The sequence below is a fragment of the Hibiscus syriacus genome, unplaced genomic scaffold (assembly GCF_006381635.1).
Source record: "Hibiscus syriacus cultivar Baekdansim isolate YM2019G1 unplaced genomic scaffold, ASM638163v2 tig00110057_pilon, whole genome shotgun sequence".
NCBI classification, from domain to species: domain Eukaryota; kingdom Viridiplantae; phylum Streptophyta; class Magnoliopsida; order Malvales; family Malvaceae; genus Hibiscus; species Hibiscus syriacus.
Genome location: NW_024062581.1, coordinates 12,139 through 84,227, shown reverse-complemented (window position 1 = coordinate 84,227; position 72,089 = coordinate 12,139). Strand labels below are relative to the sequence as shown.

The window sequence follows — 72,089 nt, the reverse complement described above, 5'->3', positions numbered from 1 at the left end:
TTTGCTATTAGTTAAGGGGAGTTTATGATTTCTAGTGAAAAATTAATTATATGTCCAAATAATGTTTAAAGTTAGATTTGATTGATTGAACATTGTTAATTTGAAAATATGTGTTGCCAATTCCACTAGAGCTAATTAATTTAGCATTTTAAGTGTTTAAAACAAATTTTTGATATTTTTGTGCATAATGCATCGATACACTAATCAATGCATCCCTTGAATATGCATTGATACATCATGAAGATGCACCAATGCATTACTTGAATGTGCATCGATGCACACTGCCATGCATCGATACACTAGTCGGGATTTTGGGTTTAAAACCCTAAAATTCTTTTATTTTCTCAAACCTCTCTTCAAACTCACACCCGTCGTTCGTCCCTCTCTCATCCAAAATCTCCATTCTTGCTCAAATCATCGATTAAAAGTCGGAATCCAACTGATTTTCAACTTTTAAACATGTTGGAATCATCAAAATTGTGCAAAAATCATCACATTCTCACAAAATCCGAATTTCTCAAGGTAATATCTCTAAAACCCATGTTTTATTAATATTTGAACTTAGGACTAGTTTTGATTAGTTCTAGGATGAGCATTATATCGGGCATTGACTATAATATGATTCTAAACTAGATTTTACAACCAATTTCGTCAAAAACAAACAATTTTTCAAAATTTTCTTTGAATTTTGAAATAAAAATTAAAAAATTATAAATGTTTTTGATTTAATTGTACTGTTTTCGTGAAAACTATATGTATTATGAATTTCATATATTATTTTCAAATAGTTTTCAAAATCTTGCTTATTAGGATTCAGTTTAGAGAACCTTGAATTACTGCGGACTCAATTGAGTTTTGGGATTGATTATATTGCATACATGTTTTTTATAAATTTACAGGTTATTTTTCCAATTCCGATTCTTAAACCATGTCAAATCCAAAACGCCCTAGGACTTCTTCGAGTCGTTCAAACCGTCCTCCTATTCCTCCTCCACCAAAAAATCCAAATCCAAACGAACCCAAGTTAACTATTCTCAACTCTTGCTTCAACTAACCCGGTCGTTGTCGAGATGAATTATACGATTTAGTCATTTCCAATCCTACAAAATTCGAGAGGAGCGTATCCCTTCCATTCAAGCAATGGAAGATATTAACTTTAAATATCTTCCTGTCCTTCGTTCCTGGAAATTTGATAAGTTGTGCCAAATTCAACCTATTATCTTTCAACAATTAGTTCTCATTTTTTACTCAAATGCGATATGTGTTCAAAATGCTCGTCAAACCGAAACCATAGGCATACGATCCTATCTCTTAGGACAATTCATTTTTATCAATTCAAAAACAATTGTTAATGTTTTTGGTTTAGACGATATTGGGATAGATAATGAAAGAGATCTTTTGGCAACTCCCTATAAGTCTAATGATAGTGTTAGTACCTTACGATCTAATCACGATCGTTTCCTTCATTTGATGATCTCTTGGTGGTTTAGACCATCCGGAGGTAGGTAATCCAAACTTAGAGTCATAGATTTATGGTGGATACATTGTATCCAACATAATAAGCAAATCAATTTGCCTCAATTTATCTTTGGTGAGCTTGTCGATACCGTAAACGTCATTCCTTCCAAAAATGTAGAAACCTTAGTTTACGAATGTCTTCTTTCTAACCTTTTTTATCAAGTTAGGGCTTAAGGTCTCGGTTGACTTTCCCATGCCTCTCCAAAACCAAATCAATATAACTTTCTTAAAGAAAGCCGAATGGAAACAAAATAAGGTAACGGGTCAATGAGAATATAGAACCATTGAGCAAACACTGGGAGCCAGTTCTTCACGAGCTACTCCTGCACCTAGCTCTTCTCGTGCTCCTCCTCCTCAGGCACCGACAACTGATGACGATCCAGAGCTTCAACAGCTTATGCAAGATATTGACGAGGAAGTACCTGACGATGATTCTCCGACACCGAACCGGCATAACATGAGGAACAAATGCCTACATATTTTCAAACATTTATGGAGTCATTTGATCTAAGGTTTGCATCCATGGAGTCTCAGCTGACTGAATTTCAACAGGAGATGCGTGAATGTATGAATGCTCTTACACTTGAAGTGCGAGCACATTATCCTCCACCTTCCAATCCTCCTATGGACGACTAGCCTACATTGCCTTAGTTTGCTTGAATTAAACCTCAAATTCAAAAACTTTGAACTGATAAACATTTTGAAGTTCATGGATTATTTTTATTTTGGATATTTGAATTTGTTGGATGATTGGATATTTGAATTTGTTGGATGATTGGATGTTTGAATTTATATATTTGGCTTAGTTTGAATTTTTAATTTAAGCTTAATGTTTATTAATTTTTGCATCATATTAGTTGCATTATGACCAATTATTACCATTTCACATTATGAATATTGATTTATGAAACTAATGGCTAACCTTTCTCTTGATTATGATCTTAGAAGCTTAAGCTATATTTATAAATATCAATTGGCTATGTTTCAAAAATTTTCTTTAAAAAGGTTTCTATATAGTCTTTTTTATTTAACAAAAGGGGGAGAAAATGTTTTATAGTAAGGGGGTAATTTTAAAATTAATTTCAAAAATCTTTTAAGTATGAAAATCTTAAATTTTCTCAAATATGTTTTGTTATATCAAAAAGGGGGAGATTGTTGAAACATTTTGATGTTTCGATATAACAAATTAAGTTTAAATGAATTTTAAGATTTTCCAAATAATTTTCAAAGTATATTCGATACAATTATTCGAATATCAAAAAATATTACTCCAAGTCTTTCAAAGTTAAATTTCAAATCCTTATTAAAGTGTAAAATTGTGTTTTATGCTTAAAATATTTTTGAAACAATTTTCACAAAGTATCTCGAACAAAAAACATGCCAAAATTAAATTTAACAAAGGGATGTACTGATGCACACATTGATGCATCGATGTACACCCCATTTCGAATGCATTTTATGCATCGATGCATTCAGGATTTTATTGAAAGCATCGAATGCATTTTATGCATCGAATGCATTTTATGCATCGAATGCATTTTATGCATCGATGCACAGACCATGCATCGATGCACTCCATGCTTGTTTGAAACATCGAATGCATTTTATGCATCGATGCACCCCTAGTGTATCGATGCACTCCTAGTGTATCGATGCACAATGTCTTCCAACGATCGAAATATTTGAATTTTACACTTGATGCACCGATGCACTTTGACTATGCATCGATGCACATATGCTCCCAATTGATTTTATTAAATGTTTTCACACACTAACGGCTCTATTGACTCCACTAATGATCCTCAACATTCAGAAGTGATCCAATGAGTATTTAAACAAGCTAAGGAGCCATTGATCAACAACAACTAAAAAGAAGAGCAGCTAGAGAATCAAAGAGAAAGCATCAAACCTCAAGTTTGAGCATTTTCAAGCCTATTTCATTCAATATTCATTTTTTGCTTTCAAGAACACTTATTGTGCTCAATTGTATTATTATTGAGTGTTCTTTATTTGTTTTAGAATTGTGCAAACATCTTTCCTTGTGAGGATTTTCTTGTAAGTTTGCAAAATTTGTATTGTTCTCTTTAGGAGAGAGTGTTCTCAAGAATTTGGGGTATAATTCTTGAGGGATTTGTAAGGTTACTCTTTATCCTCAAAAGAAAGACAAATTAGTGAATTTGTGGAAAATCCTTAGTGTGGATAGCTAAGGTAGTGGACGTAGACTTTGGTTGAGAAAGTCAAACCACTCTAAATCGCTGTGCAAGTATTTTTAATTTTCTACAAAAGCTTCCAGCAAAATTTTTATTGCCAATTCACCCCCCTCTTGGCCTATTCCATCGATCGATTAACTCAACAGAAACAAATGACATGAAGAATATAAAATAAAAAAGAGTAAGAAGAGATAAACAAAAACAATAATAATAAAAATAAACAAAATGAAAGGAGACAAAACATAAGGAAGAAAGAAGCATAAATAAATATAATAAAAAAATAACATAAATATAATATAGGAAAATGATGGTAAAAATGATATATACATGATAAATAAATAAATAAAAGTAAAGAAAAAATAAATAAATAAAATGAAAAGAAAAGAAAAGAAAAGAAAAGAAAAATAAATAAATAAAATATATAAATACATACGGGAAATAAAATGATAAAAAACTATATATATATATATATTAATATTAATATTAATACTAATGAAATAAAAGGGAGAAAATATATGTATATAAATGTAATATTAATGCTAAGGGAAATAATATACAAAAATAAAAAATAAAAAAAGGTAATAAAAATAAATAAATAAAAGTGCGGGGATCGAATTGGAAGAAGATTAAAACTAAATGTCAAATTTAGAAGTGAATTAGTGGTCAAAATCAATTTTAGTGTTCAACTTGGCCATTAAAAACGTTAAGGGACTAAAACGTAGTTTACCCCTTTTAAAAGAAAAACATGCGGATCTCAGGCTCCATGGGTCGGCTCAGCAGGCTGGATCGGGTTTAGTATAAAGATTAATTTTTTTTAAAACATTTATTTGGTTTGGTGTTAAAACGAGAGAGGAGAGAGAGAGAGGCTTTAAACACTCTCAACTCTCTCAACGGAGGAGAGAAAGTAGCCCCTCCCCGGCGAGTCCCACGGCGGTCCTGACGGCGACGCATGGCAGTCGGAGTGAACCGAACACACTAACCGAACCGTCTTCTTACCCTTAACCCAAATCCAACCCTAGCTTAGCCTAAAAATTGCTCCTTAGCCCTAGATCTAAAAAGTTTACCTCTCGAAAGCTTACAAAACCGACGACTTTAAAAGCTTCTATGGTGACTTTAGGGCTCTCAAGGTAAGGAATTTCACTCTTTGGTATTTTATTTTCATTGTTTGGGTTTGAATGAACTTGTTAGGAATTTTTTGGGGCTCGAATCGTACCCTTCGAATCTCTCTGTATTTTGTGTATTATTGCTTGTGCATTCACTGTGTTTTGCTTGAGTATTTCGTATGTGTGTAAAAAAAACTTGTATTTCATATATCAAAATCCCCCGTATTTTCCGTGTACCCTCTTCTCCTTTTCAATATCGATTTTACATATTATATATAGCACAAAGAATGACTATTTTTAGAGTCATATACGAACTAAAACATTGATTTGTTTGTGTGTTGGTGATGGGTTGTTGTCGAGGAAACCGTCGGACGATTCGGTGTTGTGTTGACCGAATGACTGTTGTGGTTGTTGAGGGGAGATGTGGCGCTGAGGTGAGGTACGGCTTGCTAGGGTTCTAGAAACCCTAACCTTCATCGAGTCCGGGTTGCCACAGAAAATAGGTCGGTGCTAGGTTGCTTGTTGGGCTGCTCCACTGGGTCTGCTGCAGTTAGGTTCTGTTGGGCCACGTGTAATGGGGTGTAACGGACTCTGAAAATTAGAAAACCAAATGTAAATGAATGTAAATATCATATAAATGAAGAATTATTTAATATAATACTATACAATATAATAAAAACGGAAGAAATTAAGTGTCTACAAATGGTGATACGTGTCACCATCAAATTAGATGATTAAATTTATTTAATTAAATTTAAGTTGGGATCAAATTGATGGAATGTATAAGTATTGAGAACCAAATATGTAATTATATCAATTTTATTAACTATCACATCAATACTTCCATTAAATGTTAATTGTATGTGACTTGATTGATATCATTTAAATGAATAAGTGGTCTAATTGATAAAATTAAAACAACGACAATGAAAACGAAAATGAACAATATTTAAGTTATCATAGATATAGCTTACCCAAAAATCAATTATACTCTCAAACTAGATAAAAAAATATTGTTAAAACTTAATACCCTATTTCACATCATTATTCATACTTAAAATGTCATATCAATATTGTGAAATATCATGTTAACATAATAGTTCATCACTTCATCATGTATAATTGTTATGCCTAATAGGGGTGTCAAACTCGACTCGACTCGAAAAATCGACTTTTTTTAATTTCAAGTTATTCAAGTTGAGTTATTGGATTCAACTCAAATTATAAATTCGGTTTTTTAGCTCGATTCAAGTTGAAATTTTGAATTTTCGAGTTACTCAAAAAACCAAAAATTTGACTAAGTATTTTGATAGTTTTACGATTTAGTCCCTGATTTCATTATTTCTTCAATTTCTCCTTCATTTTAAGTTCATTTTTAACCAAATTCCAACCTCATACTCCTAAATCATAATAGAATACTTGTGTACTTTCAATTTCTATTTTTGATACCAATTTGTTTTAATTTAGTTCTTCAATTTTTCGAAATCTCTTTATTTCTTCAATTCGTCATTTATTTTAAGTTCCTTTTTTTACCAAATTTGAGCCACATGCTCGTAAGTCATATTAGAATACATGTGTACTTTCAATTCCTCTTTTTGTTAACAAATTATTTATTTTTCAATTTAGTCTTTCTATTTTCCATATCTCCTTATTCCTTCAATTTGTGATTTATTTTAAGTCATTTTTTACCAAATTTGAACCACATGCTCATATACCACAATAGAATACCTATGTAACTTCAATTGTTATTATTTTTACTAAAAATGTACTCTCTCTTTTATTTAGTTCTTAACTTTGCATTTTACTCAATTTGGTCTTTTGACTACATTTGTAGACATCTTTTTTGTCTGAGTTTTATTTTTATGTTTATTTATATATTAATATTATTTATTTAACTATTTATTATTTTTCTTTTCTTTTCTTTTGAAGGCCCAACATTCAAAACCCAAACCTGAGTCCAAATTACATTATTCGTAAACTGGGCCCAAAACCAAACCAAACCCTAATTATAACCTAGCCCAAAACCCTAACCTAATCTAGCGACTACAGCCGCCAAGAAGTAGAAGGTCATTTCGCCACCATCAACCGGAGCCATGTTGTCACCATTCTCCCCACCGGTCACCTCTCAAGACAGAAACCCCTGTTAAAAAAATAAAAAAATCAAATCAAATCCAAATAAAATACTAATAAACTCAAAATCACTTAATCCTAGATTTCATGCAACCAACCCCCTGTTCAACCATACCCCTATTACTGAGCCCTTACCTCAACCATCATGCCTCCTCTGTCTTCACCAAACTCCAACAACCATGAAGAAAAGAGAAGCAACCACAATAAAAGGGGAGTTAGAACCATATCAGAAAAAGGGGGAGAATAGAGAGGTTGGGCGTGGATGAAAAAAGAGAAACAAAAAGAGAACTGAAAATGAAAAAAAAAATAGAGAGAATAAGAGATCTCATCCATTTCGTGGCTCACTTGGAAGCATGAAGGTCATTGGAATCTAAATTACCAAAAGGTAATTTCTTAGATCTAAGGCTTTCTGTTTAGTGTTAGTAAAAACGAGACTTGGTTTTTAGCTTTGGGGAACCGATGGGTTGTTTTTGGAGCCTCTTGGGAGCTCCGACAACTATACAAGGCAATGGACGGCACCATGGTCTGGTGGTTCTCCCCACCTGTGAATAGATGAAAAAAGAGAGGGAGTTTGAGAGGAATGAAAGCTGGGGGAGAAAATATGGGGCTAGGGTTAATTTTTCTTTATAATGGGGTATTTATGTGATTATCAAAATCAGATAGTTTTGGGGTTAAGGTTTCTGAACCATTACGCACGGGTAAACAACCCAACGGGCCATCCAGTGTCTATAAAATTTTCATTTTAGTCACTAAATGAAAATTTTGTTTCTTTTATTTTGAGTTTCAACTTTTATTGTGCCTCTATTTTAGTCACCATTATGCTTATATTTGTGATCGGGTTAATTAGTTTTTCAGTCCTCTAGATTTTTCCATGCTTGAATTTTCATTATTGCTCTAATTAATATGGTATGCTAGTGGTTATTTACATGCTTGGTCCTTATAGTTTTACATGTGTTCTATTCTGGCCTCAAAGTTTTACTCGTGTTGCATTTTAGTCCCTGCTTTTATATATATACATTATTTTGTTTTAATTCATGTGCTTCGATATATTCTTTCTTTTTTTAGATAAGTTTTAGTATATTAAATTTGTCTAAGTATATGTATATTTTCATTTAGAATTTATCGTTTTTACCCGTTTGTATTTATATATATTGTTTGTAAATAATTTATTTATTTATATTGCCTTGCATATGATAAATTACATAATTTGCGTCCTTTGTTTTCCTTGTATTAGTATATATTGATGTGTAAATAGTATATGAATGTTTTCTAATTATTTATAATACGTTTAAATGTGCATAAAGATGAATCGCTATGTTCTTAGATATTTCCATTCACATATTAGTTTAGACACATATTTTTTATTGACATGTATGTTACCCCCACGTGCATTACTTGAATTTTATTAAAATAACTTGACTAAGGGCAATACTCGTTTATTTTGAGTTTGTGCGAAGTGATTTTCTTAAGGTATAAGAAGGCTACTCCCAAGAATTCTTTAAATAAAAGGGTATCCTACTAAGCGAAACCATAAAATTTATTTCACTTAAAACTTGGGACTGAGAAAAAGATTATGTTCTTTTAATTAAATTCACCGGGAAAATATTGTTAGATTGGATCTAACGTTTGGTCTCGATGTCTTCAAATAATTGAACATCCTTATTCTTATTAAAAGTTGGCAAAATAATTAATTAATTGTTTTTATTTTGTTGAATGCATTAGAAATAGATGTTAACTTTGTATAAGTTTAAAAGGGGTCCTAAATTAAATTAAATTCAAATTTATAAATTTTATTGCAAGGAAAACTAATTAATTAATTAGGTACCGATATAGGGCTATGTGAGGGTGCTAATCCCTCCCCATGCGTAACCGACTCTCAAACTCAATTTTTTGATAACATAGACCGTAAAATTGTTGTTTTAATTAAAATTAATATTTTATTAAAATAAAAAATATATTTTGGGTCCCCAATCACACCCTAATCAAATATTAGTGGCAACTCTACAAACCGATTTTATTGTTCTTTTAAACTCGAGTCCCAAATTATTTGAGGCGAACGTTTTTACAAAATCTCGATTTTTAATCGACACCTAGATTTTAAAAAGGATCGTCTCGATAGCTTGGAGAATTTATTAGGAATGTTCGAGAGTCAGACCATTAATTAATTATTTAGTTGTCTTTGCAATAAAATTTGTAAATTCGCCCTAATTTAATTTGATATTCCTTGGGTGTTTTGATTCTTTTTATGTTTATAATTTGATTAACTAGTAAATAGTTGTATTGATTTATTTACTAATGTTTTTAGATCAAATAAGTATACAGGAATTGGGAACTCTGTTTTGTGTTATCTGCTTATATTGTATTATTTTTCTCATTTTTCTTCACACACTGCACAACTTGCATTTGCATGTTATTGAGTTAAAACCCCGCTCTGTCCCACTTAAGTGGGAGTGAGAAGCTACTCTTTCGTGATGGTTTTCACCTCGAAATGGGATAGTTGATCGCTCCTGGGGCACACACTTTATGGTCCTCGTGATGATAATCGCCTTCGTATGGACATAAGGAGATGTGTCCCCTCAAACTGAACTCGATCCGTATAAGCTTGTGATGGGCCAAGATTGAAGGTTTGGCAACCCAATGGGGAACCGACAAAGACAACTCGAGTACCTCTTACCCTAAATATGAACCCAACATGTAGTGAACCAATGACTATAGAGCTTGACCTACCCTTAGAAATCTCGTGAGGAGTGTACACAAGGAAAATCTTTTAAACAATCATGTGTAAACAATCATGTGAATTAGATATTGTGTGGCTAGGTTTTTTAAACAAAACATGTGGGTGGAAAAGCATTTCGGGTAGGATTTATTAAACCATGCATGAGTAGTCAATATGTAAGGGTAGGTTTTATTCGATGCTTATAGTTCTTACTATATTGTTGTTTATCTTATGTGTACTAACCCATTTTTTTTTTGTTTATTTTATCTTATTTTTATTTTCTTGCATTTGCATCTTCATGTTATCCAGAGGTGTTAATTCGTAAGTGATTGATTAAATAGAAGGATGTTCATAACGAAATAAGAGATTCTTAGTCATGCAATCAAAACCATGATATTGAGAGATGTTCGAATGATCCATGAAGAAATAAAACTGGTGAATGACGAAATTTGAAGCAAATAAAGGCTTCCATCAAAGGTGTAAAAGGCCAAGATGCTTTCTCAAGAGATAGATGCAATCAGATAAAGAATGAGAAGACTCTTCAATAACAAGCAATTTAAGGACACCGGGCATCATCAAATGCAATAAAGTAAATCAACAACTCTGAGTGCAATGTTAGATCCCTTGAAGAATGCGACTCAAGAAAAATAAGAAATAAAGAATCACAATATTATTTTGACTACCTGGTGTAATGAAATCTTGTAGTCTAAATGACGGTTGTTCTTTGGTGGTCACTTATAGATTTAACACATTTTGCATGTGCATCTTGCATTTTATATTCACATTTGCATTGCATTTAGTCAAGCATTTTTGCATGCATTCAATCATTAGAAGATGAAATTAATTTGTGAAGGGCTTTATGTAGAGATCCTAGGAGTAAGTGAAGGTTAATTTTATCATGTCTTAAGAAATAAAGAAAACCATAGAGGAAAAGTTAGTTGAATTCGAGAAAAATCAAAAAGATCAGATAGTCAAGGCTCAACAAGAGATGATGGATAAATTATTAAAGTCTCATAATGAGATGATAGAAAAGTTGGCGCAATTAATGGGAGTAAGAAATGTTGATCATGTGGTTAATCCGATGGTTGAGAATCTTGTTTGTTTACCGATAGTGCCTCTGACTTGCTCAATGGTACAAATCCACCAGTCTAATTCCTCTGCTCAAGCCCCTATGAGGTTAGATCATGCCAAGAATACCTGTAACTATGATGGAAGGATCAGAGTTGAAAAGCCCGAAGAAGAATGCTTGAAAGAGATGAAATAAATGATTCAAGGGCTGAAAAAAGTTAATAACTTTTTTGAGATAGATCCAAAAGAGTTAAGTTTCATCCCTAACCTTGTACTCCCACCTAAGTTCAAGATGCTTGGATTTAAGAAGTATAGTGGAACCAGTTGTCCTCTCGATTATCTCACGGTGTTTTGTCGGAGGATGTCTAGATATATTGATAATGATCAAATATTGATTCACTGCTTTCAATATAATTTGATTGGATCTGCTTCCAGATGGTATAATCAGCTAAGCCAGACTTACATCAAAATATGGAAGGATTTTTCCAAGTCTTTTCTTGGGAATTACAAACATATAAAGTATACGTACCTACTCGAAGTCCTGTGAAAGCTTCTGACAATATGCTAAGAGATGGAGAGAGGTAGCAGTGCAAGTTATCACTCCCGTTGCTGAGAAGATATGACAATGCTCTTTCTGAATACCTTGGGAGCTCATTTTATAGGATATTTGATCGGGAATGCCTCCAAGAGTTTTGCTGAGCTAGTTATATTTGGGGAGATGATTGAAAAGGTTATTCAAAATGGAAAAATACGGAGCACTAGAATCATCAATGCTGAGAAAAATGTTGAAATCAATATAGTGAGATCTCATTCAACTAGACATCAGACCAAATATCTCAAGGTTTTTTTGAGAAAAGACTCCTATTGGTTCGATTACAATGAAATATAAAGGATTGCTCCCAATCTTGGTTAATAAGAACCTTGTGATTCCAGTTCAGTCCAAGCCCAAATAACCCCCATATCCCGAAGGTTATGATATTAATGCCATTTGTAACTACCACATAGGAAGTACGGGCACACTACTTAAGACTGTGGGGCATTGAAGCGTAAGGTCCATAATTTGATTGACTAAGGGGCATGGACCTTTGATGAGTAGTGGGGCATTCTGATGTGAATCATGAATAATCATTCCATCTACCATGAAGCATTGTTGCACTTGCATTTGTTTTTGTTCTTCATTTCTTATTTTCTCAAATATTTGTAAATATTTTAATGTTTAAACTTATTAAATAAAATCCTACTTTCTGAGGTTATGAGCAATGAACGAATTTTAATCTTGTAGTTCTGTAAATATCATTTGAATTAAAATCTCTCTTGAAAATCAAGGTTGTGGCCTCTGGGCAAGTGGTAAGATTAAACCCTCGTAAAACAAGGACCCTTGATCCTGCCTCAAAGGTTATACCGGAATATTATACCTTTTTTTTTTGCAAAGACCAAGCTAGCCTTCTCCTCCCACAGAGAAATGATCAAAAGGCTTGGCATTCAGGTATGTAGGATATGACAAAATGGGGCATATTGCATATGAAGTTGCAAAACTGATTAGACCATACTTCTATTGAGGACGTTCAATGATGACCATAATCTACTCAGATGGAAAAGCGGAATAGATGAACTCAGTTTAGGTTAGTTGCTTCGGAAGCGAAATCTAAAGATAAGGTTCCAAGACTTTCAACGACACTAAGACTATAAGAAGTTATTTTCGACAAGCTTAAGAAATCTTGAAGCCGAATACTCAAGAGATTAATGAAATAGTGATATATGAGTGAAATAAAACGGGGCCACTCTGCTGAAAGCATTAAGCTGATAACTTGAAGGTAATTTCAAGCAACTATTGAGGTAAGTCTGAGCTTCATGAAATAGTTATATTCAAATTGTGACATTAATTGTGACGTGATTAATTCCCTGAGGTAAGGGAAAGAAACAAGAGGCAAAAAAAATGAATAAAAAAGAAAAAATAACTAAAGAAAAAAAAGAATAAAGAATAAATAGAAAATGAAAATGAATAATTGAAAAAAAGGAGTTTAGGTAATTCAATAAAGGTGGTAATGCCTAAGATTTAGATTAAGGAGTGCCAGTGGATGATGGACTAAGGGAGTTGGGGAACACCTATTATAGTCAACTTCACATGATCACTCAGGAGTTTCATCTTTAGGTCGATATCTCAGCACTGCCTCTGGTAAAGGAGTCTACGAAGCTTGAACAAATGAAAGATTTCATAGAACCAAAATAGAAGTATTCTAAAAGGTCTAGTAATTGATTATGCTAGTTGAAACATTTTGTCCTCATTCGATTAAAGTGTCAAGCCGAGAAAGAGGGACATGTCACAATGTTCACTCGAACAGAGAAAATAACGAGGACTTAAAGATTGAAACCTTAGAAAATATGAAGCCAACCTGAAACCTACTCATCAATCATGAAACTTGTCAAAGGGTTATAACTTTGAAAATATTAAAAGCATAGTTAATCCTTTTGATATCTAATGAACTCTTGTTTTATGATTTGTATCAATTGTGAACCCTAGAGTAAGGGACAACATTTTTCAAAATTCTTTCATCAAATATTTTTAAAAAAATCTTTTATCAAACGTTTTTCAAAACTTCTTCATTAATCTTTTTCAACTTTTGAAAATAAAAAAGAGGAAGAAAATATTTTCAACATTGTCGAATGTCTCTCAGACATAAAAGCTCGAAATGAGAATTTGGGACAAAAAAAAAAGTGAACCTTGGGGCAAAAGTCATTGGGGCTTAAAGAACAAGCTATTGGGAGCCAAGAATTGAGAAAATACACAATAATGTGAAAAATTGAAGAAGATTGAAGAATTCAAGAATAAAGACTTCCCATATACCTCTACATAATTATTATTCATGAAAGCATGTGTTGGCATCATTGAAATATTAGCATCAAACTTTCATCATTAATATTTTCCTCTCACGATGATATTCTCAAAATTTTTGTTTCTTAATATTATTTTTTCCCATGAGAATACTTTCAAATTGTGTCTTTTTTAAGACTATGAGACTATTTTCCCTCTCTTAAGGTTACATTAAATTTTGTTTCCAAAAGTTGTCTTCCTCAAGACCATTTTCCTTTCTCAATGACATTTTTAAATTTTCAAAGAATCTCAACTTTCTTAAGATCATTTTTTCCTCTCTTGAGGATATCTTTAAATTTTTTTCAAAAATTTGTCTTCCTTAATTTTGTTTCTCTTTAAACATAAATTTTATCTTTAAACAAAATTTTGTCTCGCTTTAGATAGTTTTCCTTAAAACAAAATTCGTCTGACTCGAGACAGTTTCTCTTGAAATAAAAATTTCATCTCCATTTAGATATTTTCTCTTGAAAATTTTTCAAACAATTTCTCTTGAAACAAAAATTTTTATCTACCTTGAGGTATTTTCCCTTGAAAATTTTCCCGTCTCGCTCGAGACATTTTCTCTTGAAACAAAAAAATTCATCTCCCTTGAGATATTTTCGTCTCACTCGATACAGTTTCTCTTGAAACAAAAAATTCATCTCACTTGAGATATTTTCCCTTGAAATTTTTTGTCTCACTCGAGACAGTTTCATTTGAAACAAAATTTATTTCGCCTAAGATTGTTTTCGTTAAAAACAAAATTCCATTCTGCTCGATTCCATCACTTAAGGATTTGGATCAGCATTATCTCACTCAAGATAGCTTCTTTCGAAATAAAACTTCAAAATCATTTCACTTAAGATTTTATCTCTCTTGAGATTGTTTTTCTTAAAACAAATTTCATCTCACTTGAGATTGTTGTTCTTAAAACAAATTTCGTCTCACTTGAGACAGTTTCTCATGAAACTCAAACTTTGAGAATGTTTTTCTTAAAAAAAAATTATCTCATTTGATATTGTTGTTCTTAAAACAAAATTTCATCTCACTTGAGTTTTTTTTTCTTAAAACAAAATTTCATCTCACTTGAGATTGTTGTTCTTAAAAAAAATTGTCTCGTTTGAGACAGTTTCTCATGAAACTCAAACTTTGAGATTATTTTTCTTAAAACAAAATTTCACATCAATTGAGATTGTTTTTCTAAAAACAAATTTTATCTCACTGGAGATTTTTTTGTTGAAACTAAGTTTGTCTCAATCGAGACAATTTCTTTTGAAACCTAAAGCATCGCCATCATTTCTCTTGAAACAAATTGTGTCTTGCTTAAAATTTCTTTCACTTGAAAGTGTAACTTTTAGCATTTAAAATTTCTACTCTTTTGAGAATGTTTCTCTTGAAATATAATTTTGAAAAACATCTCCCTTGAAATAAATATCGTCTTTAGTTTTTCTTGAGACAATATCAAAATTTAATGCAAAAAGATAGAATCGGACAAAAACTCATTGTCTTTTTATTTTTTCCCTATTATTGTTAACACAAGAATGGACAAAGAGAGACAGTTGTAGACACTCATTTTGTTCAGTTTTAATTTTTATGTTTATTTAAATATTAATATTATTTATTTTATTATTTATTATTTCTTCTTTTATTTTATTTTGCAGACCCAACATTTAAGACCCAAACCTGAGTCCAAATTACATCAAGCCCAAACTAGGCCCAAAACCAAACCAAACCCTAAGTCTAACCCTAGCCCAAAACCCTAACCTAATCTAGCTACTATCGTCGCCAAAGAGAACAAGTTCGTGCCACTTCCATCAACGAGAGCCACATCGTCACCGTTCTCATCGTCGGTCACCTCCCTAGACAGAAACCCCAGTTCAAAAAAATAAAAAAAATCAAATCAAATCCAAATAAATAATAATAAACTCAAAATCAACCTAATATCGGATTTCATGCTACCAACCCCTTGTTCAACCATACCCCTATTACTAACCCTTACCTCAGCCATCACGCCTCATTTGTCTTCACCAAACTCCAACAACCATGAAAAAAAGAGAAGCAACCACAATAAAAGGTGAGTTCGTACCATATCATGAAAGGGGGAGAAGAGAAAGATCTGGGGGACGAAAAAAAGAGAATCGAAAAAGAAAAAAAATAGAGAGAATGAGAGATCTCACCCGTTTTATGGCTCACCGAGAAGCACGATGGTCACCAGGATCTAAATTACTGAAAGGTAATTTTTTAGATCTAATGCTTTCTATTTAGTGTTAGTAAATAATGAGAGTTGGTTTAGAGCTTTGGGGAACTGAAGGGTTCTTTTGGGAGCCTTGTAGGGAGCTCCAACCACTGTACAAGGCAATGGACGACGCCGTTGAACGGTGGTTCTCCCCACCCATGAATGGATGAAAAAAGAGAGTTTGAGAGGAATCAACGACTGGGGGAGAAAATATGGGGCTAGGGTTAATTTTCCTTTATAATGGGGCATTTATGTGATCACCAAAATGACGTAGTTTTGGGTTAGGGTTTTTGAACCCCTGCACATAGGTAAACTACTCAACGGGCCATCCAGTTCTTGTAACATTTTCATTTTAGTCACTAAATGCAAATTTTGTTTCTTTTATTTCGAGTTTCAACTTTTATTGCGCATCCATTTTAATCACCATTATGCTTATATTTGTGATCGGCTTAATTATTTTTTCAGTCCTCTATAGTTTGTTTTGCTTGCATTTTCATCACTGTTGTAATTAATATGGTATGTTAGGGGTTATTTACATGGTTGGTTTGTCTAGTTTTACGTGTATTCTATTCTGGCCTCCAAGCTTTACTCGTGTTGCATTTTAGTCCCTATATACTTTATTTTGTTTCAATTCATGTGATTTGATATATTCTTTCTTTTTTTAGGTAAGTTGTAGTATATTAAATTTGTCTAAGTATATGTATATTTTCATTTAGAATTTATCGTGTTTACCCGTTTGTATTTATATATATATATATATATATATATATATATATATATATGTATTGTTTTTAAATAATTTATTTATTTATATTGTATTGTATATGATAAATTATATAATTTGCGTCCTTTGTTTTCCTTGTATTAGTATATTGATGTGTAAATAGTATACGAATTTTTTCAGTCCTCTTGTGCATTACTCGAATTTTATTAAAATAATTCTACCAAGGGTAATACCCGTTTATTTTGAGTTTGTGAGAAGTGATTGTCTTAAGGTATAAGAAGGTCACTCCAAACGATTCTTTAAATAAAAGGGTATCCTACTAAACGAAACCATAAAATTTATTTCACTTAAAACTTGGGACTGAGAAATAGATTATGTTCTTTTAATTAAAGTCGTCTAGAAAAGACTGTTATACGGATCTAAGGTCTGGTCTCGATGTCTTTAAATAATTGAACATCCTTATTCTTATTAAAGGTTGACAAAATAAATAATTAATCGTATTTATTTCGTTGAATGCATTAGAAACAGATGTTAACTTTGTATGTTTTTAAAAGCGGTCCTAAATTAAATTACATTCGAATTTATAAATTTTATTGCAAGGACAACCAATTAATTAATTAGATACCGATTTTAGGGTGTTGTGAGGGTGTTAATCCTTCCCCTCGTAACTGACTATCGAACTCAAATTTTTGGTAACGTAGATTGTAAAATTGTTGTATTAATTAAAATTAATATTTTATTAAATTGACAAATATGTTTTGTGTGCCCAATCACACCTTAATCAAAGATTGGTGGCGACTACATGAATCGTTTTTATTATTTTAAAAAGGAACGTCTCGACATGTTTGCAAATTCTTTCTTCCCGTCAATTCATTGATTCATTTATACTCTCATCAACATTTTACCCTCGAAATACTTTCTTTAAAATATAATATTATGAATATATTTCATAATTTTAGGTTGTATTTGATATATTAAATAACATTATAATATGAAAAAAAAATAATATATATATATATATATATATATATATATATATATTACAGTTAGATAAAGCCAAAAAAATTGGAACAAATCATTGTCATAATACTATAAATAATTATAATAAAATTAGTATAGAAACTTGAATAACTCGACTCGATAAAATTTCAAGTTAAGTTCGAGTTATAAAATACGACTCGTCAACTCGAATAACTCAAAATTTTTTGACTCGACTCGACTCGATCGAATGCTCGCCCATTGTCTACACAATAAAAATCAACATCAATTTTTCATCGATAAAAAACAACATTGATGCAATTCATAAATTAAAAAACTAAACTAATATAATTAAAAATACATCATTATTAATTTGATACGATTATAATGATAAAAATTTCCTCTTAAACTTATATTTAATAAATGTATTTAACCTTTTCTTTATATGATATTTTTGTGATCTTAAGTGATTACTTTTTGTACCAATGACTCTATAAAAATATCTTAATTATGTATATAATTTACGTTTATAATGGTAAATTGTAATTGTAATTTTAAATATTAACTTTTAATAAAACTAGTAATTTTTAAAAAAAAATGGGATAGGAGGTTGTCAAATAACTAAGCAATTGAGAAATGATTACACATGCAAAAAGACCAATGTTTTTTTTAATCGTTTAAAAATGGACGAAATTCTTTCCCATGTTCTTTAAAAATTGAGTGGACATGGAGATATTATTATTAGGGCTATAAATGAGTTGAGTTGAGTTTGACACGATTTGAAAACTCTGAAATAGAGTTTGACACGACTTGAAAACTCTGAAATAGAGTTCGACTCGACTAGAAAACTCATGAGACTAAAATTTTCAAGCTCTAATCAAACTTTAAATCATGAACTAGAGCTCGTAAGAGCTCGAAAAGGCTCGAAATGAAAAAAAAAAACTTAAACTTAACTCAATCAGAACCTCAAACTCAAACCAGAACTTTAAATATATAAAAACCTTATACTGTACTTTTTTTAAAAACAACACATAAATGTTAATATTATTAATAATATATTTTTAAAAAATTTAAAATCTTAATATATTATAATTTTGAGTTGCTTACGAGCTTTTCGAGTCGAGTATCAAGTAGCTTGTTTTAGCTCGTTAAGAGCTCAAGTCGAGCTCGGGCTCAAATCCATTCGAGTCGAGCTCGGGCTCAAATCCATTCGAGTAGAGTATTTATTGAGCTTTAATCGAGTCGATATCGAGTAACTCGCGATCTGTGTCGTCTTATACTTATTACCCTACTTATTACTCTCTACAACTATATATTGTTGAATACGGAATATTGACTTCTTTTTTCTTTCTCTTTTCAACATTCAAAATCGAACATTTCACTTACTAAGTAGGAAAGGAAATTATTTAATTTTACCTTCAAACTGATTTAACTTATGTTGATTGTTACATGTTTACATAATAGTTAACGAAGTTGACTTGTTAACCTATGATGCTGACATAATAATCTAAGTATGAATGATGAAATAATAGATAAGTTGAATTGATTTTTTTAGCCGAGTTTAAGTATATGATTAGTTTTAATAGAAAGTTTGAAGATTTATTTAATCTTTAAATAAAAATTAATAGTTAAAGAAATTATTAAAATATTCATAAAATTGTCAAAAAAAAAAGGCTTAGTGCCCAAATAAGTGTCCAAACTATGCTTTTTTTGTCAAATAAGTACCTACGTTTTTTTCCATCTGAATGCCTAACGTTACAAACGTTACCCTTTGAGGTGCCCAGACTGTTAACGGTATTAATTTCTCCGTTAAGTGACACATGTCACAACCTGATAATTTTTAAAAAAATTTATATAGAATTAAAAAATAAAATTATATATTTAAAAAAAACACACAAATTTTGAAATAACCCCTAAACTTTGAAAACCTTAATTTCAACCCCTAAACCAGCTCTGATCGCCGCCCTTTTCCATTGAAGAAGCTCCACCCGACCTCCCCTCCCCCCGAAGACCAAAACCCCTACTAAATCGTGATCGGTTGACGATCGATCGACGACAAATCAACATTTTATATCTTGCGAACCCTAGGATGAAAATTGTGATCTCATGCGATTTCGATGGTGAATCGGCGACAACTATGATGACATATAACTAGGATGATGGTAAGAACTATGTCGTCGAAGGTGGTCGTAGCCAGAGAGGGTGGCGACGGTAGATTAAGGTTAAGATTTGAGATTTTTGGGTTGTTTTATAATATAAAAAATGTTAGAGTTTTTTATAATTATAATAATATTTTAATATTTTTATAAAAAAATAAATTTCAAAATTATTAGGTTGTGACCAAGTTGTCACACGTGCCACTTAACAGTAAAAACTAACGGTGTTGACGGCTCGGGCACCTAAAGTGCTAACGTTTGTCAATAATTAAGCCAAAAAAAAAAACTTATTTGGTCACTTATTTGGCACAAAAGACATAGTTTGGACACTTGGGCATTAAGCCAAAAAAATAAAATAAAAGTTATTATCTCGAACAATTAATTGAAAACCGTTAAGTGTGTTGAATTAGGTTTTAGAAGATTTAGTAGAAGCTTGATAAAAAAAATAAAAACTTCTGAGATAATCAATTTAGTGTAGTTTGAATTTCTCAATAATTAAGAATAACTAAGATAAAATAAAAAATTTAATATATATTTTTTAAAAAATAAATATATATTTTTCTACTATCCTTAATATATTAAATTATTTTTTATAATTTTTTCCAAAACAATAAAGATACACATATATTTAGGATAAATCACGTTGTTCTTCACTGTACTTTACTCTCTCTCTTATTTTACTCACCATATTTTAAATTTTCGAATTTGCTCACTGAACTTTACAGATTGAATCATTTTACTCACTCCTCTGTCATCTCTCTAACGTTGTGATAACGTGTCATTTTTTTTATTATTTAATATAAAATAATTGAAAATATAAAGGGTAAATTATATTGTTCCTCACTAAACTTTACTATCTCTCCAATTTTGCTCACCCAACTATAAAATAAAAATAGAAGGTGGTCGGATGCCACCGCCGACTGTTGTAGATGGTGGTCGTTCGGTCCCAAATTTCATGGGTCGCTTCACCTTGACACCTTGAGTCCAAATTCAACTTTCATTTTTTCGGAACTTGCTCCGAAGTCCATGAATTGGAGACCAAAAGTGAGGAATCCGAAACGTTTCAGTCGAGATTCACAGATTTTGGGATATTTTTTGGTGAAACAACCACCAAATTCAGACTCAATGGGTCAAGACGAATCGACCCATGAATTTTGAGATCGAACGGCCACCATCAATGACCGTAAACGATGGCCGAAATGAAAAATGATGTGGTGGTCGACGGCGGCAACCGATCACCTTATTTGCAAAATACAGAGAAAATTAGGGGAAAGAGGATTCGAAACGATGTTGTTTTGGTGTATATTTGATTTTTTTCAAAATAACGTCGTTTTGATGCTTGTGTCATGTCATAACGCTGTTAAAAGGTTAACAACAGAGTGAGCAAAATGATTCAATCTGTAAAGTTCAGTGAACCAATTAAAATAAGTGAAAGTACGGTGAGTAAAATAGAAGAGAGTAAAGTTCAATGAGGAAAAATGTAGTTTACCCTATTTTTAAAGGGTTTTAGTACATCAGGAAAATTTATTAGATAGACTCAGCTCACCATGTCATCCGTAATCTAAACCAATAAGGTTCATCCACCTCATTTTTTTTTCAAGGTGGGTTTTCACCTATTTCCTATATATAAAAAAAAGTAAATAGTTATTTGGAAGTTTCTTTAAAAAAAAAGTAAGTAGTTATTTGGAAGTTTCTTTAAGAGAGATGAACTTTATTAATTGAGAACAAGGATAATGTCGTGAGTCGGATTTATCTAACAACTGCACGCCTACTGTGCTTGAGGTTGCTCAATGCTATATAACTACTGCACGCCTACAGTGCTGGGGGTGGCTCTATGCTCCCTCCCAACGCTTAGGTCCGAGCCCTCGTCAGTTGCGCTACTTAAAACTATCTCGTATTCGATGATGTGGGTATAAATATATAATGTATTTTTGAATAGTATAGACAAAGTTGAAGTCATGATTGAGAAGGAATTTTATTGAAATTTGTACCTTTTCTTCGTTATTTAAATAAAGTTGGAAAATAAAATCTTGATCAGCAATGGTTTGAGGAAGACTAGATTATAATAATAAATCAAAAAAATAGCAAATTATGATATCAATATATATCTTTTTTATCATTCATAACAATATCACAACTTAAGAACTAATTAAATAAGTTTAGTGATCGTATGAAATAAATTACCTAAATGATTAAAATAATTGATGTTATTTCTAGAGATCACGATCATATTAACTTAATCAAAAGAAAAAGTTTAGTGTTTAAAAGTTCACTGCTATAATTGAACCTCCTAAGGACAATATTTTCTTTTTGATTAATTTAGGGTAAGTACAAGACAATATATGTTCAAAGATAACTCTCAACCATTTAATATCGAATGCTTACACCCCCTAACATTCCTGATGCTCGAACTCGAGACATCAAATAATAACAACAATTTCTTTACCACTGAAGTAGCTCGATTAGTGCTCCTAAGGACAATATTTAATCTTTATAATTATCTCTTTTTATAACTAGGATAAATTAAAAAGATTAATACATATTTTTTTAAAATAAATACTTCAATTATTTGATAATACATACGCAATCATTAAACTTTTGATTAACCACAACTGAGTAACTACAAAAGCTTCTGGAAAAGTCAAAAATTCATTTCTTATTACAGCATCAGCTTTACCTTTGATACAACCGGCCAATAGCCTTCTCCATCTAACACTATGGAGAGCACCAGAACCAAACATGATCCATCAATGAGACAACGAACTTTGAATTTATGCAACCAATTGATTGCTACGCTCGATAATACTTCTTGTTTCCAAGGAAATCTCCATCCAAATCAGTTTTTGTCCCCTTCTCTTCTACGAGTTCAAACAAATTATTAGAAAAAACAAAGGTCTATGTTTTTTGTTCACCGCAAAGAAACGTAGCTTTCTTAAGTTCACCTCAACCAACTTTTTACTTCCATCACTTCGAGGACAATGATTTTTTATCTAGTCTAGCCAACAATCTTGAAGATATTATATTGATCTTAAAATTTAGATTTTATTAATAATATTTATTATGAAATTTTATTGATAATATCTATTCTATTTTATCTATCGGCAATCTACTGTTAATATTGTTCATCTTGAAATTTTAGTTTCTACTTCGTTTAAAATTTTTGTGTCATTAACATATGTATACTTACCATTCAATATTTTTCTCGGTTATAACTCTCTAAATACTTCAAATTTTGACTACTAGTTTCTATCAGCTCCTACTAAGTCTTCATTTAAACCAAATTAATTTCATGCTAAACATTAGAGTTGCCACACAAAATTACGCATCAATTTCTTCAACTCATCTTTGACACCCTTAGATAACAAGGTAGTTTGCATAGAATATGTCGTAATTGTCTGAAGTACATATTTCACAAGAGTTATACGTCCCGCCAAATATAACTTTGCAATTCACTCCGACAATCTCCCTATAACTTTCTCAACCAAGTAACTAAAGGTTGGCTTAGTTACTCTTCGATTCAAAAGTGAAATGTCAAAATATTTTCGTAAATCCAATGCTTCCTTGAAACTAAAGCCAGAAACAATCTCATCAGTATAAGGGTGGACATGGGTAGAGTTTCTATCGTTCTTATACAAACTTGAGATTTTCATACCTCCACTTGATATCTGACCTTAGAAGATTTTCACTTGTCCTGAAAGCAACCTAAAACCTGGGGTAAAAATCCACCCCGATCTTACCTAACCCAACATCAGCCTCTAAACTCTAATCGTACCTAACCCAACATCAGCCTCTAGACTCTAAATCAATAAATCAAAAGTAAATTTAAAAAAAAAATACATGCAAAAGAAAAAGACTAAAAATAAGTTAGAAAAAAGAAACAAAACCCAAAAACAAAGAATAAAGGGACAAAATATTCATCTTTTCGGTATGGTGGTTTCCAACGAATCGAGTGTTGTTTTCAGTGATCCCAACAATGAATAAACTCCTGTTGGTGAGAGTAACGCTATAATTTTATTTTGTTATGATTTAATAGCAGAGGAAGCATATCAGAAATAAAGAAGACGAATAATTATAGGCCGATTCGTGAACATCGAGACGTTTTTATGAAACATACGTCAAATTCAAAATTACAAGACTTGAAAAGGATTGAAGAAGTTTGGAGTTCGACCACAATCGATCAAGGCGGTCGGTATGAAAAAACAATGATGATTTTAGTGATTTTAGAATTTGAGAGATAAGAGGATTTGTGGGAAGAGAGAGTGAAGAAGGATAAATGAAGAATTAAAAGAATACCAGAATATTTTATCTCAGGTTGATTCGAATATATATTTTATCTTAAATTCGATTATGGTCTAAACTCGACTATCACTCTCCCAAAACTCACACCACCTCGATCCAAAACTAATTTTTGGAGAAAAATCCGATCCTAGCTATAATAGGATCATAAATTGTTTGGATAATGGTGTGAGAAAAAAATTGCTTATATATAAGTATAGTATAAATAATTTTCTGAACTAGGGTCTTTGTTATCGTATTTGATAGGAGTCGCTAAGATTGTATTTCGACTTTTGAAAGTAGACAATATTACACGACAATTTTCTTATATAGCTGACATAGAAAAACATAATCCTAACAATTTTAAGAACTTATCGTGTAGTTATTCAAATAAAACTACCGATTTACCATTTTTTCCTGATGGGACAAATGAAAAATTCACAAACAAATGGCTAGAATCTAGAAAATATATGCAAAGTAAATGGCCAAGGACGTCACTGTTATTCCCATCATATTTCATTCTTGCCCGAAATAAATAACCTATAAAAGGGAAAACCATTTTCTTTCGGGGGTGTTTGGTTCAAGGATTGTGTGATTCTTGGGAATCTCACATTCCTATGTTTGGTTGGCCAGAAATCTTATTCCCGGTAATGTTTATTACCAATAGTAGATTTTTTGGATATATTACCGGGAATGTCATTACCTTCCTTCCCTTAGGTATTGTAACATTACCGACATTTTGGACTAAAATGCCCTTAAATTTTTATTTTTTTTCAAAAATATCCTTCTTCTATCATTGAATAATAAAAATTCAACGAAGGTTAAATTACAAATTTATCCTTAAATTATTTTAGATTTACAAAAAAAATTCTATAATTAAAATTTTATATGAAGTTCAGGGATTAAAAAAATTTACCCTTTCATTAAACCTTTTTATATTTTAATTTTGTAAAAATATTTGTATAAATATTATGAATTTAATTTTTTAAAGAAAATATATAAATATTTTACAATTTGTAATATTATACAAATATATAATAAGGACAATTTGGTCAAATATACATTCCAATAATCTTTTATTTCTTTAACCAAACACGGTAATCTTATATTCCTGCTAAAACAACCAAACACAAAATACAACATTCCCAGTAATCCTATTCTCTGGTAATCTTTTATTCCCACTGATAATCTTACATTCCGTGAACCAAATACACCCTCACATTTATAGGAAATATAAAGCGAGATCACTGAGAGACAAAACTAAAATCCATCACCACCATGATTTTTAGAACCGGACCGGTTAGCGAACCGGCCATGCTACCGGTTTACTGGTTCAACCAGTCGAACCGGTCCGACCGATCAGAAGAACCGGATGACGTCATAATTATTTAAAAAATTAAATAAAAATACAAAAAATATTTAATAAAAAATAATTTTTTATATCACAAGTCATATTCAAAGCAAGTCATAACATATATAAGTTAAAAACCATAAAATCAAGTGAAACTAAATGATTCAAATTAACTACAACATAATATTTAAGGTAAAACATATTAAATAATAAATATAATTATATAACTATAATTAAAAAATAAATTTGGGGTTAAAAAAATTATAACAAAATTATATAACTATAATTATATAACTATTCTTTCACTTCAATCAAGCTCGAATTTTAGGCTTCAATCGAGCTTCTAATTTTTTTTTGAGTTCAAGCCTTTTTGAGTTCAAGTTTCAATATTATATTTCGAGTTTGAGTTGAACTTGATAATTTTTAGCTTGTGAGTTTGAGTTGAGTTGAGCTTACTTTTAAAGTTTTCAAGTTCGAGTCGAGCTCAGCAATACTCGAGTTCGACTTGGCTCGTTTAACAAACGACGTTGTTTGGTTTAATTTTAAAAATAAAAAAAACAAAAATCCCGGTTTTTTCCTTTTTTTCCGGTTTTCAGCCAGTCCGGTTCAAACGGTTCAATGGTTCTGGCCGATTCACTAATAACGATTTAACCGATTTAAATTGAATCGAACTAAACAACGATTCCCGATTGAACCGACCGATCCGGTCCGATTTTCAAAACAGAGTATTCACCACCCATCCCTCTTTATCATTTGCTCTCTATTGTTATATATTTATATATTGAGCTCTTTATCTTAATATCTTTCACCGACTTGTCATTGCTCTTTGTATTAGTCTTTGAGGCTAGAGAAGAGAAACAAAGACTAACAAAAAGCTTATTCTTTATGTACCCTTTTGCTCTTGTTTCTCCGAAGTTTTCTGGGTGTTAATTTTAGCAAGGGTTTGGTTGTGTTTAGAAAAAAGAAGAAGAGAGAGCTTAGTTTAACTGGAGTTTAAGCTTAGGTTTCTTTTCTCAAGGGGACTGCAGACATTTAATGTGGTTCGAGGAAATGAGTTTTGGATGTGAAGTTTAGTCTTTTAATGAAAATGGGTGAACAAGGGATGGGTTTAACGTTAAAGCAAACACTAAAGAATCTTTGTTGCAGTAATGGGTGGTCTTATGGTGTTTTTTGGCGCTTTGATCACAGAAATTCCATGTAAAGCTTTTTTGTTTTCTTTTTTTTTCTTTTTTTGGTTTGTTTGTTCTTGCAATATTCGCTTGATATTTGTTTTGTTCTTTCTTTTTTTCACCATGTTTTAGTTGCTAAAGCATGCATGAATGTTTCAATTCAGAGAACAAGTTTTTTTTCTTGAAAATTTTCTAAGTGGAAGAGTTTCAAAATTGGTGATTTTCCTATTAAAATTCTCTCTTTTCACCTTTCTAATGATAGATTTTCACTCTTGGAATTTTAACAGGTTAACAATGGAAGCTACCTACTATGAACAGCAAATTGGTCCATTAGTTGACAATATACTTCTAAAATTCCACATCCTTGGTGAAGGGTAATCATTTTCTCTCCAGTATTTGTGTTTCCCTGTTGTAAATCCAGTAACTGCAGTGAAAAAACAGTGCAAAATTATGGAAAATTGTTTTCTGTGCTCCACTTAATTTTGAAACAACAAGAGTAAATTTGGAGTTATCACAAGATCTCTAGGCCAATCTTTTTGTTTCCTCAACTCTAGAATAATTGACCAAGCCGCTTTAACGGGAAAACATCAATTGATTTTCTCAGACTCCACTGGAAATGAAAATATATTTCAGGTACATTTTCCATATTAATAATATATTCATTATTATTTCATTTTATATGAATGTTTGATATATTGTCTCTTGAATCTGGGAAATATGCTACTCAAAGAGGTATAATATTGTCTTTTTACAGGATGAATCCGAGTTAGAAGACCAATTTTCATTAGGGATCAAGGTACCTTTCAATTTAATCTGTTTTATCTAAGAATCTTTGTGTACAATCTGCATTTATTTACAATCAAACATGATCTGCAGACAATTGCAGTAATCTCTGTTGGAAGACGTGGAGTCGTTCAGTTTGGATCCACACAGAAGGTTAGTACATGTCAAAATGATTGATACTTTCATCCTATGAAAATTTGTTTAACTAAAGCACAACATCCGATTAGGAGTGGCTGGAGCCATATGTTGAATTGTGAGATCTTAAACCAGTCATTCCTCTTTAATCTTTATAGTATTTAATTATTTGAATTTGTTTACATGATTAGTGTTTTCAACATTTAGATCTCTTCTTAAGAAAAGCATAATTAATCGATAAATTAATGTGCAAGTGGACTTGCTGAGGAATGTTAAATTTTCTTTAGCTGCTCTTGCAGATTTTCGAGAAGCTTGAAATTTTGGCTGAAATGGAGAAATTGTTTTATGACATGGGAAGTTTTCATGAGCTTACGCCTTTGGAAACTGAAACTTGCAATTTTGATGGATTGTTTGCTTCCCTCACGTCAGGTGGCTGCTCTAAAGAGCCAACAGGATGGTCATGTTCCATACAAAATCTAAACAATTCCTCCTGCTTCGTGCATGAGATTCAAGATCAGAATATGAACTTTGATAAGAATTCTGGTATTAACTGCTTGACGGCCAATACCCTTGCACTAGTGCCTGGAATGGTGAAGGTTCAATTTTGACTTCATATGAGACATCACATCCATCTGAAAGGGGTGTGTGGGATCCTTCCATTGTACTACCTAAAAAGGAAAATGACCTTGAGCTTGGTGGAAATACAGAACAAAATTTACAGGGTGATTCGGCATTTACATCATTTTGTTGCACAGGAGAATCGGTTGATGCGGGATTACATACTATAGACAGCTTTGGCGAAACAAAACAGATACAGCATTCTTTTGCTGCCAACGCTGGACTTCTGGATTGTGTATTTAGCCTGCAGGGAAGCACAGAGGAGGTTAACCTAGCTGACTTTACAACAGACCTTTCCGGCTCCTTTACAATGGATGATTTCTCTCGATGGTTTTGTCCTTCACCCCAGCAACAGAGTCATGGAGCAGTAGCTACAATGACTAGTGATCCTTCATGTTCGGTATGGTTATCTCTGTGCCATCCATTCATATAGGTGGTGATGCAGTTATCGACATTCCAGTTCGAAAGACAGCTAATTCATCACAAAGCTCCATCACTGATGCATTCATATCTAATATAGAGAAATCTTCAATTGTTCATGATAATGGAAAAGATCTGTTCAGTGGCATTGGAATGGGTTTTGGATTTCGAAAAGCTGGGGAGCCCTCAGAAGATATCATTATGCCTTTGCTGCATGATGATAACAAGGCTGTTACTTCTGTAATTTCATCATCGACTTCAGAATTAGATGTTCATTCCATGACCGGCAAGGAAAAAGGGTTATTCTCTGAACATGGCCTCGAAGAGCTTCTAGGTGTTGTTAGTAATTCTTCTTATGTTACCAAATCTAGTGTTGAAGATCAATTTCCACTATTAAAAGAAGGAAAATTGAAAGTTGTTCGTCTAATTTTCATCAAGGTCGGCCTGAAGGTCTTTCTTTCTCTGATGGGAGCATGAATCTGGTGCAATATTCACATACCTTGGACAAGAGTGATAATACTATTTTCAACGAAGAGATTCACCTAAAATCACATGTAGGTTTATGGATTGATGATAGTTATAGTATAAATGCTGTTTGTGCCACATCAAAGAAGCCCACCAGAAAAAGAGCTAAACCGGGTGAAAGTACTCGACCAAGACCGAAAGACCGTCAGCTGATCCAAGATCGTATCAGAGAGCTCAGAGGGATTATCCTCATAGTGGAAAGGTACTAATGACGAGTCTTTGCTTTAATCGAGTATATATTGAGATAAATTGTGCTTTCTCTTGTTAAAATGAAGCATCTATTTCATTGAAAAACCAGCTTACATTATTTTCATGATGCAGCAGTTGAGCATTGATCATTTATTGGAGCGGACCATGAAATACATGCTTTTCTTGCAAGGTGTGACAAAATATGAAGACAAGATTAAACAAGCTGATGAACCAATGGTAACAATTTTGTTTAACTCAATGAAAATATGATACTGAAGAAGGTCAGAATTTGGTGATTGCAGTTCACTAATGCATTAACAACTTGCTTGAACTTCAGCTTATTGGTCAGGGGAATGGAAAGCTTCACAATACAGTCAGTGGGGGTGCTACATGGGCATTTGAAGTTGGGGCTCAGAGTATCCCTATTGTAGTTAAGGACCTAAATCCACCTGGCCAAATTCTTATAGAGGTATGAAAGGGAACTTAACTTTTTTCCTTTTATTGTAAAAGGCTAAAAGCCAAATTATGTCTCCTCAAAGGGTTTGCTGAGCCTTTTGCCATTTATTTGATACAGATGCTCTGTGATGATCAAGGGTTCTTTCTTGAGATAGCTGAAGTCATTAGGGGTTTTCCATTGAATATCTTGAAGGGAGTGATGGAGCTCCAAGAAGATAAGATATGGGCACGATTCATCGTTGAGGTAAATGCCAAAGTTAAGATATGAAGGCTATGTACTGAGAAATCTAAAATATGATTTCAAGGAACTGATACTAAAATGAATATGACAGGCGGAGAAGCAAGTCGAAAGGACAGGTATAATCTGGTCTCTTCTCCCGCTTCTGCAGCAAAAGGAGAGCAATGGGATTGATTCTGCAACTCAGCAGAGTGGCAACATGGATAGCGGAGTTTCCCTATTAAATAGCTACCGGCAACCTTTGTTGTCGCCTACTGTCGGCATCGGTGAGACACTTCAATAATTAGAGCACACATTTAAGGGTCCCAGTCGTACCTTGAGCATTCACATCTAAAGGACTTGCAGCAGTTGGTGTTGTGGAAATCGAAGAGTCAAAACTGAAGATAGAGGAGGTTCTTCATTCCAGCTTCAACTGCCTTAGACAGAAGAGTAACAGTTGATGAAAAAATGGTTGTTGGCTGATGATTTTAGCGATAAAGATATGAGGGAGAAAGATGGATTTTGGAGATGTTCATTACCATCTGTTTTTTTTTTTTTTTTTGATTGAGAGGTTTTATACTCTTAAGCATAGGGTTATTATGATTGCTCATAGGTTGACAGATTTGATTGATGTTACCGACGATCAATTGATTTTAATTCTGACATATTATATGACATCTTTCAAGGGTCATATCAAAAGATGGAAATTTTCCAAGAGATGTAGAGGCCTTGCATTGGGAGATGTCATATTCTCCTAGGGTTTTAATTATGAAGTGGTTCTCTAGAGGTACTAATATGCAGAGCGGGGTTAATCTTGCGGAGAAGATTTAGAAAGGGGTATAGTAAATCTAATCAAACGGATTTATCGTTGTTTTTGCTTAACCATGCAGATCTGAATTGTAAATTATGGCGAAACCAGAGACTAATGTATATTGTGCAAGTTAAGACTTCAGCCAGAGTTAGTTGCAAACGTGAATAACAAAGCAATTCAGCAGGACTGCTGTTTCAAATCATTCACAATTTTATTAACAAAATGAATAACCGTCAAGGAATATAACAATAATGCACAGGGCAGAACAATGCATACAAATATGTTTCAAATGGAAAGAAGAAAAACATAGGAAGGCCTCCATATACTAGGTATATGATCAGGAGAATCATCCAAGAAGACGAACACGGATCATACTACCAATTCTCTTTGACAATTTTTGAATTCTCAAGAATGAATTTCCCTTGTGTTTCTGAGTTTCCATGCTTTTACGTGTTTATAATCTGATTACAGTTCTCAAATCAATTCTTTGATTATCAACTGTGAAGTTATGCGTGGGAATTTGGTAGGTTTTTCACTTTTTCCGATTAAAAGACGGACAAATACGTCGGAGGCTTCTAGCCATTGTTCATCTGATTGACATGGGTTGTGGGACTCTGTCGCAAATTACCAAACTATCATTTTTTTTCTCTTTTCAATTTTTATCATTTATTATGGTAAATTATATATTTAGTCACCCAATTATTTTCATGATTCTCTTTAGTAGTACAATTATTTTTCTTTCAAAATTATAATATTATGTTTTAGTTCCGTTTAGTCACACATCGTTCAAAAATTAACAATGATATTAATGTGTCATTGTAAGATAATATCACATCATAATTGAAAATTTACCACGTGAATAATTCTGTTAGTTTTTTAACGATGGATGATCAAGACAAAACCAAATCATAAAATTAAAAATAATTTTAAAAAATAGATGTGTGACTAAATCAAAACATTAAGTAGTTGTTCTCATCTCATACACATCATGTTCTTTCTGTCTTCTTGTTTTGTATCTTCATTTTAAAACTTTAGATAAAGTATTTTCTCTCATAATGAACATAAGGGGTGTGTAAAAATTTGATCTGTCGATCTGATCCAAAAATTTAGACATGAGATATTTTTTATTTTTGGATATCCGAAAGAAAAAAATGGATGATCAAATCGAATATGGATCGATAAAAATGGATAATCAAATCGATTAAGTTTTAAGTTTGGATTATCTAAAAATTCAATAAAGATTGGGCCTTTAGAGTTTAGACACACTCTAACCCAATAAGTGAGTAATCACTAAGTCTCTAGCCTAATATATATATTAACGAAGAAAAGTTTGATTTTTAAAAAAGAAATTCAAATTCTAAGAATTTTTAGGGTGGTCATGTGTCCACCTTAACATGAATGTATGCATCGGCCGCTGGGTCCAGCTCGACAATGAAAGAAAAGCTATTCATGGTTTGGTACTCAAACGCTGGCTCAGATAATGATATTTCGATAGGTAGATTTACCCCAAATAAGTGTTCATTAGTTCCAACTTGGATCCACCACTAAGTGTATGTCGGGACAAGAAAAGATTCCTGTTTCTGATTGAATCTCGGAATCAGATATTCTTTTAGACAAACAGATATACAGATTTTGTTTGCTGCTATTTCTGCTGAAAAACGCTATAATCATTAAGTTAGAATCCATCTGTTTTCTGGTCTTTGCTGAAGTCGACAAGGACCATAACGAAGCCATGGAAGAATCCAGGGATGAGATAAAAGCTCCTTTAAGTGAGTCTTGTCTCTCTTTTTTTCAATGTGTAAAAGAAATAAAAGTTGATGTGTTTGATCTTGTTTTGAAGCATTTTCCTTTGGTGTGCGTGTTTCTACACAGTATCCAAGGATGAAGATGTTAACAATCCATGGTCTTCTTCAAAATCTGAAGCAGAAATCAAAGAAGAAGAAGAAGAAGAAGAAGAAGAAGAAGAAGAAGAAGAAGAAGAAGAAGAAGGAGAAGAGAATTCACCGGTCAGACAAGTGGCCTTAACCGTACCAACCACAGATGAGCCTCATCTACCAGTCCTGACGTTTCGAATGTGGGTGTTAGGCACCATTTCATGTGTTGTCTTATCGTTCTTAACCAGTTCTTCTGGTACCGCACTGAACCCCTGACAATCACGGCCATCTCGGCACAGATAGCCGTAGTTCCACTCGGCCAATTGATGGCTGCCAAGATCACAGACCGTGTTTTCTTCAAAGGAACTGGATGGGAATTCAGCTTGAATCCAGGGCCTTTCAATGTCAAAGAACACGTGCTTATTACTATCTTTGCAAACTCGGGTGCTGGCAGCGTTTACGCCATCCATGTTGTGACGGTTGTTAAGGTGTTTTACAAGCAGCACATTACTTTCTTTGTCTCCTTGATTGTCGTCTTAACGACTCAGGTGAGTTTTTTGTTTTTAGATTTCAGTGGTTTGGGTTGATTTGGATTTACAGCAGTTTTGGTGTGTTAGGTGCTGGGGTTCGGATGGGCTGGTATATTCAGGAGGTACCTAGTGGAACCGGCGGCCATGTGGTGGCCTGCAAATCTTGTTCAAGTTTCTCTCTTTAGGTAATTCTCTGTATTGGTTGGTGATTTGATGTTCTTCTTTGCGTGTGAGCCGCTATTCAGCTTGAGTGTTCCGCCGGGAAACCTCAGCTGGACTTTTAACTCTTTTGAAGAGCTGTCATTTGCCTTAAATGGGGACCTATACCTCCCTCACGTCACATCTGAGTTGTGCATTGAAAACACGCCGCCCAACTAGCAGCATCTGCTAAAGGCCGATAATACACAGTAAGGAGTGCTCATTATTCTGTTAAAACCAAATTAACCAATTCAACCGAAATTTTGATCGGTTAATCCATTGGTTAATTTTGGATTTGGTTTAACGGTTAATGATTTTTTTAATTTCAATTTCGGTTAATTCGATTCGAAATCGATTAATTAATCGATTTAACCGAAATTATTAAATATTTAATATTATATAATTTAACTTTAAGGGTGTTTGAATTCGGTTTTAATCAAATTATCATGCCGAATTAATCAAATAAACAAAAAAATATAAAATATATAATATACATTATTTATATGTAATTTTATAAATTTCAGTTAATTTGGTTAACCTATCAATTAACCGAATTTAGTTTGGTTCGGTTAATTTTTTTTGAAAAAATTTAGTTCGGTTAACGGTTAAAAAGAAAAAAACTGGTTAATAAAATTTGGATAATTTGATTCGATTTGAATTACCCATTTGAACCCCACACATAGTGTCAAAATTGAGGGAAATTGTGATTTTAGTTTTTGATTTTTTGGATAAACTACGTATTTAGTACATAAACAATCAATTTTAGTCCGTTTTAATATCTAAACTTTTAATTTTTTCAAAATCATATTTAATGTTTAGTTTTCATTTCATTTTAGTACATTGTTAAAAACTCAATGTGTTAGGTACTAAACTATCAGTTTTGGTCAGTTTTGGTACCTAAACTTTCAATCTTTTCAAAACTTAATATTAAATTTTGAACGGGTACTAAAATGAAACAAAAAAATGAAGTTTTTAACAGTAGGGTACTAAAATGAAACAAAAATTAAACTTTAGGTATGATTTTAAAAAAAAATTAAAAGTTTAGTTACTAAAACAAACCAAAATTGTTAGTTTAGGTATTAAACATGTAATTTACCCTTATTTTTTATAGATGTTTTAAATTATGATTAAAATAATTTGTGTTAGACAAAAAACCTTAGTTAATTCATATTCAATATATATTTTTGAAGTGATATTTTTATATTTGTTTAATTACATGTTACATACCACATAACCACCTTAGAGGATATAATATGTCACAACACCGTCTTAAATGACGTGATATATGTTATTCATCACATTAAATAATGTATCACATGTCACATCATCACTTCTAATGACATAATACATATTACATCATTTTAAGTGACCTAGCATATGTCATACCATCTTAGATAACATGAAACATGTTACGCCATCACATTGGGTAATATGACACATGTCATGTTATCGTAGTAGGTGTTGTGATACATGTTATGTCACTACCTTCAATGAAATGGTGCATGTCATATTATCATCTTGGGTCATGTGACACATGTTATGTCATCATATTGAGTGACGTAACATATGTTATGTCATCATCTTGAGTGGTTGGTTGTCCCTTTTTTCCCATATGTATGGGGTAAGGGGGAGGTAAGATAGTAGGCTGCCCCCAACACCAGGTTGAGAGCAGCTTCCGTAGGAGACCTCCAAATTATGAAATGCCCTCCGTGGGACTTGATCCCACGACCTCAAGGTTTAGAACCTTGTGCTCTACCAAATTATGTCATCATCTTGAGTGATATGTCATATAACACGCCAATAATTAAGAGCATTTAGAAATATCATGTCAATAAAATGCGTTGATTGTTAACCAATTAACGATTTACATTCAATATGGACCATTTTGACTAAAAGTTAAAATACTCCCCAAAAAAACAAGGACTAAAGTGGCTATTTGGGGTTAATTTTAGTACTATGCCAAGATATAATAGCATAGCTTGAAAAACACTATTAGCTCTTACTTGACTCACAAAAGATATTTGAGCCATTTAAAACACTTGTTCAAACATCAACCGCTACATTTTATCATGACAGGGCTCTTCACGAGAAAGAAGAGAGGAGCAAGGGTGGGGTGACAAGAACCCAATTCTTCCTAATTGCCTTCATTTGCAGTTTTGCATACTATGTCTTCCCCGGCTACCTCTTTCAAATGCTAACTTCCCTCTCTTGGATATGCTGGATATTCCCCAAATCTGTGCTTGCCCAACAACTCGGTTCTGGCCTTTACGGTCTAGGAATCGGTGCTATTGGTTTGGACTGGTCTACCATCTCCTCTTATCTTGGTAGCCCACTTGCAAGCCCATGGTTTGCCACTGCAAATGTTGCTGCTGGTTTTATCTTCGTCATGTATGTTTTGACTCCCATCTCCTACTGGCTTAATCTCTACTCAGCCCAAACCTTCCCTATTTTCTCCGATGCTCTCTTCACTTCCACAGGCCAAGAATACAACATCACATCTATCATCGATTCTGGTTTTCACCTCGATGTCGCTGCGTATGACCGACAAGGACCTCTTTACCTTAGCACCTTTTTGCAATGACTTATGGTGTTGGTTTCGCTTCACTCACTGCTATCATTGTTCATGTTGCTCTATTCCATGGAAGGTAAATCAATTTTATAATCTGTTGATTTGCCACCAAATGCCAATTAGGCTTGCTCATGGTTATGTTTGCTGCAAAAAATACAGAGAAATATGGGAGCAAAGCAAAGCTAGTTTCCAGGAGAAAAAGATGGACATACACACCAGACTCATGAGCAAGTACAAGCAAGTCCCCGAGTGGTGGTTTGTGTGCATCCTTTTGGTAAACATTGCAGCCACTGTGTTCGCCTGCGAGTATTACAACGACCAACTTCAGCTTCCATGGTGGGGAGTTCTATTAGCATGTGGCATTGCCATTGTATTCACACTTCCCATCGGCATTATTACCGCCATTACAAACCAGGTATTCCATCATTTCGTATTCTGCTAGAATCACACAACATATATAACTTCGCATCACTCATAAATTTATGCTGCAGACACCAGGTTTGAACATCATCACCGAATATATAATCGGGTATATATATCCGGGATATCCGGTAGCTAATATGTGCTTCAAGGTGTATGGATATATAAGCATGAAACAGGCTATTGCCTTCCTGCAAGACTTCAAGCTTGGTCACTATATGAAAATTCCACCTAGAACAATGTTCATGGCACAGGTCTCGTCAAAAGTTCATTTTTTCCCTTCTTAAGAATTTTTTTCACACTATCTTAACAGTTCCTCCCTCTCTGTCTTAGATCATTGGAACCCTCATTGCTTGCTTTGTGTACCTCGGAACTGCCTGGTGGCTGATGGAGACCATTCCTGACATTTGCAGCACAACCGCCTCCAATAGCGTGTGGACATGTCCAGGTGATACCGTGTTTTACGATGCTTCTGTCATATGGGGCTTAGTAGCACCCCGCAGAATTTTCGGGGACTTGGGAGTTTATGAGGCTGTCAATTGGTTCTTCCTTGCAGGAGCAATAGCTCCTGTTCTTGTCTGGATGGCCTCCAAGGCCTTCCCTAGTCAAGAATGGATCAAGCTCATTAACATGCCAGTCCTGATAGCTGCAACAGGCAATATGCCACCAGCTACAGCAGTTAACTATACTACCTGGATCGTTGTTGGCTTCCTCTCCGGCTTTGTTGTGTATAGGTATCGACCGGACTTATGGCAACGATACAATTATGTTCTTTCCGGGGCACTGGATGCTGGCCTTGCTTTTATGGCCGTGCTGCTATATTTGTGCTTGGGATTAGAAAATATTAGTTTACAATGGTGGGGAAACGATCTGGATGGATGCCCACTGGCTAGCTGTCCAACAGCAGAAGGTATTAAGGTTGAAGGCTGCCCACTCTTCACCTAGGACTGTACAATGTATTGCTCTTTAAATCACGGAGATGTATACATAGGGTAAGTGGGAAACTACAGATGAATACGTCCGTATATATATCGGTTTTGAGAAGGAATTAAATTTAAACTGTCAAGTGCATCTGTACAAGAAATCCAAGTGAAGATTTAAGCATATTGTTCTATACTTGGCGTGAAGTAGAACTGGACGCAAATAGTAATAAAAAAATGCTTTTATTTTTACATTTAGGATGCTCAAATTTGATAGCCGTTTAGCTGTTAAATCTTCCGTGGAATTGAGGGATCAAACAAGTTACTGAAAGTTAGATTCGAGTTGTTTCACGCTTATGATATCAAATGTAAGGTGGAGAAAATGAAAGCTCCAAATGACAATATCAACGAACTCTGTGTTGGTAGTGTCGCAGAGAATTCCCACATCGGGTAGGATCATCTGGAGTAGTCTTATTTGATTCATGTATATTTCTTTTATTAAAATCTACATTTTATTATTTCTAGTTGTGGCAAAACATTTAATATAATTTATGATAATTAAAACAATATTTACGACAACAAATTATTTTATAATTGTTATTGAATCTTTTACCTCTGCTTTGAAGGTCTTTTAAGTGAGAGACTATGAAGGGATTGATTTAGAGACAGATTTTCATTTGACATGCCCGACCATTACCGTACTTGTAGAATAACATTTAATAGCAATCAGCAGAACTGATAATAATAGTAAAAATGAAGGGTTATTTAGCAACACCATTTTTTTAAAAAAAGTTGACACGTTCTTTTATCATCTTTTGTATGATGTTTGATGTAAATAAATTCAAATAGAGTTAAGTGTGTAATCTAAAACTAATTCAGTTTTTCCATAGCGTAGCATATCAGCTGAGATGCCAAAAACTAGTTTGGCAGAAAAGAAAGCATAACCGTACAGTATTCCAAAAATTTTGATAATATACAGGGCAATCAAATTAGATTCGACGAAATCTCAAGGCATGCAAATAAACTCAACCAAAGATGAAAGCTCAATACCTAAAGTGGTAATTAGCCCGTAATGATACCCGCCAGAATATCAGTCTTACCTCGTGCATAATTAGTGTAAACTAAGCGGATGGCATCAAGCCATCCGTCGAGTGATTCCCATGAGTCGGCTACCTGAAAGAGAGCACAAAAATACTCACTAAAGTACATGTATATGTTGCTAAGATTGCATCCAAAGGATAAACATGGGCATATCTACCTAACAATTATCAGGTTTTCCATATGTATGAAAGAAAATCATTCATTCAGTAAGATTTACGTGGACATTTTTAGAACGAAAATCAAGAGCGTAATACTTACCAAGTAAACGGGACCAGAGGCGGTATCAATGCAGAGGCCTGCACCTGGTGGTAAAGTCAGATCAGCGCATGCTGATACAGAAACAATATCTGGAATCTCAACTCTTATAGCCTTTTGTCGATATCTGTTACATCTATAGTTCTTCCAGAGAGGCTTCGAGAAACTTGTTTGTGATCAACTCTGATGACCTGCTCAATTGGAAAAGGGAAGAGACGAAGAAGGCGAAATAAAATGAAAATCCCAACAGATGTGGCCTTTAACTAGTCTAAGTTACATTGACCAAAGCAATCAAACAGAAAAGATAAACAAGCAGCACAGAGTAGAGATCAAACAGTATAATTCATTCCAAATTCAAAAGGAACTTACAGAAGTCGAAAACATAATTGCAAATATTAATGATTAACATCTGTTTGAAGAAATTAATCTCCATTATGGGAAAAAATGAAACTTAAGTAATTGAATTTCCTACTGAATAAGTTTCTTTACCTGTTGAAGAGCTTCATGATTTAAAAAAAACTCCGTTCTCTTCCAATCACTATGAGGAGCAATTGAATTTCCCGCTGGTGGTGCAGTAAGATATCCATCTTTAAGATGGGGTAAAGGCAACTGTCAAAATTTAATTTTAGTTAGACATGATATAAAATGTATTGTGCAACTAATTCAATTAAGAATAAACAGAGTGATGACGCCACAATCATTTGCTCTGTAACCACTCAATAGTTCTCTTAACCAGGTCAGCCTTCTTGTTTAAACAAGAAATGACAAATTGAGAAAATTAATCTTCCAAAGAAACAGACAAGCTCAAAAATGAAGAGGGTTAAAGCAAACGATAACAGTAGCTTGCCATTGCCTTTTAAATTATTATGTTTCTACCGATTTGAACATAAGAGCACCCCCCCAAGGTATTGCTAGGCCATATTAGTATGCTATGTTTGGGTACATGAATTTAGAATTTTGGATTGCATCTGCTATATATATTGTGAGAATTAATTGCATACATTATGTATAAATTAATTAAGATTCAATATTTTTTTTTTATAGGAATAGAAGGCCTCAATAAAACCCCCTTCGTGATTAACGGAACTTAAAAATAGCCCCTTAATCCGCACAAGGAGGAAAAGAGTGCCCTAGGATTTCATTAAACTCAATTATAACAAAGTAATACAAACTAATCTCCCTCAAGATTCAATATTATATTTTATACTTGGAATATATAAGAGCATGAATTTAAAAATCACACACCTCTATAGGAACTTTAAATTCACATGGCATTTTTAACTCGAAATTTCCAATCATAACCTAAAGGTTTTCACAGTTTAAGTGCCGTTGCTAAAGTTGTGATAAAAAAGAAATGAACATTGTCAGGGTCAGTACGGACAGACAATCATTGAGTAGCCTCACATCCATGCCAAAGGAATATTATTTGAAAAAGTATTGAATTAGGCTTGTAGCTCTTTATACTGAAAAGATATCTTGCATCAAAACAACAGTTTCTAGTGCAGCTCAAAGAGTCAGTTGTGGCACACGGATAATGGTAGTTAAAAACAGCACTGAAGGCCGACGTGAAAGAACTGTAGAACTTCAAGGATTACACCAAAATACTCCTATAATATTCAAATAATCCTGGAAAGGTGCTAGAGATCGTTCTCATCTAAAACATTGCTTATGGAAGACTCGATCAATTTAGAAAAAGCAAACCGAAGGAAAATGGTGAAAGATTAAACACTGACCATTGAACGGACAAGCCTCAAGGCACTGCTATAAACCTGTATGTTTTGAAAACATTAAATAGATAATATACACAAAACAAGGATGAGAATCAAATTAAATTTAAATTTAGTAGAAAATTATTAACATTAGTTTTCTTTAATACACTTTATATTTACAAAAAGTCCAATTCATGCAACAAAATTTCATTAGCCAATAATTGTGCCACATGGATGGTCTGTCATACAGTAAACCTCTGCAGTCCAAACTCCAGAACAACACACAGATCTCTTACCGAGTAATTTGGTTTCAGTGCATGAGCAGCAGCAATGTATATAGCAGACTGGCTATACAGCTCCTTTGGGGAGCCTGTTCTTAAGGTATCCTCAGCTAGTCCATACTGCATTTGAAAATAAGATATTTCAAGTTACAGATCGATGCTTCACTTGCATGAAATGTTCACATAATGAGGTCATTATCTAATCTCATTAATAGCACAAAGAAATGTATCACAGGTGAGAATAGGATCATGTCGTCCGGTTTAAGAACTAGTGCAATGGCCAAAAAACTCACCAAAACAGTTCCAAGGTTGTATATTGCTCGATGGAAATCATATTGCAACTGTATTGCTGCACGGAACTGCATTAGAAATAAAGAGTACTGTAAGAATACATATGCAATGAGAGCTTATTCTTTTAGGACTACTCAGATATCAAATTACTTTGCTGCTAGTTACTACAGTCATCTGAGCACCCTGATAGTTCCAAATGACTTTTGTACCTTACTAATTGCAGTCCTCACAATTTTTTGCTTCTCTCGACCTGGAACAATTGCACTGAGTTCCTAAAATTTACATGAGAAGGCATGAAAGTAAGCATAGTATTCAAAGACCCCATAGAAGTAAACTTAGAAATTTGAAAGTTATGGAGACAAATGAAGTTGATTATAATATCAACATCACTAAAACATAGTTCACCTGAAGAGCCAGTCCCCAATTGTTTAGTGCCTGAAAGAGATATAAGAATCCTCAAAATCAGTAACAGGTAGAATAAAGTGAAAGGCGGAGTTATTCTAGTTAGCAAAACTGCGAGACTAAAAGAAATATTCAACTTAGCAAAATTTCAAGACTAAAAGAAACAGTTATTTCAAACATACCTGGGGGCTATTCCAGTTGAGTTGGACAGCTTTTTCATAGTTTTTTGTTGCCTGAAAAACCATAACAGTAAGAAGGCCAACGACTTCCATGCAGCACTACCGCAAGGACAACATTTTTCAAAACTAAATTCTAGAGCGACTACATACTAAAATTTCACAGCAAAAACACTTCCATTGTTCTTGGGCCTTACTCAAATGGATTGTATAACAGCATGCAGCTAACATGAAACATAAACAGGAATAAGATCTTATCCACTCATGGAAAAGGCATTCCATGACAAGAATATAAGATTTGCCTACAAAGGGTTTTCATTACCCGTATAAAAGTCTAGCATGACTAAAATACCAAAAGTACATATTAAGAACCTGCTCCCAGAGTTCTTCAGCCTCTTTGGTCCGACCACGCATTTTTGCTCGATCAGATATTGCTATTGCCCAGTTGTAGAAAGCCTGTCGAGCAACGATATTGCATCAAAATTATAGGAATGAATATCAGTAAAAAGTATATTATACAGATTCATCCATATGTGGGTATATATATGCATTATACAGCTCTACAGTTATTTCTGTTGTCTCTCCAGTTTCTTATCTGGATTATGCATTCTGAGCAGTCCTCGTATACACAAATTCTCAGTGAGTTGAACAAGAACACGTACATCATGAAGTGTTGAGCAGAGACGAGTAGCCTCGTCATACTTTTTACAAGCCTCCTCTAGCAAGGCATCTTTAGAAGGTGAAGTAGAATCTGGACTAACATTATCTGCACTTTCCTGCAAGCCAAATAAGAACCACATGGACATCATGAGAAATCTGTAACCTTTTGCAGCATTTACGATATATTCAAATTGACAAAGTTAAGAAGGCTGTTCTAGGAGTATAAGAATAAGGCATGCTATATTATTTTGAAGGACATTAAGATAACGAAATCAAAATGAACCATTATCTCAAACCTGAAGAACCAATGCCCAATTGTAAAGAGCATCATAATCTTCTGGGTTTCTCTCTAGTGCAGTAGCATACCTACAAAATTTGACTGAAAATTAATAATATAGAATAGCAGACTCTAAAGAAGCAAAAAACATATCAAGCTCAATAATAATTAGTGTAAAAAGTGTATAAAACAAGATTATAATTATAGTACCTCCTAGCAGCATATATAAGAATCCGTTGGCGAGACCTGCCTTCCTCATCAGTACCAGTGACACTATTTATCAACTCCATTGCAGCATTGTTTTGGTAGGATTGTCGTTGCGAGCTTTCTTGACTGAAGTATATATAATGATGGATTAGAAAATGATAGCATTGACAAGCAGAAGAAACAAGATTATATTTTCTCCAACACGACCAAGAAACTTTTACTGCATGAATGGCGGCACATGAAAAATAATATAAACTGAATTCTATAAAGTGCAAGATCCCAAAATCCAGAATTCCTTCATCACAGAAAGTAATATACAGTTAAAGCCAAACTTGAAATTCAGAACTAACTGAAATGCTCCAATACAGCAAAACCTATATGATTGCATCTAAAGTTCAAAGATTTTGAGTTTCTAACAATTAGGTTCAAGAGAAATGAAGAGCGTGATCGGAGAACAGTTGCTTATCCATAATCCATACAATAAATGAAACGAACTCCTAGTCTAACAGGAAGAGTACGCCTTAATTGCATCTAGTAGTTTGCCAATAGATATTCAAGAATCAAAGTACTCTGAATTCTCTATTCAGGATTTAAAAGAGAAACAGCCTAATTTTAGGCCCAGCTGAAACTTGAATAATTCTCCACATTTAATTAAGGATACGAATTAACAGAGAATTCCAAAGATCCAGAGGTTTCTACATTCAAATCTCGTTAAATCCAGTAACAAATTGAAGAGAGCATTTTTTTAATCAACCGAGACTCGAAATGGATGAGAAAAGAAAGGTACCTGTAAGGAGAACCTGCATCGTCTTCGTCGCTTTTCAATTCACTTATCAATTCTCTCATCGTGAAAGTCCGGTTCTCTTCATCTTTACGCAGTGCCGGACGATCAAATTGGTCGGTGGATGCTTGTTTAGCAGTTTCATTCGATTGGATCGAGCTCTCTGTGTCCTTTTCCGGCTCCGGCTTCGGCTCGGCATCAGTTACCACCGGTTCCGGTTTCGGTTTCAATTCCTCATCCGGTTTCGTTTCCGGTCGAAGTTCAGGTTGAGATTCCACTTTCACTTCCGATTCCGGTTCGGGTTGAGGTTGGAAACCATTCTGAAGTTCGGATCCCTGAGTCTTTTCGGACATAGCGTTGAACGAGAGATTTCCGTGCTACGCCAAAACGGAATAGAAGAAGATCTGAAAGCTAGCTCAAGAGAGAGAAAATAAAATAAAAAATAATAGTGTCCCGAAGCTCGAGTGATTATAAAGGGTGTTAAAAATTATTCGATTTAAATCATCCGATTCGTTGATCCGATCAAAAAAAATTGAGTATTCGAATCGAGCTCGGATCACAAAATTAAATTTTTTTTTTGGATACCTGAAACTTACGGTACCCAGTTACATTTATTCTTTTTATATATAATAATATTACATATTTAATTCTTAATAATTTTATATATTAAATTAAACTAATAAAATTTAAAAAAACCTCTCACGAAAAAACCACTTTTAAATTATATATTTGGATATGGATTATGTTATTCGAAAATTTAGATTTTTGTATGTTTTTTAATTGATAAATTGGGTATTCGATTACTCGAATTATGAGTACTATAAAATTCGGGTACCTAATTACTGTATACCCACAACCTCCAGGTCAGAGCACTGGTTGACAATAAACTACTAGAAGACCCAGATACACGAAACTTCAGGTACCCGAAAACCTGAATACTCGGATTTGAACACCCCTAATTCTACAATAAAACCCCTTATTATAAGTCTAAGAAAAGATGCGGCCTAAAATTTTATAAAACGTCATAATATTTTAGTTTGAGCGAACATAAAATATTAATTTTTATTTTATTTTTTAGGTGCAAATCTTCTTTGTAATATTTTATGTTGCAACCGAAAATATTATTATTTTCATAATATTTTAAGTTGCAATTGAAAATATTAAAAAATATCATCTTTGAGATTGTGCGCCTCCTAAAATGTTATGTTGTTTATAACATTTTAGATTACATTTTATAATATTTTAGATTGTGTCTTTCTTTAACCTTATATTAGGGGGAAGTTTTACCGTGCGACAGACTTAATATACGACTAAGAAAATGCACTATCGGTTTTGTTATTATTTTTTAATAAAACCGGTAAAAAATTACCTAAAACATTATTATTTTTATAAAAAACATTAATGTTTTTTAATATTTCCGGTAAAATGCCCAATAATAACAAAATCAGTAGAAAAAATAATTTTTTTGGTAGTGCTTTACCAGATATGTTAACAAAATCGGTAAACCGCCCAATAATAACAAAACCGGTAGAAATAATAATGTTTCCGGTAATTTTTTACCGGTTTTGTTAAAAAAAATAATAACAAAACCGGTAGCGTCTTTCCTTAGCCATATATTAAGGCTGTCGCACGTGAGACTTTCTCTAAGCAAGTTCTACCGTGCGGCAGCCTTAATATACGACTAAAGAAAGACGCTACTAGTTTTATTATTATTTTTTAACAAAACCAATAAAAAATTTACTTAAAACATTATTATTTATACCTAAACATATTTACCGCACCGGAGAACTCCCTCTAAAACTTTGGTAAAAAGTCACAAAAAAAATTACTTCAACCGAGCAGTATTTGTACGACTGATATATTGCATTTTTATTTTAATCATCAAATTATATTTTTGACATATATATATGCTGATAGTAATATTTGGATTGGGGTTTCTTTGATTGTCTATTCTTTTTAATTTTTTTTAAAGAAAACATAATTCGATATTTTAGCCATTAATAGCATCAGAAAATAATATGTCCGAGATATAATCAGGAGAATCCATATCTTAGAAAACAGGAGACGACAGAGTTAAAGCAAATTGAGATAAGAAATGTGAAGCCAAATTTGCCGATCTCCTGATGATTTTCACGTGAAGATGTCCATGCTCCTTCAATAACCGACATGCTTCCACCAAATGATAATGCTTCCACCAAATGATAACCCACCTTTGACATACGCAGTTGCGTGGTGTAAAGTTGTCGGACAACATTCGCAACATCACTCTTAATGTGTATCCGAGGATGGTTCAATTCAATCGCTAAGCGCAGCCCATAAATTATGGCAAAAGCTTCCGCCACCATTGCATCGGAAATCGTTGGGAGAGGGATAGCTCGACTAGCAATAACCAAACCATAACTGTTCCTGACAACTATCCCCACTGCTACTTTGTGTTGTACAGGAGAGCAGGCAGCGTCAACTTTGATCTTTATAGTGTCTACTGGAGGTTTACGCCATTTATTCGTCGTAGTGGCCGGTGTCTTTGTCTCCTTCCCAAATAACACCATCGCCATGTTGTATGAAGTAAGCAGAGCCTTGCTTGAAATTACCACTTGCCAATCTGGTAGCAACCGTCCTTCATGGACTTGAATATTGCGTCGATGCCACACCTGATACAATACCACCAACAATAATCGAAAACCATTCACTGAAAGCAACGATGATAAGAGGGATAACCAATCTCCACAAGAAGAATATGGCGCAAAGACAACAGAAGCATTTATTCCAATAGCAGTACAGATGGGGAGGGTGGCGGTACAGTCACGAAAAGCATGTAAACCAGGGAATCGACCATCATTTGCTTGGCAAGGCATCTTAAAAGCCATGCTTGCTCTAAAGGACAATTTTCATTGGCGGATTGACCATGACAGTAACGTCCGAATGCTTGCAGACATTTGGGGAGGATCTCATCCGGTTTGGTAAACGGCCTCTTATGTTGACAATGCTAGCAGCCCTATTCGATGTGGTGAATTCAAGATTCCAAACTCAGCACAATAGGATGTTGTTAGAGTGCAAGCGGTCTTCAATCCAAAAGATGCAAGTAGAATCCTGCAATGTGCTATCGCCTCCGTTCAGCAAGAGGCCCGTATATGGAGTAGTCATTCATCGGGGATCTATTCGATACGTTCAGGGTATTTTTATTTAATGCGTCAAGAGTAAGTTCCTATGTCGGTGTCACCTCTATGGTTGTTTCTTTCACGCCTGGCCGTTCCTCCTAAGGTTCGGATTTTTGGTTGGAGATTAGTTAATGATGTGTTACTAATTGGGAGTCGGCTTCAGTTGGTTGGATTATCGAATGGTTGCTGTCCTCTGTGCAGACTCGGTACAGAAACTGCCAAGTTGAGCAGATAGGATATCCCCATGTGCAAAATATTTGGCCCCAAGCACTCTTGCCAATAAACAGTTCGGAGAATTGATGCACCGTCATACCTGCTTACCGAGAAAGGCAATGTTAAACTGACGGAGTTTCGAAACCCAAGACCGCCAAGACGTTTCGGTTGACAAATATTCTTCCATGCAAGCAGCGACCATCATCTTTCATTGGGACTGCTTGCCCACCAATACGACCATCCTCTCTCACTGAGGACCATGATTCCATATTGAAGGAAACATTCTCTTATTTCCAGAATGCTTACGCTCTTCCTCGCCCAATTCAACGGTTGGCTTTTATCTGCAAACAGTCGAGCCCCCCAAACGTTTTGAACTTTTGATGCAAACTCTGGTTTATCTTTCCAGCATTCTTCAAACCGGAAACAATCCTCACGAAGGAGCATATGCATTGGTAAACCATGAGCAGTATCCAGGAAAAAAAAAGCAATGGTCCGACGTGGTCATGAATTCACTTATCACTGTGCAACCAAGGTGAAGAGAGAACCAAGCTGAACTTCCCACGAATCGATCCAGCCTTTCACAAATACCAGTAGTACTCGAGCCACCTTTAAACCAAGTGTACCACCCCCTTCGGGGGCGAATGTCCCATAAATCATTCCGATCTAGACAGTTTCGAAAAGTTTGCATATCAGTACGTGAGCGTCGTCGACCTCCCAATTTCTCCGACTCGATAAGAATTTCGTTAAAGTCTCCACCAACTACCCATGATAAGGAGGAGCGAGGGCGTAGGTTGTCCAATAACGACCAAGTAGAAGAATGGAGACGTCGATCGCTATACCCACGAAGACCGATAAACCGAATAGCCTCCTCATTGGCAGTTATCAGCGAATCAATATGATTGTGGGAGTAAGACAACAGGTCTACAGTTACTAAAGATGACCAATACAAAATTAAACCAGAATACTCAGACGAGCTTGGAACAAATATACAACCAACCATATTCGGAAGAACTCTCGATGATTCCACCTGAGCGCCTTGAAGCTTAGATTCACAGAGGAACACCCCATCAAGAACTTTACGAGCAATTAATTGCTCTAGAGATTGAACTGTCCAGGCGTTCCCAAGCCCCGCCATTACATCAGGAGTAGAGGAGGATATGTTGACACCCGAAGAGGGTTTGGGAAGCTCAGACGGGCGAGTAAAAAATGAGGTAGATAATAAACCTATCTTTTTTTTTTATTTTGACGAAAGATTTTATATTGATTTTTGGTGTTAATATCAAGTAGGTTGATCAATTAAATAGATATTATAGTCTAATAACGGATTTGATATTGACAGATTATGTTGATCTACTAATAGTTGTGTCGAGGAAAAATGATTAGTCAAAGAATAAGACAATTCGGAGTTTGTGATTGGCGGAGAAGGATCCTTCAAAGAACTCATATTTCTATGGAAACTTCAATCTTCAACGAAGTTGTTTGTGAAAAAGATACAAATGAGGTATAAAAAATTATTCGAATGATCTGAAAAATGTCATAAAGTGACTTGATTCAAAATTTACACAAAAACCTTTCTTACATTTAATGGGTCATTTACATGGAAACATCGTAATGATTGATTTTCAAATCGCTGGAAGCTTGAATATGTGAAATTTTGAGTTTAGTGCAACGAAAGGGCATGACATTTCGATTGTCGGAGATGTGTTATTTCTCCGATTATTTAAGAGAAATTTAGGGTAAAAGTCCCAACCTTGGTGACTTGATACTTAGGGTTAAAGTTATTCAAACCCTAATCTAAATTTTGGGTTTTTTTTGTTCCACTAATTATTTAGCTTAATACAGCCATAACGAAATATTTTGGGATCTACAGTAAATATTATAGTGCATGGTAAACTCGTCACACTCAAATGACGAGTTTATCTAAATAATATTTTTTATTCAAACTCGTCACGTTGAAGTGATGAATTCTAATAAAATATTTTTTAGATTTTTGTCGCGTCAAAATGATAACTTTCAATAAAAATATATTTTATTGAAATTTGTCATGCCGATGTGACGAGTTTCATGTCACTGTAACAAATATCATAGTTCCCAAAATAAAAGATTTGGTGCCGTATTAGGCTAAGCCTACGGTACTGGACCAAAATTGCCCTAAATTTTGAGCATGTTGTAGTATGATTCAGTTTCTCCTATTGACATTTTTTACCAACTCAACGAAATCCTTGTTGTCAGTCCAATATGGAAACCACTTGAACAGGAGGGGACCCCAACTAGAGTCTGCCTCCTTGATCAACACTAGATTATGGTATGATAGACTCCTTGGGAGGGCGGATAATGCCACACTTGGAAATCGACAAAGCACCTCCAATGATAACATAAACCTATCAAGTCTGTTTACTGAGGCTATGACATCTCCTCGAATCCATGTAAATGTGCTTCCTACTAACAGTAGTTCTATCAAATCATAAGATTGGATGAAGTCTTTGAAAACCCTAATCACATTTGAATCAAGTGCACCCCCTTTTTCTCCTCCTCAGATCTCACGGTATTAAAATCCCCTCTATTGATGATCACTAATCCAATATCATTGATAATATTCTTTAGAGAGCTAAAAAATTCTCTCATATCACTTTGATCATTCGAGGCATAGACATTGATGAACCCCACCTGTAGGTTAGTTATATGTAGACGACCCTCTAACACAACCACCCTTCTCTAGACTCTTCTCCGCTCGACTATGAGAAAATTTGAATCCCACAACATTAGAAGTCCACCCGAGGCTTTATTAGAAAAGTTAATTTGGGGGGCTGGGGAAGTTTAAATTAGGGGAGCCAAATTCGGTGGGTTGGCACCGAATTCGATGCAATTATTATTTTTTGGGGTTAATTATATTTTAGCCACTGTACACTTTAGGATATTTATAAGATTAGTCCCTAAGCTTCAACTATAAATACCCTTACACATTTAGCTTCAAAATCATCCCAAATCATTTCTTTCTCCCAATACTAGAGAGCTTTCTTGTGAGTAGTGAGTGTTTTGTAAACACCTGTAAATTTTCTCTCTTAGTAAAAGATATGCAACAGTCCGGAGACGTAGGCATAATTGGCTTAACTCCGTTATCAATTTCGGGTATTATATTTCCGCTTTTATTTCGCATTCTCACTAATATGGTTATAGGGAAATTACTCATACTTGATTTATTTCCTAACATTTTGTCAATTTTTTGCGAGGTTACTATTCATGTGAATAGTGAATTTCATGAATAGTAAAAAAATTATCGGCGATACGATTTTGTCGACGGAGGTGTTCTAATACACGACGGTTCACAGAAATTGTCAGAAACGATCCAAACGAAGCCAGATTTGAGTGGGAGTGATGGCTGCAGATGAAGAGAATGTGAAAATTGAGAAGTTCGATTGTGCGGACTTTGGCTTTTGGAAGATGCAGATTGAAGATTTTCTGTACCAGAAAAATCTATATCAACCTCTATTAGGAAAGTAACCAGAGGGCATGAAGAATGAAGACTGGACTCTTTTCGACAGACAAGCCCTCGGAGTTATCCGTCTGACGTTGTCCCGAAATGTTTCTTTCAACATAGCAAAGGAAAAGACCACGGCGAGTCTTATGGCGGCTCTCTCCAATATGTATGAGAAGTCATCATCCTCAAACAAAGTTCACTTGATGAGGAGATTATTCAATTTGCGGATGACGGAAGGGGCATCAGTGGCTCAACACCTAAATGAACTCAACACAATCACAACCCAGTTGAGTTCCGTGGAAATTGAATTCGATGATGAAGTTTGAGCTTTAATTCTCTTATCATCTCTACCAGACAATTGGAATGCTACTGTTACAGCAGTCGATAGCTCGTCGGGAAACAACAAATTAAAATTCGACGATGTTCGGGATCTAGTATTGAGTGAAGAAATTGGACGGAGAAAATCGAGTGAAGCATCAACCTCCTCAGATTTGCACACGGATTCTAGAGGGAGAACTTCATAAAGAAATTCAAATCGTGGCAGATCCAAATCCAGAAGGGGAAAATCAAGAACGAGAAAGAAAGATTATACCTGTTATATTTGTGGCAAGAAGGGTCACTTTAAAAGAGATTGTCAAGCACTGAAGAAAGATACCGACGCACAGAAATCTGCCAACATGATAGAGGAGACATGTGATGCCATGATTTTAAGCGTCAACAGTCCGATTGAATCATGGATCTTGGATTCAGGGGCATCTTTCCACTCCACCCCATGCCAAGAAATCATTAAGAACTATGTCAGTGGTGATTTTGGGAAGGTTCATCTAGCTGATGATGAAACCTTGAAGATTGTCGGAAAAGGAGACATCTGATTAAAGCTGTCAAACCAGACCACCTGGAAGCTGAAAGGAGTGAGACATATTCATGGCCTCAAAAGAAATCTGATTTCTGTTGGATAACTTGATGGAGAATGATATTGTACAACATTTTCAGGCTGTGAATGAAAGATTACCAAAGGAGCACTCGTTATTGCTCTTGGTAAGAAGACTAATACTCTCTATGTAACCTCAAATTTAGAGAATATCATTGTAGTATCAGATGCTGATAGAAAATCAAACCTATGGCACCAAAGGCTTGGCCATATGAGCGAGAAAGGGATGAAGACGCTTTTGTCAAAAGGGAAGTTGCCGGATCTAAAGAATGTAGATGTCGGACTATGTGAGGATTGCATCTTTGGCAAACAAAAGAAAGTCAGTTTTGCAAAGATTGGCAAGACACCCAAGGTAGAAAAGTTAGAGTTGGTTCATACTGATGTATGGGACCATCTCTAGTTCCATCTCTTGCAGGCTCATTATATTATGTCACATTCATCTATGATTCTACGAGGAAGGTGTGGGTTTATTTTTTGAAGAATAAATCAGAAGTCTTTGATACCTTCAGAAAATGGAAGGCCATGGTGGAAAATGAGATTGGTTTGAAAGTCAAGCGGTTGAGGTATGATAATGGAGGAGAGTACAGAAATAGTAGATTCAGAGATTTCTACGCAAACAATAGGATCAAGATGGAGACAACAGTTCCCATGACACCACAACAGAATGGCGTAGTAGAGCGCATGAACAGAACTTTGAATGAATGTGTCAGAAGCATGAGGATACATGCCGGATTGCCCAAATTGCTATGGGCTGAAGCTATCAACACTGCAGCTTACTTGATCAACCATGGGCCCTCAGGTTTTTTGGATGGTGGAATACTAGAGGAAGTTTGGAGCAAGAAAGAAATAAACCTTTCACACTTAAGAGTGTTTGGTTGTATTTCTTATGTACACATAAATTCTGCTAAAAGAAGTAAACTTGATGCTAAGTCCAACAAATGTGCCTTTGTTGGTTATGGCGATGATGAGTTCGGTTACCAATTTTGGGACTACGAAAATCGAAAGATCATCAGAAACAGAGATGTCATTTTCAATGAGAATGTGATGTACAAAGACAGGTCGACTGTAGAATCAAGTAGTTCCGATACCGAAGTTGAAACAAAGGAATTTGTTGAGTTCGAGGAGATTTCTTGAAATGATGTTCATATCAGACCAGAAGCAGGTCAAGAAGAACCAGGTACACCGGAACTAAGACGCTCCTCCAGAATTCCTAAACCAACCCAGCGTTATTCGCCTTCTTTGCACTACTTGTTGTTGACTGACAATGGTGAACCAGAATGCTATGATAAAGCAATGCAGGTGGAGGATTCAGTCAAGTGAGAGTCTCCCATGAAAGATGAGATGGACTCGCTTATGTCAAATCTGAAGTGGGAATTAGCTGAATTTCCACCAGGCAAGAAAGCACTCCACAACAAGTGGATTTACAAGATCAAAGAAGAGCACGATGGGAGAAAACGCTTCAAAGCAAGATTGGTTGTCAAAGGTTTTCAACAAAAAGAAGGTATTGACTACAATGAAATTTTCTCTCCAATCGTAAAACTATCTACAATCAGAATGGTGTTGAAAATTATAGCTGTAGAGAATTTACATCTTGAGCAGTTAGATGTAAAGATAGCTTTTATTCATGGTGATTTGGAGGAAGAAATCTATATGAGGCAACCAGAAGACTTCATAGAGGCAGGCAAGAAAAACCTGGTATGCAGGTTGAAGAAGAGCTTGTATGGTTTAAAACAAGCTCCTAGAGAGTGGTACAAGAAGTTCGATAGCTTCATGAGTAGCAGCGGTTTTACCAGATGCCAAGCAGATCATTGTTGCTACATCAATAGGTTCGACAATAGCTTCATTAGTTTATTATTGTACGTTGATGACATGCTCATTGCAGGTTCATACATGCAAGAGATTATAAACTTGAAGCAAAAATTGTCGAAGCAGTTTGCTATTAAGGATATGGGTGCAGCAAAGCAGATTCTTGGGATGAGGATTAAGAGAGACACAAAGTTGAGGACTTTGATGTTATCACAGGCTGAGTACATCAACAAAGTACTCTTCAGGTTCAACATGCAAGATACTAAACCAGTAAGTATACCTTTAGGTGTTCATTTTAGACTCTCCAAAGAACAATTACCAATGACGGAGGAATAACGTGCACACATGGTGAATGTGTCGTATGCCTTAGCAATTGGAAGTCTGATGTATGTCATGGTTTGTACTAGACCAGATATTGCTCATGCAGTGAGAGCTGTTAGCAGGTACATGAATAATCCAGGCAAGGTACACTGGGAAGCAGTCAAATAGATCCTCAGATATCTGCGGGGGTACCACAAACAAAACACTTTGTTTCAAAGGTGGAGATACGATACTAACAGGCTATGTAGATGCTGACTTAGACGGAAATGTTTACATCAGAATGAGCACTACAGGGTATGTCTATACTCTAGGAGGTACTGCAGTGAGTTGGGTTTCTCAATTACAGAAGATAGTTGCTCTCTTCACAACTGAAGCGGAATATGTCGCTGTTACGAAAGCCAACAAGGAGATGGTTTGGCTCCAAAGTTTCTTGGAAGAGTTAGGCAAGAAACAAGAAAACAATATCTTGTATTGCGATAGTCAAAGTGCTATCCATCTAGCAAATAATCCGTCTTTTCATTCTAGAACGAAGCACATACAATTGCGATATCATTTTATCCGGTCTCTTCTGGAATATGGGATTTTGAAACTTGAAAAGATTAGCAGAGCTCAAAATCCGACAAACATGTTGACAAAGACGGTAACTACAGACAAACTAAAGTTGTGTTCAGTTTTAGTTGACATGCTAGACTAACAAGACCAGAAATGGTGTTGCATTGATCAAGGTATGAAGACAGATTAAAATCAGTCTTCAAGTGGGAGATTGTTAGAAAAGTCAAATTTGGGGGCTGGGGAAGTCTAAATTAGGGGCGCCAAATTCGATGGGTTGGCACCGAATTTGGTGCTTTTATTATTTTTTTGGGTTAATTATATTTTAACCACTGCACACTTTAGTCTATTTACAAGATTCGTCTCTAAGCTTCAACTATAAATACCCTTATCCATTTAGCTTCAAAATCATCCCAAATCATTTCTTTCTCCAATACAAGAGAGCTTTCTTGTGAGTAGTGAGTGTTTTGTAAACACCTGTAAATTTTCTCTCTTAGTAAAATATCTGCAACAGTCCGGAGACGTAGGCATAATTGGTTGAACTCCGTTATCAATTTCGTGTATTATTTTTCCGTTTTTATTTCGCATTCTCACTAATCTGGTTATAAGGAAATTACTCGTATTCGGTTTATTTCCCAACATGCTTTTTCCAACAATGAAACTTCTGCCTCTTGGAAGTTGCTCCCCTTGATCCATCTAAGTACTCCTGGTCTCATAGATATCTATTTTGATTCTTAAATGAACGTAATTTTCGCTTTGCTATGTCTCAAAACTTAACTTACTGCTATCACCTTTTCCGCCTTGCCCAAACCTATAACGTTGCGTGCAATGAATGAAAAATTCATGAATAACTAAAGAAATAACACACTAGCTTCGAAGTTCACCTTCAAGGTCTATTTCATTGAACTGCTTTAATCTCTTCTAGACGATCCAAAACACGTTATCCAGGACATTAAATTCAACGCCAAGGTCTGTCCCAACTTTGAGGATTGCAGCATCTCCTGGATGGGCTACCTGGCAAGGCACATGGGCCAGAACACAATGATTCGCACAATAAGCTTCAGCATTACCACCCATCTTATGACTAGGGATGGCAACTCAACCCGAACACGACCCGATCGGGGTCGGATTTTTTATAAAAAAATTTGAGTTTAGGTCGGGTCGGGTTTTTTTTAATGCACTGTTCAGGTCGGGTTTAGGGTGAAAAAAATCTGACTCGACCCGACCCGAAAATATATATAATTTTACATATATATTTAGGAATAATTACAATATTACCCCTCTATATATAATTTTTTTTCCAATTAAATCACTATTTTTATTGAATAAAAATATATATTATTTTTTAATTATTTCGGGTCGGGTCGGGTCTCTAAGTCATATATTCGGGTCGGGTCGGGTGAAACCTTAATTTCTTCGTGTCGGGTCGAGTCACGGATGGAGAACCCTTTCTTCTCGGGTCGGATCGGGTGATCCAAAAACCCAACTCGACCCATTGCCATCCCTACTTATGACTCGTCTTCCCCCTTTTCGAGTGTTGCTTTCTCGTCCCTTTAGGTGGCGTTTGGTTAGCTAGAATGTTTCTAAGGGAATTGGAATCTGTGAAGGAATTGGAATCTGTCAGGAATTGGAATCCAATTCCATATTCTGTTTGGTTGGCAGAAAATTGAATTGGAATCTAATTCCATATTCTGTTTGGTTCGCAGACATGTCAGATGAATTTGATTTCAGTAATATAAAATGACAAGATTGCCCTTCTTGTTTTTTTTGCTTAATTTTAGTTTGTTTTATAAATTACATGTAGCAATATATTATAAAATTTTTAAAAAAATTAAATTTTAATTTTATTAATTGATTATTCATTTCAATAAATTATAAAAATCATGCTAATAAACATCATAAGTTAAAATCATCCCAATTAGGGATGGCCATGGGCCGGGTTTTTGGTTCACCCGACCCGACCTGTGAACAAGGGAACCTCCATCCGAGACCCGACCCGACCAAAATAAAGTTTCACCCGACCCGAATATATGAATTAGAAACCCGACCGACCCGAAATAATAAAAAAATATTTTTATTCAATAAAAAAATGACTTAATTGGAAAAAAATATAGATGGTTATTATTGTAATTATTCCTAAATATATAAGGTAAAATTATATATATTTTCGGGTCGGGTATTTTTCACACTAAACCCGAACACGACTCGACCCGACCCGAATATCACACTTAAAAAACCGACCCGACCCGACCAAAATAAAGTTTCACCCGACCCGACCCGAATATATGAATTAGAAACCCGACCCGAAATAAAAAAATATTTTTATTCAATATATAAATAAGTTACCAAAAGATTGATGAAGGTAGTATGGTCAAATTTCAATTCCCTCCAACATGGGAATTGAATTCCATTATAGAATGAATGAAATTCACTTTCCCTCATTTGATGGAAAGTTGAAGCCATGAGGGATTCCAATTCCCTTGGAAAACTTGAACCAAACATGGGAAAGTGATGGAATTGGATTTCAATTCTCCCTAATTCTAAGGGATTCATACAACCAAATGCCACCTAAGAGTTTAACTTGGTTGTATGAGAGTTTGCACAAAAGTTAATCAAGTCCACATTCAAACCTTTAGGTCTGTTTAGGCAACTCCTTATGTTTTGAAAATGCAAATCAGGGACCAGTGATGCTAATTCACTCACAACTTCGATCGAAACTTCTAATAATCTGGAGTCATGAGAAATAGACAGACTCTGATTAAGTCTATCCATCGCCACCACCATCATATCTGTTGGTAAATCCATCCCATAATCTGATACAATTGGGACCTCAGGTAGTACAATGTTACTGCTTACACCCTGGAGCCTTAGATGCAGCTCACCTCGGGTCCTGGATCATCACCCTCATTGTTGATCCCATTTGGAACCAAAACGCCTATCCCTGTACAGTCCTCATTGGATTTCTCATTGGGTAGATCAACAGTGCCTCCTTCTTCTTCGGCTTGGGGCATGTTCTCGCCCGACTCGAAGGATCGATCACCCTTCCCCTCGTCGAATGGTGACCGGTCATCTATGAATCTCCAATCCCCCTCATAGTCCTCAACTCTCAACTTCAACCTCGCCTCTCTCTCGTTGATGTAAATAACCACTCTATCTGGGATGCTTGATATCGTCTGGACTGAAACCAATAGTCTGGCTACGTCAAACCTATTCCGATTTATTGTATCATCATCAGCCTTTATAACCGACCTCCATCTATTACCCAGCTCTTTGAAGAAACTTTCACACCACACGTCCAATGGCACGTCCTGCAAAGCCACCCACACTTTATAAATGTTTGGTTCGTGCATGACTCAGGCAAATTAATTCAAGCAGGTACATCTCGTTTAATACGATTATTGGCGGGACTTAATTACATTTATTGCAAAAGCATTTAAGAAAAATAAATATAAGGCTTATGTCGAAACGATTTTTTTTCCTGGAAATGTGAGATTTAAAAACCATACATTTTTTATTATTCTCTTTTCGTTGATTTTTAATAAAAAAAATATGTGATTTAAATAAATCTCTCGTTTCCGAAAATTTTGGGATTTTCTTTATAATAAAAAAATATGGGTCGAAGAGTCGCCACCAATATTTGATAAGGGTGTGATTGGGCACCCAAAAAAGTTGTCATTTTAAATAAAAAAATTAATTTTAATTAGAACAACAAGTTGAAGTCCGCGTTTCCAAAATCGAGTTCGGGAGTCGGTTACACGTGGGGAAGGATTAATACCCCCACAGCACCCTAAATCGGTACCTAGTCAATTAATTAACATCTTTGCAATGAACTTTACAAATTCGAATTTAATTTGACTTTTAATCCCATAAAACAAAGATGTGAATTTAATAATGTTCAAAAGCACCCAAATAAATTAAATTAAAATTATCGATTCGTTTTAGAAAGATAAATAATGTTCAATTATTTAAAAATATCGAGACCAGATCTTAGATGAGTTGTAACAATATTTTCTCGAAAAATTTAAATAACCGAACATTTCCTTTTATTTCGCTCTCAAATTTTAAGTGACGAATTAATTTTTTTTGGTGCCACTGATGGGACAAACTTTTAATTTAAAATCGTCAAAACAACCCTCTAATGAGTTAAGACAAGCCACTCAAGACAATTTTAAATTAAAAAGGTATTACCCTTAGTCCGATTATGTATTTATAAGTCATGTTATGCACATGAGGGTATCATATAAATGATGCAAAAAGGATGTCATGCCAAAATTAATTAAACAAAATTAAAAATATCATAGAACGTGACATACAAAAAATTATATACATATATATTTTTAATTAAAAATTATAAACCAGGCATATTAATATATAATGTACAAATGTGACTTAAAAATAAAAAACATAACATGCTAAACTATAAATTTAAAAAAAAGTATATATATACATATTAAAATAATGACTAAATTTAAATAAACATAACATTAAACATACAGATCGAAAATTAAACCAGGGACCTAAATAAAAAACAACTCGCATAAAATGAGGTTCTATATGTAATTTATCCTATTTAGTTTAAGCTAAAATAAAATGTAAAATAGCATAATAGTGCTTGCACATTCGAAAAAAAATCAGAAAATTAAAACATACAGGGGACTACTCTGCAAAAATGCACCTAAATGGCAAGGGCCTATCCTAATTTACCCCTAAGGTCACGGTGGCTAATCATTAATTTATCCAAATGTCTTAACATAAATCCTAAACTAAAATACCTAAGCTAACTTCACGCAGATCCTAGCCGCCTCACACTTCCCTCTCCACTCTTCCACGCACCGCGCTGCACTAATTCTCCTCTACTCTTTTTCAAGGCTACCGCTCCCAATGAGCAACCGCATATGGCCGGCCACTTGGAACGATGGAGGCTACATACCACCCCAAACCTAGAACGCTCCTCAACTTGGCTTAGACTCTAAAAAAATGATTTTCAAACCTAAACCGAATCCTTACCAAGACCACCTAACCTCAACGGCACGACCGAAAGCTCCGGTTCACCCCAACGATGCTCTCTTCTCAGCTTACATCTCTGGCGGGACGAGTAAATTACAAATCTTAACCACTAAGATTATCTCTTTGGTTTTTAATAGCTCAATATTGATGGATGAATCTCATTTTTTACTATGATTTTCATTTATTTCAAAATGAATCATACACATACTTAATGCACTGTAAATCAAGAAAGTACATGGAATACCTCAAATATAACCTCTATTGATTTCGAAGAAGATAGAGAGGACTCGATTACATTGCCTTTGTTTTGAATGCTTCGTTGTGTGAAAAACGGATGGGAAAATAATTTTTCGTGCTCTTTCCAACAATGGTATTTGGTTCCCCTTTCCTATTTGCTCTGTTCTTCTGCTTGTGTCCACTCTCCCTCGTTAATTGTGGTCCCCTCTTTTGTGTGTGTGATCTCTTCCTTTTATATTGCTTGCAGGTGGTCTTCTTGGCCGATGCGCACGAAATTCGGTGGAGATCGTGGTCAGTTCTGGTGGCATCATCAGCGTGGAGTGCTCAGTGGTTCAGTCGCTGAGTGTGTTTGGTGTCGGGCAGCCACATAGGCGTGCAACAGAGGGGCAGCTTTTTCTATTTTTTTTTTTCCTTTTTTGTTTTTGATATTTTTCTTTTCTTTTTTTATAATAAATAATAATAATAATTAATAATAATAATAATTAATAATAAAAATAATATTTTTAAAACCCAGACAAAATGAGCATCTACAGCTGCCCCTCTTTGCTAATTGTCGTACAACGAGAATAGAGCAAAGATCAAATGATGGTCTAGTTTGTTCGGTCATGAGAACTTCAAAAGATTAAACCGCTCCATCATAGCTCCATAATAAGCAAGACTTGAAAAATCTTCAGAAAACATGTCTACTTTCTATTTTTTCAGAGAGTATAGGACTCGAAAAGTATTCGATAAACAGGTTCGCTCCTTATTCTTTCATGGAATATAGAACTCGAACAATCTTCTAAAAATGGGTTTGCTCCCTATACTTTTCAGGGAGTATAGAAGTCGAACAATCTTCTTAAAATGGGTTCGCTCCCTATTACTTCAGGGAGTATAGAACTCGAACAATCTTCTAAAAACGGGTTCACTCCGTATTGCTTCAAGGAGTATAGAACTCGAACAATCTTCTGCCAACGGGTTCGCTCCCTATTGCTTCAGGGAGTATAGAACTCTAACAATCTTCTGTCAATGGGTTCGCTCCCTATTCTTTTCAGGGAGTATATAACTCGAACAATCTTCTATGAATGGGTTCACTCCCTCTAGCTTCAGGGAGTATAGAACTCGAATAATCTTCTACAAACGAGTTCGTACCCTATCGCTTTAGGGAGTATAGAACTTGAATAATCTTCTGCAAACAGGTTCGTTCCCTATTTCTTTTAGGGAGTATTGAACTTGAACAATCTTCTGCAAACATGTTCACTCCCTATTGTTTCAGGGAGTATAGAACTCGAACAATCTTTTGAAAACGATTCTATTTCACTATTCTTCTGTGAAGGCTTAAGATGATTTGCTTCGAAAGTCAAACTTTGGCTTAATTGTCGTCTAAACCCCTCTTTTCAAGGTTTCCAAACTAGTTATCCTCATCTTGATGTTTCACATCTTCCATCCTCGGCTATCCTTGAGAAATCTATAAATATCCAAGCCATCATGCAATTATGAATGTCATGATCCTACTCATGCCTAAAATGTATGCAATTATACAATTTAATGTATTTTCTTCTTCGAAGGAATTCCTCTCATTTAATCTTAATGGAATTTGGTTTCATCTTGGGCACGAAACATTTGATCGGTCCACCCCAACTAATAATCTCAACACTGTATCCCTCGGGACTTTGGCTCATTTCTTTCTTGAAACCCGCCAGTACCCAAGACCAACCTCTTGATTAATAACAATCTCTTTGGGTCAACCTTTAATGACTGAGATCTTCTACCACTTAAAAGGTTTTAGCATACCATAACCATACAAGCTTACATGTTAAAAACGTTGTCAACTTCAGAATACTTGCATTTTTCGAAACCTTTTGCATAATAATAAAAATGATCTCATGTACCACAAGTTAAGCTATATGTTTTAACTTTTCAAAACTAGATGCTTGTAAAAGGGAAATTGACAAGGAAAAATATCTTTTTATTTATATAAGTGCAGAGAATTTTTAGACAACTACATGACAAACTTTTAATTGGAAAAAGTAAAAGAACAAAAGAATAGGTGTCTTCAAATATCAATGACACAAATGCTTTTAAACTGTCACACCGTTAGAATGACTCGAGCATAGCTTTTGTCTAAAGGATCTCTAAAATTAAGATGATGCTTAAGAGTGTGAAGCCATTTCTGAACTCCCAAATCTCCCATTATTAGATGCCCTAAACCAGTATTGAATCTCATATGCATTCAATTTCTCTCCTGGCTCTTTTCATCGATACTCATTATTCATTAGTCTCAATCCAGATCACCAACCCATATCAAGGGCTCTTTCAACTTCCAAAACCTCCGTCGTGCAAGAATTCTCATTTTTATTCTTCAAGAAAAATACCTCTTAATTGCGTCGGAGTTCACTAGATAGGGTAATTCTGATTCGTCCTTTTCAGTTAAGACTAGAGCCCCCCATAAAAGGCTTTCTTGACAACATAAAATCATTCCCAATTGGGCATCCATTTTCCTCAGAAATCTTTCTGAATAGGTAAAATCCTTCTAAGCACCAAATCTCATTCATGGAATTCTCGAATGTGAACTTTCTTATCGTGTTCTCGTATCATCCACTTCTGGTACATCTGACCATGAAAAATAGCTTTCAATCTCTTTTCTTCAATCAAATCTAATTGGTCGTATCTGGTCTGTACTCATTCTGCCTCATTTAGTTTCACCTCTGACAAAACCCAAAATGAGGGAATTTCCACTTCAATAGGGACAACAGCTTCCATCCCATAAACTAAAGAAAATGGAGTTGCCCCAGTTGACGTCCATACTAAAGTTTAATAGGCTCCCATAAACTAAAGAAAATGAAGTTTCCCCAGTTGACGTCCGTACTAAAGTTTGATAGGCAAACAGAGTAAATGGTAACTTCTCATGCCAATCTTTATATGTCTCAGTCATATTCTCTATAAGCCTCTTAATGTTCTTATTAATTGCCTCCACTGCTCCATTCATCCTTAGGAGATAAATAGTGGAATTATGATGCTTTATTTTAAGTTGCTCACAGACAGAGTTCATCATCTTGTTGTTTAAATTCAATGCATTGTCAGAGATAATTCTCTCCGGTAAGCCATATCTATAGATAATTTCCTTCTTTAAGAACTTTTGGCAAAATTTGTCCAATAACATCTATGCCCCAAATAGAGAATGACCACAGAGCTGTCATCACATGCAACGGATGAGGAGGGGAGTGTATTCTATCTCCATAAATCTGACATTTGTGACATTTTCAGACATAGCTAATAATGTCACTTTCCATAGTTGACCAATAATACCCAAATATCATAAATTGCCTAGCCATAACATGCTCATTAGCATGGGCACCACATATTCCTTCATGCACTTCTTTAAAAATCAACTTGGCTTCTTTCGTGTCCACACACCTTAACAAGACCTGATCCAGGCTTTTCTTGTATAGTGTCTCACCGTCAAACACATACCCTGATGCCATTCTTCTAATAGTTCTTTTATCATTCTCAGTGGTCTATTCTGGATAACTCTGATATCTTATATATTGCAAGATATCATAATACTAGGGTTTCTATCTTCTTCTTCTTCAATATTAAAACAATAGGTTGTATATTCATAAGCCTTCATTTCAATGGGTGACATATTTGAATGCTCATTCATCTTAAATGCTACCGCCAGTGTGGCCAAGGAATCTTCCATTTGATTCTATTATCTGGGGAGGTAATTAAAAGTTACTTCTTCAAATTCTTCAGCAAGTTCCATAACCAACTTACGATATTCTACAAGCTTGGGATCTTTTGTCTCTCATTCTCCCCTGAGTTAGTAGATTACCAAAGCTGAATCCCATATACCTTGAGCATTTTTACTTTGCATTCAAGAACAGCTCTAAGACCCAAAACACAAGCTTCATACTCATCCATATTGTTTGTACAATCAAAATTAAGTCGACTGGTAAAAGGATAATTTTCTCCATCTAGTGAGACCAAAAGTGCCCCAATTCTATGTCCCATGGCATTTGAAGCACCATCGAAGTTCAACTTCCAATAGTTACTAGTGGATGTAAATGTTTCTTCCACTGAAATGGCCATTAAATCCTCATCTGGGAAATCAAAGCTCAACGGCTCATATTCTTCTGAAGCCCTACTTGCAATGAATTCCGCTATAATGTTTCCTTTAACTGTTATCTGGTTTACATACTGGATATCAAACTCGGATAATAGGATCTGTCAACGAGCTAATCTTCCAAATAATGCAGGCACACCCATTAGATACTTCAAAGGATCAAGCTTGGATATAAGCCAAATAGTATGATACAACATATATTGCCTAAGCCTTCGGGTAGCCCATACTAAAGCGCAACACAATTTTCAATTAATGAGTATCTAGTCTCAAATTCAGTGAACTTCTTACTGAGATAATAAATAGCCCTCTATTTCTTCTCAGGTTGGTCACGTTGCCCCAGTACACACCCCATGAAATTTTCATAAACTGACAAATAAATGATCAAGGGTTTGCCTGAAATGGGTGGCGTTAAGATTGGAGTATTCGACATATATCTCTTCACTACTTTGAAAGCTTTTTGACAATCCTCACTCCATTCTCCTAAGCTATTTTTGCGAAGAATGCAAAATATGGAATCACATTTTTTAGTCAATTGTGAAATAAACCGGTCTATATAATTCAATCTCCCCAAAAAATCCTCTAACCTCTTTCTGTGTTCTTGGGGTGGTAAATCTTAAATGGCTTTTACTTTATCTGGATCTATTTCAATTCCCTTTAGGCTCACTATGAATCCCAAAAGCTTCCCAGATGTCACTCCAAAAGTACATTTATTTGGGTTGAGTTTTAACTGGCATCTTCTTAGTCTTTTAAAGAGCTTTCTTAAATTCCCAATATGTTCTTCCTCTGTCTTGGCTTTGACAATCATATCATCGATATAAACGTCTATTTCTTTATGTATCATGTCATGAAATAACGTCACTATGGCCTTTTGATATGTTGCCCCTGCGTTCTTCAATCCAAACGGCATTACTTTATAACAAAATGTTCCCCACATGGTAACAGACTTCCTTTTTTCTATATCTTTAGGGTTCACCTTAATTTGATTATAGCCAGAGAAACCATCCATAAGTGAGAACAAATAATTTCCAACAGTATTATCCATTAAAGTGTCTATGTGTGGCAAAGGAAAATTATCCTTTGGACTAGCTCTGTTGAGATCGCTGTAGTCGAAACACATTTGAACTTTCACATCCTTCTTTGGAACTGGAACAATATTCACAACCCACTCAGGATATTTAGCCACCTTAAGAAACCCGTCATCAAATTGTTTCATCACTTCTTCTTTAATCTTGAGCAACATCTCAGGTCTCATTCTTCTCAATTTTTGTTGTACATGCATATACTCAGTCTTTATCGGCAGTTTATTAACAACCAATTCTGTATTCAGACCTGGCAATCAAATACATCATTGAATTCTTGAAGCAATTCTATCAAATCCTGTCGTCATTCAACAGACAGAGTGGTACCAATCTTTACTTCTCTCTTATCCTTATCCGTCCCCAAATTCAAAATCTCAGTAAGCTCTTCATGAGGCAGAATATGTTTATCTTCATTTTCCACCATTTTCGGAAATTCAGAAGGTAGTTCACATCCCTCATCATCATCATAATCTTCGATTTCTCCTTGACATATAGGCTTCTCGAAATCAATCTTCGGGTCAAGGTCATTAGCATTCATATTATTGATATCAGAGTTCCTGAAAGAATAACTAAAGAGAAGATATATATACATATATACATATGTGAGGATCTTTTCCCATATAAGTAAATAGAGAGAAATAATACATATATACAACAAAGAATGAAAAAAATGCATGGGAGAATGTTTTCCATTTTAAACTAATGGAATACATCATGTATTGAAAGCACATAAAAACAAACAGCTTAACCCTTTACAAAAAATACCCATTGCCCCAGGGTATGAACAACGGGGGAAAGTTCTAGTGTATTACTCTATAAAAGACTTGTAAACTGCAAGCAGTTCTTTCGCTGTCCAATTTGTGACATCCTCAATACCGGGTTAGTGACTAAATTGTAAAATTTTAGAATTTGGTGATTAAAGTAGAATGGTTAAATAATTCAATGGTTTATTTGAAAATATTTCCTGAAAGTTGTTAGTAATTATTAAAAGAATTAAAGGGCAAAATAGTCATTTGACATGAAAGATTTTTATTTTCCTTATAAGATAAGGGAAACACGTGGAATCCATTTTGATTCCACACAATTCTTTCATCTTCTTCTTCTTTTTCTTCATCATACGAGAGAAAGGGAGCCAAGCTTGCAAAGGTAAGTTTTCTAATTAGTTGATCATTAGATGATAACTAAGCTTAAGGAAAGCTTAAGATATCTTAAAATCAAAAGATAAAGGAGTTTGGGAAGATTAAAGATTTGAAGTTCTTGAGTGAAATCTGGAAATAGAGTTTATAATAAGAATTTAAAGTTGAATTTGACTTGTCATCAACCTAATTAAGGAATATGGAGTATTAGAATTGGATTTAAAAACATGTTAAAAATTGGGTATGATTCTTGAAGTTCATAAAGAGGAGAGGATATTAAGGTTAAAGAGGCGATAAATGGATATAAATAAGTTTAAACATGTGTATGTGAGTTAAAAATATGAAAGGGGTTGGAATATGGCACAATTAAATTAGAATGAAGTAATTTTCGTGCATAAATTGGAATTCCGGGCTAGTGTGCATCGGTACTCATTCAACATGTACCGATGCATCCAGGGTAAATATCTAGAAATTTTTCAGTGTGTATCGATGCACAGGAAGTGTATCGATGCACCCTTTGAATTGGAAAACATCGAATGAAATTTGTGTATCGATGCATTGGTAGTGCATCAATACACACGTCAAGGAATATACAGATACACTATGGAGTGTATCGATGCATACCTTAAATAAAAATGAAAGATTAGAGTATACCAATTAGAATACTGATATGTACCAATGTATGATTATGTAGACATCGAACGTAAGTGAATTATGATTCGATTCAAAGAAGGAAATATTATAGAAGGATTGGAAATTAAGCAAGGCTAAGATGAGTGCAATTTAATTATACTAATGTTATTGATCAAACATGGGCTTGCGATGAGCCATTGGCGGAGTTACTACGGTAAGAAGTGACTCGTAAAATGTTATATGATTGATGTGATTCTTATGTGTGCATGAGTACATGAAAATAGGTATATGTTATTATATGTGACATGACTTATATGATTACATGAATATGCAATATATGATATATGAACATAAGAGATTAAGTGAATGAACATAGATGGCATATATATATGATGATATAAGAATAAGATACGAATTAAATGATAAGAGTTATATGGGAATATATGTGAAAAAAATATATGATATATATATATATATATATATGTTTATATGATTACATGCAAAAGTGATATGAACTATGTGACATATGAATATGAAATGAATACATGACAATGGGATACGAGAATATACGAGAAATCATATGATATAAGATCAATGATTACACGTACATGTGGTATGTGACATAAGAGAAGAAATATTTGATCATATGAAATGTGATAAAGAGCTATGTGAAAAAAAATATGTGATATGAATGTGTGAATTTGTAAAGTGATAAGTATAAAAAATAATGCCCATGTTATGTGATATGAGAGCTAGGGGTATAGTTGGCATGCCAAGAGTCGAGGGTTACCTATATTCTTTGGGACATATGGACAGTTACAGATTACCTATGTTCTTCGGGACATATGGACAGTTATAGATTACCTATGTTTTTTGGGACATATGGACTGATTACCTAGATTTTTCGGGATCTATGGACAGGTCCTTCAGGACAAATTTCACATGCCACTCAGTGGGACTTATACGAGATGTGGTGACAGCAATAGTGCACAACCTCAATGTACTCGAATACCTTGAGTTCTCAGTAATGTACATGGGCTAATAATGAGATAATAACAAATACAATATATGTTATGTATATGCTTTTGGTGATATGAAATGTTTCACGGGAATTATTTGATGTTATATGTGTTTCTTCGTGAATTATATATGTGTTATATGATATAAAGAAATGATAAGTATAAGATCATATGATAAACGGATTAATGATAATGATGGTATATATATACATGTATGCATTCTGTTATATGAACTGTTATATGGTTTTATTATATGTTTTATATGCCTCACTAAGTCAACGACTTAGCGTGTGATTGTTTCACACATAGGTTCCGAGAAGGGGAAGATTGATAAGAGTTATACAAGACATGTCAGTTTCTCCTTTCCAAAGATCATATCAGAAAAGAATTGAATAGTATGTATTTTATAATAATGATAGTGGTTGACATGTAAATAAAGATTTAAATCCGATATGCTCTAATCAGTTTTGTAAAGTTATATGATTGAGTTTTGTAATGTTTTTAAACGTATAAATGTAAATGGTAATTTTATATGGATGAAAGCTTAGATTTTTATGAGTTTTATACATGTTTTGTCGAAGTTACTGTAGCAGTGATGTAGCAGTGCTATAGCAGTGATGTAGTAGTGCATCGATACACAATTTATATTCGATGTTTTGTACATCGGTACACTGTTCACGGTATTGTTCATACCATATAGTACTGTTCATAAAGACCTTTTTACCTTAAATTTTTATAATGAAACATAATTTTAATAGTATATATTGTATTTTCTTAATATAAGTCCAAATATTTTGTTATTTTGTAAGAATATTGTTTTAAAAAGTCAATGTGACATCTCGGACTCGTATTCGGGTCGGGTATGGGTTGGGGTGTTACACAATTGTTCAACACGAAGCCTGATGATGCAGTGTAAATGCTCGTAGTTCTCATTTCTCCAAACTCATCATCAGTTATAACATTAATGCCTAAATCTCGCAAGGCATTCTCAATCATCACCTCATTATTCCTCGAATTCCCTTGAAACATATGCCCTCCTGATATGAAAATATTGCTCAATGGCGGGAAGATCATGGGTTTCCAGCTAAGGTCTTCACCAGCCAATCTGGCCTTTCTCATTTTCTAACCCTTTTTAATTCCCCTCATCTTTTCCTTCAAAGTTGGTTGATATCCCTAACCAAATTGATCTCTTTAAGTAATAGGGAATATTGGGTTCACTGGTCCTTGCAATTGACTTCCTAATCCTTTTCCAACTTTTACTCCTAAATTATCTCGATTCTACTAACACACGCTAATATCTCATTCATTGCTTTTTATCTTTCCAGAAACACACCCCGGGTAACTTTAATTTACTTTCAAATTTTCTATCACAATATCCTTCACGAGTTACTCTCACATTTTCATGATTGATGCATGTAAAAATGCTTAAATTAAAGTAATAAGAATGCAAATGTGGATTCTAAATGCAAATGGAAAAGGTGTTAATTCCAAAAGTGACCACCATAGAACAACCTTCATTTAGAAAACAAGATTTCATTACACCATGTAGTCAAAATACAATTGTGATTCTTAATTTCTTTATTTCCTTGAGTCATACTCTTCATGGAATCTAACATTATACCCCAAAGTTGTCAGCATTTTATCACCTTTGATGGCGTCAGACATCCTTAAATTGAATCTTGAGATCTCCATCTTTACTTTTAATGTAAAGTGGTCTTCATGTCTTTGTGAATGGTCTTCTCATCCTTGGTATGACTGCATCTATCTCCTGAGGGAACATCTTTGGCCTTCGCTCATTTGAAATAAGTCTTCGATCAACTTCAAACTTCTTCATTCATCGGATGTCTTTCTTCATGGATCATTTGAACATCTTTAGATCCCACGATTTTGATTACATGGTTAAGAATTTCTTATCTCATTATGACCATCCTTCTTATTAGTCAATCACTTGTGAATTAACACCTTTGGATGACATGGTGATGCAAATGCAATACAATCAAAATAAAATAGACACATAACAAAAAATGGGTTAGTAGACATAATATAGACAACAAAATAATAAGTATAAAAATAATTAAATAAAACCTACCCTCACATGTTGACTACTCAATCATACTTTAGTAGATCTTACCCAACATGATATCTACCCCTATACAAAAAATCCTAACCGCATGATATCTAATTCCCATGCTAGTTTGAAAGATAAACCTAACCACATGATCTCTAGTTCGCATACATTTACTCAAAAAAATGAAAATAAATGACTCAAAAAGCTTTTCCTTGTGTACGCTCCTCACGAGACTCATAATGTTTGGGTTAATCTCAACCTAGATTCAGGCTCTATGTTCAGTATATGCTGGGTTTGGTTCTAAAGTATTAGGTTCTCGAATTGTCCTTGCCGGTGCCCCTTGGGCTGCCGAACCCTCAATTCTGGCCCATCATAGGCTTTTGGGATCGAGTTCAATTTCTAGGGAACACACCTCCTTATGTCCATGCAGAGGTGAGTACCATCATGAGGACTATTGTTAACTTCCTAAAAAGGCTACTTTTAAAGCCTTTTTCACTTAAGTTATTGTTTGTTTAAAAGCTCATTTTAGTCATTTTAGGATCATGTAGTTGCATATAGTTGCATTTGTGGTGGTTGTACTATTTTATTTCTTAATGATGCTGTTTGAGGGAAAGGTGCAGTTTGTCTATGGTGTGCAGGGAATAGCAAAGAGAAGGATTCTTTGGGAAGTAATGCCGCGGCATCACACGTTGCTAAAGCAGATTGAAATGCCTTGGCATTTCTGGCGCAGAAAAAGACAAAAAGATATTTCTGCATAAGGACAGCTGGCACTGGACAGCTGTCTCTGCACGTGAAGGACTGCTGTAACCGCCTGCCAGAGCTGCCAATGTACCACTGCCACTTGGAGGATAAGATTCATGCACAAAATGTGATTCTAGGGGTATGAGGGGTATTTTGCACCCAACAAACTCATCATTACCCCTAGATATTTTATTTATTATATATGACACCTCATGGGAGAGAGAAGAGAAGAGGAGGGAGCACACGCATAGAGCAGAAAAATCAGATTTTTATTTTCTCTTTTTCCTTTCTTCTTCCTTGGAATATTCCTCCATTGATAAAGCTCCAAGGAGTGGTAAGCTAGGCGCCAAAAGGAGCTAGTGAGCTAGGTGGTTCGTGGTGTCCGAGAGGAGACCTCCGGTGGCGCGTCGAAGGCTTCTTCTCACTTTCCTTTTTGTTGTTATTTCTTTATATTATTTTGTGGGTTGTTGGAACGAATTTTCAAGACTTTATGTTTGGATATTTCGAACCCCACCATGAACTAACTTATTTGGTGGTGGTTGGTTGAATGGTTGTTTAAACTTTATTTTAATGGTATATTTAAGTTTATTTTGGTTCTTTATTTGCTTTGCTTATGAATGCTTCACCATCTAGGCTTGTAAGAGGCATGGAAATGTTCATCTCTTAGATGAAGGTTAGGTATTCGGAAGAATCCTAAACTAAAAATACTTGTAAGTATTCGGAAGAAACGCAAGATAAGATCCTCATAAGCAATGGGTTATGGTATTTTCAAGGGGCTTTGAACCGGCCTAGGAATATTATAACTTAATCCCTTAGATCTCGGAAGAGACTAGGATAGGATTTCAACGACTAAAAAGGGTGTCTTTATCAATAGGGTAGGCTGTCCAACATCGTTGAGTGAGAGCAGATGCCTTGGCATCCTATTCTGTTAGGTTCTTTTGAACACCTTAGGAAAGCCCTGTCGAGTAAGTAAAGACAAGATAGCTTAGATATACTTGAGAAATAAGTTTAGCAACCTTAGACCAATCCTTACCATTCATTTCATTAGAAGCTTGTCACGTGAGGATTATTTTCTTCATATTTTATTTATCTTTTTAATTTACTGTTTTTACCATTTCTCATTGCCTTGACATTTCACCATACTCAATATTAAACATCCATCATTGCCACTGCATTTCCATTTGCTACACCATCACACCATCAATCCGCATCCACCAGCATACACATATCCATTGCCGTGACATTTGTATATATCAAGACTAACTATACTTAGATAGAATATTGCATTGCTTTGGTTAGACTTTTGTGATTTCACCCAATCCCTGTGGAGACGATACTCACTCATCATTATATTACTTGAGCGATTGTGTATACTTGCACATTATTTGCGTATATTTTATAGTACTCACAACACGCAACAAGTTTTTGGCACCGTTGCCGGGGATTGGCAGCCTGAAGTTATTTAGTTTTGCCAGAGCATATTATTTTGTTTTGCATTTTTATTTTTTGTATAGTTTACTTGATATTTTTGTTTTATTTTTCGGGTTTATTTAGTGTATGCCTAGAAGAAATTCTGAAGAGCCTTTGGAACCAATAGAACCTGAGATTGAAAGACTCTTTAGAAGAAGAAGACGTGCTCAAAGAAATATGTATCAGATTGGAAACCAAGGCATTGGTCAAGATGACGAAAATCAGAATGCCGAGGCATTAAACAATGTTGAACCTGCTATCAGGCCTCGTGTTATTCGAGATCATTTAAATCCGATGCTGGATGATCTGAATCCTGGGATTGTGGCACCCGAAATTCAAGCTGCACATTTCGAGCTGAAACCAGTCATGTTCAACATGTTGAATTCTATTGGGCAGTTTGGGGGGTATGCCAACTGAAGATGCCAGGCAGCACATTCACAATTTTCTGGAAGTTTGTGATTCTTTCCGCCAAGAAGGAGTGCATGAGGATTTTCTGAAATTAAAGTTTTTTCCGTATTCATTGCGTGATCGAGCAAGGGCTTGGTTGAGTGGTGTACCAGCTGGTTCGATGGAATCATGGGCCGATCTTTGCAAGAGCTTCTTATTGAGGTACAACCCACCGAATATGAATACGCAGCTAAGGAATGAAATATCATCTTTTCGCCAGGGCGACGACGAATCCATGTATGAGTGTTGGGATCGTTACAAGAGTTTGCTTCAAAAGTGTTCAAATCATGGTTTTCATGATTGGACTCAAGTAGTCATGTTCTATAATGGAGTCAATGCACCCACGAGGATGTTACTGGATGCCTCGGCAAATGGGAAATTGCTGGATAAATCACATACGG

The 72,089-nt window shown here is 34.6% G+C and overlaps 1 protein-coding gene and 2 pseudogenes across 1 annotated transcript; 2 read left to right on the top strand and 1 right to left on the bottom strand.

Moving 5' to 3' along the window:
- The first annotated feature begins 24,670 nt into the window (after nt 1-24,670).
- On the top strand, nt 24,671-30,450 carry LOC120214298 (annotated as a pseudogene).
- A 1,720-nt stretch (nt 30,451-32,170) lies between these two features.
- LOC120214297 (oligopeptide transporter 7-like) lies at nt 32,171-37,402 on the top strand. Its single transcript, XM_039212225.1, is given in 10 exon segments — nt 32,171-32,408; nt 32,512-32,751; nt 32,754-33,061; nt 33,131-33,228; nt 35,318-35,808; nt 35,811-35,886; nt 35,970-36,225; nt 36,302-36,484; nt 36,564-37,186; nt 37,222-37,402. Coding segments are annotated over 9 exon segments (2,301 nt in total). The 5' UTR covers nt 32,171-32,371; the 3' UTR covers nt 37,176-37,186; nt 37,222-37,402.
- A 719-nt stretch (nt 37,403-38,121) lies between these two features.
- Nucleotides 38,122-43,737, bottom strand: LOC120214296 (annotated as a pseudogene).
- Nucleotides 43,738-72,089: the final 28,352 nt, after the last annotated feature.